General features: G+C 40.7%; 2 protein-coding genes across 11 annotated transcripts; both read left to right on the top strand.

Annotated features, from left to right (window-relative positions):
• Positions 1-5125: 5125 nt before the first annotated feature.
• LOC109628407 (T-box transcription factor TBX2b-like) lies at positions 5126-11024 on the top strand. The gene is made up of 7 exons (XM_020085491.2): positions 5126-5746; positions 6548-6815; positions 6981-7127; positions 7375-7451; positions 7529-7692; positions 8249-8781; positions 9454-11024. Exons 1-7 carry the CDS (start codon positions 5418-5420, stop codon positions 9844-9846), a joined length of 1911 nt encoding a protein of 636 aa, XP_019941050.2. The 5' UTR covers positions 5126-5417; the 3' UTR covers positions 9847-11024.
• A 3581-nt stretch (positions 11025-14605) lies between these two features.
• Positions 14606-48257, top strand: acaca (acetyl-CoA carboxylase alpha). 10 transcript variants are annotated; one of them, XM_020085736.2, is made up of 54 exons: positions 14606-15350; positions 16698-16956; positions 18609-18741; positions 19116-19254; positions 19386-19577; positions 19677-19775; positions 20043-20149; positions 20253-20363; positions 20513-20722; positions 20815-20985; positions 21754-21915; positions 22123-22286; positions 22377-22527; positions 22719-22822; positions 22911-23138; positions 23228-23378; positions 23500-23634; positions 24230-24376; positions 24474-24662; positions 25459-25559; positions 25763-25851; positions 26373-26497; positions 26867-26980; positions 27597-27710; positions 27808-27897; positions 28016-28134; positions 29291-29314; positions 29743-29892; positions 30184-30327; positions 30430-30532; positions 31225-31332; positions 31452-31508; positions 31792-31836; positions 33022-33063; positions 33722-33937; positions 34467-34622; positions 34708-34932; positions 35671-35826; positions 35933-36079; positions 36519-36788; positions 37200-37297; positions 37473-37593; positions 37704-37814; positions 40217-40360; positions 40471-40591; positions 41321-41417; positions 41977-42073; positions 42159-42294; positions 42375-42552; positions 42636-42748; positions 43294-43448; positions 44352-44522; positions 46272-46408; positions 46510-48257. In XM_020085736.2, exons 2-54 carry the CDS (start codon positions 16727-16729, stop codon positions 46634-46636), a joined length of 7224 nt encoding a protein of 2407 aa, XP_019941295.1. In that variant the 5' UTR covers positions 14606-15350; positions 16698-16726; the 3' UTR covers positions 46637-48257. The 10 variants fall into 10 exon arrangements, with proteins under 10 accessions (XP_019941295.1, XP_019941294.1, XP_069395761.1 ...); XM_020085735.2 differs by having other exon boundaries at positions 18591-18741; XM_069539660.1 differs by lacking the exon at positions 29743-29892.
• The last annotated feature ends 9434 nt before the right edge of the window (positions 48258-57691 follow it).

Raw genomic sequence — 57691 nt, 5'->3', positions numbered from 1 at the left:
TATAGTCCCTGCAGCAAGAACAGTGACTTGGCCCCTCTCTTTGTAATTAGTTGTGTCTCTGCCTCTGTGTCATTAGATTAGGTTGGAATCCCAGACGCTCAGACTCTGTACTTTGAACACCACTGCAAATGGGTTAATGCAACTCAAAATTCATTACTACAGCATTAGGTTTATCTGGTAGACGAAGCGTCTCTCTCTCGTTCTCTCTGTCACACGGGCCAGTGGACAAACACACAAACAGACACACACACACACACACACACACACACATTTGACATTTGCACTAAATTTCACATAATGTCAAATGATGTAAGAGCTCTCTCCTTTCTGTCTGTCTAAACTTCTGGGCACAAAGCTATATTTTATAAGAAAATGATTAAAAAAAACAGACTTATTAGATTATGAATTATGAGGTAAAGGCTTTTGTACATTCCTATTTTTAAAAGTCAGACTATAGATGCCAATAAACACATGTGTTGGAAGTCGGTGTACAAAAAAAAACTTGTGGTGTTAAACCAAGCTGCTTTGATGAAGTTGATCATTTCAATCCACTATGTTTAATTGCTCGATTGACAAGAAGAATATAAATCCTGGTGGGGAGCAAGAATCACAATGCAATTATAACACAATAGCACTTCAATAGACATACAATTACTAAGACACCACAGATATGTGTGTTCAGTAATTTTTGTGTAATTGCAGAGATTTTTGTGGAAACACTGTTGACTGATTTCTAACATTGTCCACCTAATTATGTACCGGAGCAACAATAATAAAGCAATATTATGAGTCTACAGCTCCACTGGGGCTTTGGGATTCTGTTCTGGGCACAATCACACATAAATGAATGAGAAGTGAGCATCACAGGTCAAAGTTCACCAGAGTTGAACTCCACACAAAGCCACGCTGTGTTTTGCCTCGCCGCAGGAAGTAAGTGTTTCATTTGCCCCCTCGCTCACACAGATTGAAAGTAAATGGTAAATTTCTGTATTTATATACTTTTCTCGATTACCTCTCAGCTGTCAGTAATTTGAATATATTGCCCAGAGATACTTTGAGTAGGGGAGATGAAAATTGAACCACTATCCTCACTGATTCCAGAAGTCGGGACAGGTGAGTGCTCCGGCTGTCAGAATCCACTTCCAGCAGCCTCAGCACACAGATGTTGTGGCATGAACTGCTCTTTGTACACCACAGCAGGCTGGATGAGCTGATTGTCGAGTGATTAGGTGTTTTGTTGAAATGGTGGAAAAATGGGGAACACCCACATCCTGAAAACAGCAGGGAAAACGGAGTCAACACAAAAGAACACGTCAGTCTCATACTCTTTTTCTGAGTTGTATTTACTGGTTATTCACAAAATATTGATTGCATGTATTGTTGTATCTATATGTTTTGTGGTTTAGATTACTAGAATTGAAGGCCTCTATAAATGAGACTTATAGAACCAGAGTAATACCATTATTATACCAAAATAAGTAGGTATATAATTTTTTTTAAATTGACATTGCCGGTGGAGTTTGCCTCCATCATCATGTTTAATGTCACAAACTCACCGGAAACCAACACATCGTCAACCAGTGCCTGAAGCAGGAAAACATTCCCATCGCACACAATTGGCAGATGTTAGTGGGTGTTGGTGGGTTTTTTGACCATTGGGAGAGGAGCTTTAGAGATGTCCCTGAAGATGGTGATAAATCTGAGATGGACATTTAGGACAAGTACAGAGACAGGAAATGCCCCTTCCATGTTACAATAAGTCTGTAATGGACAAGTTCTGTTTTCACTCCATATAGGCTACTTTATGTCCCCCTGTAAATCAAGAAAACAGTGTAGTGTAATTAACCATGCATTTGTCATGATGTCATTCTACAATAAATCTTCAGTAAGAGATTTTCTCCATCTGGCTTTTTAATGTAAATTTTAAATAATTTGTATGTATCCTTGCGGTATAACATGCTGGATGAAAGAATAAAAAAACCTTAATATTATAATGAAATACTCAATAAGTGTGGACATTTCCATGTATCCACACACATGTAGAATCATCTGTATTATGTATTATTGAAAAAAAAAGTTTTTGTGGTAAATCAGCCTCCTTTTTCCTCCGTTTCAGAGCAACTATAATCCCAGCATCTTGATCTCCTAGTCAAGATAAACAGATCCATATGTTGTGTCTATTAAATTACCAATATGATGTCAGGGTTAGAAAACAAGATACTACAGAGCCAAGACAACACTTGAGGTTCCAGGTCCAGAGACTCTCTGCTCAGCCTTAAATCCAGAGAATCATCTTCATCCTCTTCCTTGTCATTGACAACCTTCAGATGTACTTTACTTGCTTGTCCTCTGCTTGACTTGTCAGGAACCCCTCAGTGGCCCAACATTCTTCTGCATTGTCCCAGGTGTGACCAGAGAGGTGAAATTCATGCACCATCACTCACATTGATCGTCTCCTTCCTGTTCTGCATCTTCTCTCATGCTGTCGGTAACAGAGGGGGAAAAAATGGTGGAGTGTGTCACATTGTATCTCATATTATAGCGCTGATTGAGAAAAAGCAGACCCGACCATCACTGTCACTCTCCTCTCTGACCCCAAAACTTACAGAACAGTGTTGTGTGAGCAGCCACATGGCAACCTCATGCATGTGAGGAAGGAGGGAAGGAAATATACACTGATGTCCTCTAACCCTTCTCTCCAACATGCTTTTCTGCTCATGTCCTGTGCTCTGATTACAAGTTATTACCCTTTACCATCTTGGGAAACGTTCATCTTTTTGTGCGAAGTTAGATCGCTCCCTGCCCTGAGAGTTACAGATCACAAACCATTCAGCTGTTTTTGCCTGTATTACCTAAACGAATCCCATGTTTCATTTACATTATTTCTACTTATTTTCATACCATTTAAATCTGTATATATACACATATGCAGTACTTTAAGATATTGTATCTGTATGGCAGCAAATAGTGCTTTATTTACATACTCATGTCTCATTTCGAAACCTAGCAGGCAAATTATACCATTGATTATATTACATTACATTCCACACAAAAAAAAGAAAAAATAATCCTAATGGTGCAAAGCAAAAGTGCAAAAAAAATTACATCTTATGATTTATAGTTAGCTTAACAATGTAAAATGGTAAATTCAGAATGTGAGAGTGAGAGAGGGTGGAAAGAGCTTCACTAAAGCCACAGTGGAGCTCAAACTTTGCATCCAATGCATCTGTGACTCTCTGTTTCAGTTTCAAGAGGCAGAAAAACACCCAGATGTTTATATACTAGCTGTAAAGTCAGAGATCAAATTAAACAATATAGTCTCTCCATTCACGTAGTTATGAGATTAACAAAGTCACACAAGTGCCATGACTTTCCTGTTAATTACTAACACTGATCATAAGGATTTCCAGTTGAATTAAAGTAAATGACATGTTTGGTCATAGACACATCCCATCTTATTTTAAATAATATTTTTTTAAAAAGGAAAAGTTACAAGAAAATAAATATAACCTATTTCCTCACTTTATGCAGTGATTCCAAAACGCAATCAGGGACATTAAAGATGTGGAGGTTTTAATATAGATTTTTAATTCAACTCTGATAATAAAACTATCAAAATAAGAAAATTCAAACTGCTGTTGAATTTAAATTGTATGTGTTTATTATTGTATTAAAAATAGGCTCTCTCAAGATAATTAAACATTGAAAAACCTTTCACATTTCACCAACTCAGATAAATGAATAATATCATGGTCTAAAACAAGAAGGATTTTTTTGTAATAATAATCCACTGCGAAAAAATGGGGTTTTATTAAGCATTATTGAAGCCACCTCAAACCAACACTGAATTAAATGGCTCTAATGTATTTCTCCTGAAGTCCATGACTTCCTCCATGTCTGCTGCTGCCTCCTGTACATTCTTGGATGTGTTCATTATTGATACAGTCTCTCTCTCTCCTGGTTCACAGAGCCCACAGCAGTGTGGCTCGTGGGCTGCACCGGGAGGAAAAGTGGAACAGGCAACATGAGGATTTGGAGAGTTGCTCAAATGTGAAGTGACAGGTTCGAGAGCCCCCTCGGCTCTTTGTGGGATGGCAGTAAAGCGGCGCCGAGTCCCCCTAAATCAACACGCCCCATGCGCTCCCACCTCATCAAACACATAGGCCTATTCACATTTACATGTTTTGTTTTTGCTTACTTCACAGTTTCACGTGATGTAAGTTGCTGGAAGTGTAAGTGTAGGACAGGGAAATCGATTATAGTAAATTTAACAATCCAATAACATTTTCGTGAAATTAGAGGTAAATTAGCATCATATGTAGGATGATCACCTCTATAATAATAATAATAATAAACAATTGAAAATTTAGATTGCTGCCTGTGTTTTAAAAAAAAGAGGAATACTTATTATAATATATATATATATATATATTTATACCGTTGTGGCACAGTGATGGCTTATAATTAATATATGTATATATATTGAAAGCTTAATGTTATAAATGCATGAAGAAAGAAATTGTCTCATATGCATAATATTCATAACGTTGTGGCACAGAGGTAATTCATATTTGTGTGTATATACAACTTTATAAATAGACGAAATTACTTCAGATATATTTGTTACCAGTCGCAAAGACATCAGGGCTGGTGTTGTTTTCACCTTGTGCGTGCATGCGTGTGGCTGTGTGTGCCATCATGGTCGAATGTGGTCCTGCAGACCTAGTGTGGAGTATTTCGTTGGTGTGGGTCTGTCTGTGCAGACTTTGTGTCTTAAAACTTACAGATGCAGCCAGGAAACTTAACAGATGTGTAAAAGATAGTCAAGGTATCTGGAGACTTCCCTGCCCCCAATAGAGGTCATGTTATGACCTGGGTGCTTCTGGGGGGTCAGAACGTCAACATGTTGACAAGTGTCGCAGGGTGGTCACCAGTTCTTTTATCCACGCTGTGCTATTAGACTATTTGCGCGCGCTGTCCCCATCTGATCCTCAAATCCCTCTGTAGTCCTCGAGCCTGAGCGCTGCAAACCCCGCCCAGCGCCTCTGTAATTGGAGAAATAGAGTAAAGAGACGATGAGAAATCTTTATTGCATCAGTGTGTCCGTGCGTGTGCTGGGAAGGACAGAAGTGTGACAGATTAAACACCATCACCTTCCCTCTCTCTGTGCGCACTCTCTGCTGTTTGGCACATGGTTCCAAAGTGCGCACTCCTCTCCTCGGTTGTACCAGCGAATATACTAGGATTATTCTTGCTTTTGCTCCAGTATCTTTCCTCTCATGACCTCTTTACCATGCAAAACACAAACTCTTAAAGCAGTTTGGATTTAGACGCGTGCAGCAGCAGCAGCAAGTGGGGCTGACACCTGTCTGATCGGATGTCCCGATGAGAGATCCAGTTGACAACCAGCGGCTGCAATGGCGTACAATACCTTCCAAGCTCGTCGACCTGGTGCCTTGCCCCTGTCAGCCTTCCTGACCGCCGCCCAGCCCTCGTTTTTCACCGCGCTGGCTTTCCCAGACGTCGCCTCTCTCACCGAGCCCGTCCCGGAGCAGGTTGCCCCTGACGCGGGGCTGCGCGCAGCTCTGCGCCGCCAGCATCCTACCCTCCAACCGCGGTCCACGACGAGCCTGCAGCCAGAGGTGGCGGCGCTGGATGATGACCCGAGCGTCACTCTGGAGTCGAAGAGTTTGTGGAATGAATTTCACAAAATGGGAACTGAAATGGTCATTACAAAGTCTGGAAGGTAGGCTCAGCAAACTCCTATTCATTCATTCAGAGAAAGTGCCGCAATGGAAACTTAAAGTCAGATACAGCACTGGGGCTGCTCGATAAGTGACACCAAATATTATCCTAAAATAGTTTTCACCAATAGCGATACAGCAATGGTTCAATTATCTTAACTTATATTGGGACAATGCACATTAATTGACATACGTACTCAAGTTCAACATGTAAATGTACAGGCTCATTTCATCTGCAGTCCCTGGCACACAAAAAACAAATTCAGTTCTATAAAAACACAGAAAAAGGCACAAAACACAAATTATCAGTAAAAAATATATTGCTTGGCATTGTGCAAGCACATTGATGGGATAAGATGCATAATTGTTTTTAATACTCCACCTCTGATTTGTAGAATATTTAGCTGTTTATCAAGTGTTTGTCATTATCTGTTCAAAAACAAGAGTTTAAAATCTCAACCTTCACCTTAACAAAAATAATATATTATTTATCAATGATTTATCATGATAATTATTGATATTCACTAAAATGACCATTTTTATCCATAACACTTTTTGGCCAAAGCCCCCAATACTCCAATCATCACATATTCTGTACAAATGAGAATAATTTAACAAGGTCAATGATACAAACACTATATAGGAATAGTTAAAAAAGTTATATTACAGTTACACTACAATGTTAAATTCTCATGTAATCCGGCCTCTAAATCTTTAAGGATTAATGATAAATCCCAAATTACACAAAGTCAGAATTATTTCAAACACAACCCATCAGTTTCATGGGTGACTCTTCACCACAGGAGGATGTTCCCGCCTTTCAAAGTGAGGGTGGAGGGGCTCGATAAAGCAGCCAAGTACATCCTGCTGATGGACATCATCGCCGTCGACAACTGCCGCTACAAGTTCCACAGCTCCCGCTGGACGGTGGCCGGGAAGGCTGACCCAGAGATGGCAAAGCGCATGTACATCCACCCAGACAGCCCGTCCAAAGGGGAGCAGTGGATGAGCAAGCCCGTCGCTTTCCATAAACTCAAACTCACCAATAATATTTCGGATAAGCACGGATTTGTAAGTTGCATGGCCTACTTATTGAAATTTGAATTGCTTTGGCTTATGGGACTTTTATTCCAGTAAAACTCACAATGTTGATTAGCTTGTTCCCTATTTTTTTCAATATTATATCACTAACCTATAATAATTTGAATCATGTGTCTCATGTCTTCAACTTCTCAGACAATTTTGAACTCGATGCATAAATACCAGCTCAGGTTTCACATCGTCAGGGCCAACGACATAATGAAGCTTCCGTACAGCACCTTTCGGACTTATGTTTTCCCTGAGACAGAGTTCATCGCTGTCACTGCCTATCAGAATGAAAAGGTAAACCCCCGCCCTCCCCCATCTCCGCCCCACCATCCTCTCCCCTCCCCTGCCCTTTCACATGCACGCCCACACACAGTCACAGCAGACCTGATCTATTGTTGCACGCAGTTATAACACGAGTCCAGAGTCCTTTGGGAAAATGGGCCTTTACTGGCCTCACATTTGTGCATAATAATGCTTCTCTTAATCTGTCAGCCTGTTTTTGAAATGACTAACTTTCAGTATTGTCTTTTCTCTCCATGAGATTACGCAGCTGAAAATTGACAATAACCCCTTTGCCAAAGGATTCCGAGACACTGGGAATGGGAAGCGAGAAAAGAGGTGATTGTTTTGCCACCACAAAGCACATGCAGCACCTGTATATAAGGCTTTATTTAACATAGACGTGTACTCCGCAGGAATAATCAGCTGAACATGTCTATGGTGCATGAGAGCCAGAGCAGAGTGGACCGGGACAGTGCAGATTCTGAGAACTCGTGTGAGCAGCCCTGTACCGGTGATTCCTTCTGTCCCCCTCTGGAGCTGGTGAGCAGCCCCCTGATGTCCACCCCAACCTGCTTTGGTGGGTTAACCTGCAGTTTTTAATGCCGTTATCAAGCCGAAATAGCAGCATGTCTGTGAACCCAAATCATTTTACATAGGAATGTGTTGATCCAATATATTTAAAACGACACTGCAATATTATGCTTCACAAACTAGCAATGTTACATTTTAATAAATATATTTCCTAAGAATTTTCAGGGTGTACAAAAACACCCCCTGAATATTAAGTTTGAGATGTTTTTAATAATAATAATAATTTAACAACATTTGGAGGAAAATCACTGAAAAGCTCCATTATGATTATTTATATGGACATTAGAAACATAATTTGTGACCACTTGATTCCTTTATCTCAATGAATGCTGAAAATATTGATTTCAGACATACAAAATGTCAATTAAATTGTGTGTCAGCATGTATTGTATATACGCTTCACTGATAAAAACAAAGTCAATGTGTTTTGATCAGCAATAGAAGAAACATGTACTACTTAGAAACTATTATGATTCAACATGGACTCTTCAACACTGGCTACTAGGTACATATTTAAAATGAAGCATGTTATTTCCCTGCAGATGAGAACAACACTGAATGTGATTCAGAACAGGAGGACAGTGCAGAAGCCAGCTGCTCCAGGGATGAACATGCCTCTACTCTGAGTCTGAGAGGTGAGGAGCTGCTGCGGAACATGTCAGCTCCTTGCAAGAGTAACGACAATCCGGATGCAACAAAAGACAGAGCAGCGTGTAGAACCTCGGATGAGATGTACCGCGTGGAGATGGACTCTTCAAAAAAGCACCTGAGTGATATTGAAGACGGGCTCGTGCCTGTGATGTCACAAGCGCAGAGTCCATCCTCCCTCAGGGACAGTCACCATCAGACTTTGGATTTTGCAGGTGCACATGCCCAACAGTTTCTTAAGCTTGGGGCACCCTTGTTGTTTCATCCGGGACAGAAACCCGAGAGTTTCCCAGCTGCGGGTATGGGACATCTATTTTCCTCTTTGTCTGGACTAAATGAACTAGAAAACGGAGGCCTGTCTCCCCAGAGCGTCACCTCTCCATCTCCCTTCATGTTCCACCTGTCACAGCACATGCTGGCATCTCAGGTACCATTCTGAACTCTAACATCACACATAGAGAAATAGATATCAAAAATTGTATTGCTCGCTATGGGATGAGTACACCTAAGTTATGAAAAGCGTTCAGACTTTTGGGTTTTAGGCAAACTGTTTGAGAGAACATTGGAATCAGAAAATGAAGTCCATGTACAGACCCTTTGCATTTTTTAAGTGCTTGATGACGTAATGCTTTCAGTTTTAATGGGTGGCACAGTGGAGCGGTGGTTAGCACTTTCGCCTCACAGCAAGAATGTTTCTAGTTTCAATCTCAATCCAAAGGTTGAAAACTGTATGTGGCCCTTTGATTTGCTGGCCGCCTCTCCAGGGTGTACCTCGCCCAATTGTCAACTGGATTAACCTAAAAAAAAAAAGGTTGGAAAATAATATTTAGAAGTATTTGCTCTCATTCAGTAGAGAAAAAAATGATCCAAGAGTTGTTGAAGAAGTTACTTTAACAAAAATATATAACGAGCAGAGCTGCGAGTGCCTGGTAGCGTGAACATGCAGCAGCTATAGGTTCAGCTACTGTAACTAATATAGTTTGGGCTGAAAGGCTCAAGTAAGGAGATCAGCTTGATTCCTGGTAAGACAGGATGTGAATTAACAGTTTGCACGGTGGGCTTGTTGCTGTGTTGCAACTAATTTGATTCTTTCATTCAGGGACTCGCACTGTCACCGTTTGGAGGATTGCTGTCGTATCCGTACCACTACATGGCAGCACCTGCAGTGATCAACCCGGCTCTGCCCACTTCTACCCGAAACCACTGTTTCCGCAGCTCCCGGTCGCCTTGGTTGCGTTTCAGCCCCTATCACATCCCTACTTCTGCCACCTCAAGCCAAAGCCTGTTTACGGACAGATCATCTTGTGGTTCTAACTCATTATCCGAGCTGTCCAAGTCAGGCAGCAGGCGGTCGGGTCCGCTGTGCAACAATCACAGCCACAAAACCACGGCTAAGCAGAGGACTCCTCCACATAAAAGCACTGTTAAGGGTTCAATGGATGAACTGCAGAACATATATAATGTGGTTATTGATAAAGCACATACTCCTTAAAAAACTATTTTATCATTTGACACGATATGGACTTAAATAAAGATTTCACTGACAAAAACACAGAGAATATTTGAGGTTGCACATAATAACGACCTCTGTGCGTTGCTGCTTTTTAACATCTCATGATATAATTGACAAAACTAACTTGAGGTTCAATGAAAGTTTTTAACCTTGTTAACATATCTACATGTTTTTTTTATAGAATACAACACATATATTATGAGCAAGATGAGCATTCAACGCCATACCTGAGTATTTCCACCTTGACAGTCTCAAAAGAAGAATTCGGACAGCGAGGGTTTCGTCTTCTTAATCTTTCGGAGTTGGTTTCCGATTCCAATGTGTACAATATACATGAATTACTCCTATTGCTGTAGCAATAGTGTAACGTACAGTAAGCGAGTGGCTGAAGGGTGGATGGAGATAGAGGTGGGTCAGTTTTCATGATTATAAACATGTTAAAGAGAGGACAAAGCTTTTCCTTGCTTCTGAAACAATGTTTATTTTTAAGCTATAGACGTCACTTACTCAAGTAAATTTCAGACCCATCCACGCCCCTCTGCCAGATAACCCCATGCTGGATATTCCACCCCTGCACACATCTGTTCCCATCCACCTACCCATCTGTGACCTCTGTACATTTACTGTATCTCTGTGTTTCCACTCATCAGTTGTCAGATTGTCTTCGTGCTCATTGCCAATCTCCTAAGTTTTCCTGCTCCCGACTGTTTGCCGGGCCTGCTTGACTTTGACTCTGACTGCCTGTCACCCTTTTGTACTGTTGCCTGCTTTGTTTGCCTTGTTTTAACAGTAAAGACGCTTTGTTGGCCATCATTGATTCTGTTGTGCTTTAGGATCTTGAATTTTGTGAGTTAATTGATTCATTTACCCCACCTAGATCAATCAGTTATTGGAAGTTAAAAAATCTGAATATGAAAGATGCATATTGGAAAGATTTTTGCAACTGAACCTAAACTATATAAGAACAATAATGTGCTTTAAGGGATAAAACATACATTTTCAAATTGTTTTATACTGAACGATTGTCCGATTCTCTTTGAGACACGACTGATCCAAGCCTTCAACCTGCCAATTTCAACGCAGGATTTTTTTTTTTACGAGCACTTACAGAAAAATGTCTTCAATAAAGGTCATCTTGCAGGTTGTCTGACAAGTTATCTGACTAAAGTGTGTTTGTTTCTTTCACAATTTAAATAAAGACACTGTACACATACATTTAATTGTGTTCACACACGTATGTGTATAGCATAGTTGAAGTTAAAATGTTTGCTATCTTAATACAAATACTTTCTTTCTTCTGTCTCATGGCCACGTACACAATAACACTGTTGCATAATGTGGCTTCCAAAACACTTTTGAATGATTCTCTGCAAATTGTCATGGATGCAACTGAAAAAAGAGGAAGTACATGCACTGTACAAGTGTACTGTGTTCAACACTGTTCTGAGACTCTGGATTGGTAATCACCTGCTATAGCAGCCTGGAGCAAAATAAAGGTAAATCCTTAATAACACTGTTGAATACAGAAATGATACTGTTACTTATCAATGGTTTCTCCTGTGTTGTATTTAACAGACAATTAACAAATCGTTATATTCTATGATTTATTGTTTATGTTGATTTTGCTTTTAGACGTGCAGCGCTTTGCCTCCCAGCATCATTTCTTCTGTCTTCTTCTCCTTCATCATTTTTCTTTACAGGCAGTCAAATATAAAGAAAAGACAAATATGAAGCTAATGATCATTGTTCTGATGTCATCCTGTAATCCTTTAGGACAGCAGTCTTAGGAAACTGTGATACTATGATACAGCAGTAATTGATGAATCCTATAACCAAATTCAGAGACACACACAGGGAGTTATGATGCACAATTATATTTATTTCATGATATGATATATGGTTTGGTTTATATAATTTACATTGGGAAAGTTCACCCAGAAATAAAAATGCACTCATTATCTTCTAACCACTATGTCGATGGAGGGGTGGGTGAAGTGTTTGAGTCCACAAAACACTTTAGGAGTCTCAGAGCTAAACAGTGTTCCAAACAACACATGTGGTGTCATCCAAGTGTCTGCAAGCCCCGACATTCAAATTTGAGTGGAAACAGTTATATCGTGTTTTTAGCCTAAAAGTCCACCAGAAGTGGCTAAGCTAACAGACGTTAGCATTCCGACTGTCTCTAAATGCACCTTGTAGTCGAATTGAATTTGAATGTGGAGAGCTCCATGTTAGGATTGAGAGAAGCATGAAAAACTCAGATGGTATTTCTTCTATTATCCTTGCATGACACAGTGTCATAGCAATACTGCTGGAAAATGTTCAGCACGCTCTAAATTATTTGGAAGTAAATGGTGGGATAAGAATGTCAACATAAAGAGAATAGATAGTCATCTGTAACTTGCTACATGAATAATTCACTTTACAGGGATATCATCTAAAAGCTGGTGTGATCATGAATAAAGCACTCGTGTGTCTGCTGGGGGGGTTATAGGAGTGTGTAGATGCTCACCATTGTGTGTTCAGTATGCAATCAACACACATAAAGAGGGTGACCTTTTGGAGACCATACAAATATCATATCAAATCAGACTTCCATCCATCATCCATCCATGAAGCGTACATTTCTTATTCATTGTCTCTAAAGAAGTTCCAGAAGGAAAAAATTTTGGAAATCAGACAAAATGCAGAGGTACAAAACTGTGTTTATAATTGTTTAAGGAGTGGAGGAACTACACTTCCCATAAACCTTTGCAAATTATCCCTTTCCAATGACTTTCAGCAAGTTAGTTCTTATACTTAACCTTGCTGTTGATATAATGTTGCAATACATAGTAGTTTGAGTCTTGTATGTATAACGTTTCATGTGTGTATGTATATATATATATATATATATATATATGTATGTGCACGGTGTAGCAACCTATTATTAAGCTAATAAAGTTTTGATAAACATTTCTATGGGAACAGCAAGCTCCACAAATAAAAGACCTTGCTATTAAACCTGCAGATTGTGAGTATAGTAGTATTTCTCCATGACATTGAAAATAAAACTGTTTTATCTTAAAACACAGTTGATATCATACATACACGATAATTATATTTTTCTTTCAACAAAAAGTAGTAGTTGCAGTAAGAAGGAGATTCCCACACTAAGTGGTTCTTCAGAACCAGGGACCGCTGCCAAGAAAGTAGTGGCATATGTATTGATCTATATTTGTTGCTCTAACTGTGGTATATATACATATCTGTGTCTGTGTGGTATCGTTTTGATGGTTAAAGTCCAGATAAGGGGCTAGGGAATGCATTATATGTATGCATATGTGTGTATATGGGTCTATGTGTGTGTACACTTTCCATACTATCACCACCATATCCCTCCCTTAACGTAAACATGGAGATATGTCCCTGTATAACTCAGTTCTCTTGTTATCAGCTCACAGGCCAAGTGAATTAAAAATGGAAGACGATGTCAGATTATATAAATTCAAAGGTAAATTATTCACCGTTAGGAGCACGGCACCACTGATGGTAAAACAAAATGTCAGGGCTTAAATACCAATGAATTAATAATGTGAAGTTATGTAGCTCATATGGGATGATGTCCAGTGTGTAAGGAGAGTTCACAGGTTGTTAGCACAAACAATATTCATGTGAAATATTGAAATACTGTCAAGTGACCACTGCTAAGACACACACAGGGGGAAAATGCCTGGAAGTTAAATATATAGCTTTTACTTGTATAAAGTAAATCATGCAATATCAACCTATAGAAGATATACAATTATCTTTTCAGGGGGGGACGTAGATTTATTTAATCTGCCATTGCCCAATTGCATGAATAGATGGCAAACTAGGCCGAACTGGGCCACTAGGGCCATCTAGTGGATCAGAAATACAACTACGCTACATTTTTGACAGGGGTCTCACTCTAATATTTCAAAGTGGCATTGTTTAAGTCGAGGATCAGGTTTCAGCACTGACACTAACAGCCAAGAATATTGAGACGTCTCAGAAGAATACTGTATCTTTCTGTTGTTTACAAACCATAAATGTCCAACTTTTACAGCTGCACGTTTATATGAATCTACATTGTTATCTTAATTGTTGGTGATTCGAGAGAGACACCTCTGCAGGCAATATATGGCTGCACGAAATGATTGCTTCTTAGTCTCTTTAGTTATCTATCTAAACGACCTCGACCTCAGCCAGCAGGATTAATCTGATGCTTTCAACTTGTGATCAGCTGATTTTGGTGCAATGCTCGGTTTATCCATGGCTGCAAAAAGAGATAAACACATACAGCTCAAAATGTTCAATTTGCAGACTACGCTCACTGTTTCTCTCACGTTTGATGTACTGGACAAACTGAGCACTGTCCCTCTGCTCTTTGATTCTTGTCATTTCTGCACGATATCAAGTGGATCACTGCGGTGGAATAGTTTATACATCGTGTGAGCAAATGCGCGTGTTGACAACTGCAAACATAACTCTCTCACAACGCACGTGAGGGATCAGTGCACCGGCTCCATTCACCAGCTCTGCAGCAGACAGGCTGCACATGCTCCTGGAAGACCCGCCTCCTTCGGGTCCGGCCTCCATGACAACCGTGTTAAACACGCCCACAAATATTCTAGGAATCTCATTGGTTCTCTCTGAAGAGACCGTCCTAGATCTATGATAAAATAGATCGAGAGAAAGAGACGGAAGCGTCAAAATCCAAAGCCTTCATATCGTATTTTAATTCTAACAGGGTCGTATTTTAATTTTAAGAGCTAGAGAAATAACAATAATACTGTTAAAATGATAATAATGATAATGATTTTAAACTAACCAAAGATATTTGAGCACCTTCAGGGTATTTGAGCAATTTGCGAAAATGTGTAATTTTATTTAAATATGACATCATTTAACATATTACTAATTCAAATGTGATTTTTTTATTGTTTACATTAACAGGAAGTTGGTACAATCAAATCAACCAGAGTTAGCTAGCAGCTAGTTTGCATTTACGTCCAGGCACAACAGCAGAATAATAATAATAATAATAAAAACTTAAAACATGTATTTAACTGAACAATAACAACAACAACGTTATATAGGATGTGCAATACAAAGTGGCTATCAATATGAACTTTTCATTATATAAGGCACCATATCATACTGTAATATGATGTAATGTCATGTAATAATATATAATACAATAAAAACACGTCTCGGTGGTGTGAAGTCTTTTCTAGCGGCTGTGGATCTGCAGCGGAAGCCGGGGGTCGGAGGTCATTGTCCAGGAGTAACCTGCAGCAGCAGCAGCGTCACATCACCCCACTCTCTGCTGTTAGCGTCTGATGGAGCTGTGACCTCATCGTGATGTGACTTCTACCTCCTCCTCGTCGCTGCGATCGGAGATGTCTGACACACACAGTTAGTTCCTCAGACCCTTGGACTCCGCTGTGTCAGGATTACGTGTCGGTTCATCTCCACCGGTGAGTTGTTTATCTCGGATCGTGTTACCTGTGTGTGTGTGTGTTTACGGTTCAGTGGAGCGCAGGGCATGTGGAGCACGCTGCGGCACAGTACACACCGGCACCGGCAGCAGTGCTGTCTGTCAGCGGGACAGTATTAGCGCCGGGACCGTGGCATTATAATTGTATTAGCTAATGACCGGTAAGCTAGCTAACACCTGCGTTATTAGCACCCGCGCCTCGGCTAAGCTAGCTCGGATTTGACAGGTAGCGTTAGCTCACTGTGAGTGTAGCTCCACTGGACGGACATTCCTCCGGTCCTGTCGGTGATATAACGTGGTTTACGACGGAGGTTTGTGTCAGTTAAATGTCGTCACCGGCTCACGATGCTGCCCTGGCTCATGTTCGCTGTGGCTGCGGTGCTCGGCTTGTTTTTCTGGTCCCGCCAGCAGCTGTCGACAGGTAAGGTGTGCCTTCACTGAGACTGACAGGCGAGGGGCTGCAGCTAGCTGTTATTTTAACCATGTGTAGGACATCCCGTGTTATTCAACGAGAAACCTAGAGAGAGGTTCAAGACAAGAGCAGGTAATGTTCGTCTTTCCTGTTTCAAATACGCACTGATTTCTGCAACTGGCAGTGCTTCTTTGTGCTGTTCACTTCCACCTAAAGTGTCAGGGTTGTAAATAAATCTGTTTTACAGATTACAAATGTCAGTGCGATTTTTAACAGAGTGCAGATATTTGAAGAGAAGATGCTTCTCAAATGGGGTTTGATGTGTCAGGGGTTGCAATTATATCAGTGCAGTATAAACAGCATCATAACCAGATGCTAAAGTTTTATTCTTCTTCAGTTCTTAATTTCTGCATCACGCAAGAGCATTTATCACATCCCCTTTTACAAGACACCCCTAATTTACAGAAAAAACATCATCTACTGTTTTAAACCATGTAAAACATGTGGCATCAAAGAGTAAGACAGTTACCCACACATCTATACATTTATTGAACACATATGTTTGGCTTTGGTCTATGTTTTTTATTCAACAAAGTTTAGCATTTTTATTTACATTTATTAACTATTTGCAAAGCCTTTCACCATTATATTTACTCAACTCAACTTTTTTTCCTAAGATTGTTTTGTTATCTTCAGTCACAGGGATTCTGCACACAATGTACCGATGCACCCAGTGTGGGTGCAAGTGTTGCAATGTCAAGACACCTGAGTTTGTGCAACCCACTGTTGCAATATGACAAATATCCTCACATGCCAGCCAGGAGGGGGTCTCGTGTCACACTGTATCATAGTTTCATACTGTTTGGACTCTGAATCTCCTTTATAACCCACTGCCTCTGCTCTTCTTCTTTTCAGTGTTTGCAGCCTGTTCGTGTCGTCCAGCAATGGCACAGCAGAACAGTGCTGCCAAGAAGAACCCGGCTGTAGCGGCGCTGCACTCGCACTTCATCGTGGGGTCGGTGTCGGAGGAGAACTCGGAGGATGAAATTCAAGGGAAGCTGGAGATGCAGCTGGAGGAGAAGGAGCCTCGCTCGTTGTCTCCGTCCTCCGGGAGCTCGGACAGCACTTGCGATATGGGCTTCGACCACATCGATGGCCCCATGCACAATCTGAGGTGAGAATCCACTCCTGGTCAGTCTGCAGCACCTCTGGTGTGTCAGTGTTTATTTTTCCACTCACGACGGCCAAAAACATTTTTACTGAATACAGTGATTGAGAAACTAGTGACTATCATGGAGACATGTGTTTAATGTGTATTAATTTGGGAAATATTACAGGTGTTTAAGGGTTTTAATTCAATATTCAATAATGTTTGGATCATTTACTTTTGTTTTGTAATTTTTAAACTGCTTTATATAATTATTTAGTTTACTTTTGCATATCTTGAAGATATAACCTTTGGCAGCCCATAATTAACTCTGTGGTTATCAAATATGGAAATTTGACATACAAATTGGGTACGTGAAATGCTATCTTACCTGGAGTACACTTGGATTTGTGTTCTCCTTCACTGGGTTCCTCTTTTATACAGCATGTGTGAAAATGTGGTTTCAACAGCAGCACACTGCTAAAGGGTTTCTCTGTGCCCTGAATCTGTGAGGCCAGCCTGCAGTCTAGTTTGAGGGAAAGTTGGAAAATCTTCACACAGAAATTCTTAGTCGAAAGGAGCTATTCAGCATGGACAGAGCTGCGGTCTTTAGTCTGTCATCTAGCCCTCAGGTCTTTCACTGGGCTTCTCTGACCTCTCCTTTAACTATAAAGTTACTTTTTTCTCAAAGCATTGCACAAGATTTGTCTCTCAACCTTTGAGATTCAAATAAAGTCATGCTGATGTTTTCTAGTGTACATTATATTATGCAACCATTCATGTGGACAGTGGTGTTTTTGCCCACTGACTCACTTTACGTGATTGTCTGAAAAGCTTTTTTTTTTTGCATTTTCTTAGCACTATATAAACATCTGGATCGCTTAAAAAGCCCAGACAGTTTCCATGTCCAGTTTTTAGTGGTTAGTTTCTCGTGGACAGAGGGGATGAGAGCCAAGGAGGGGGTTTCAACAGAAAGATATTTGGATTGCAGATTTAAAACTAGAAATACTGGATGTCACTAATAGGCCAGAACAAACTGTCTACACTTTCACAGCTGGATTGAAATTGGAACCCTCCATTCACTCGGAGCTCATTTGTCTCGTGCCAGTAACCCCGACAGTGATGCAATAATACAGTATCAGGCCATAGAATCCAGCCAGCCAAACGAGCCGAGGCGCTGCCACACCCTCCAGTCAAAAGTCATAGTCCTCCCCTCGAGTTCCCACTCCCCCATGGGTCTCTCTGGGGTGGAGCTTGATTTAAAGAGCTGTTTGAAGCGTTTGCTCAAGCCTGAAGGCACGTTTGAGGAGTTATGCACAGATTTGTTCTTTCAGATGTTCTTTTATGAGCACGATGAGAAACACTTTTTTATCCTGAAAAAAATCACACTTGTGAGGTTTTAAAAATTACCAGAAATTATTAACTCATCATCATTCCATTACTGCTGTAAGTTCGTCCACAAGCCATAAAGTTGAAGATACGATACAGCAGTATAATCTTCGGCTGTAAAATGCATTTAAAGCACAGCTGCTGCTCAAATACTCAGGTGTGAAGGGTTCATTCCTGCACAAAATGGTTTTCCCAGTTAAAAATCAGAGCACTTTATTTCCTTGTCATGAGCAGCCTCTTTAACTGACACCCTGTTCTTTCTAAACCTGGAGCTGTATTTCCACACACAGACCAAGTATGTCAGGGCTGCACCTGGTGAAGCAAGGCAGAGATCGCCGGCGTATTGATCTGCAGAGGGACTTCACCGTGGCTTCCCCCGCTGAATTTGTCACGCGATTCGGTGGCAACAAGGTCATCGAGAAGGTAATGATTTTTACATAGCAGTCCGGAAGACATACTAAAAGGGCTCATCATTCAAGCTGACAAGGATTCAAAAACAAAACCCCTGAAATGTAATGACTATTGCACTATACAGTCATTATATATAGATGGTGATATCTTGCAGTTGACTTGAACACTTAGCAAAATAATAATTTACTAGTCCAGATCACATTTGTTCTGAAAATCATTAGAAATGTATCCTCAGCTTTTTCTGCCACCACAAGGCACGGTGGGATAATTTTCATAAAATGATAAGAAGCATTTCTATGAATGTTTTATGCTCCATAACTCTTATGCTGTGACACAATTAGACTAGCCAGTATTAATGATAGAGTATTTTGATCTCTCTTCTCTAGGTGCTTATTGCCAACAATGGTATCGCAGCAGTCAAATGCATGCGCTCCATCCGCAGATGGGCCTACGAGATGTTTCGTAATGAAAGGGCGATCCGCTTTGTTGTCATGGTGACCCCAGAGGACTTGAAGGCCAATGCAGGTAAGGTTTTTCATGATTTTTTTCAAACAAGAATTTCTTCTTATTAATGCCCCTTTATCAGGAATCATTTTATACTTCAAGAATTTTCAGTCTTTTAATAAATTCGGGTTTTGTGTTTCTGTCTTCCATAGAGTACATAAAAATGGCAGATCATTACGTACCTGTGCCCGGAGGGACTAACAACAACAATTATGCCAATGTGGAGCTCATTCTGGACATTGCTAAACGCATACCTGTACAGGCTGTGTGGGCTGGTTGGGGTCATGCCTCAGAGAACCCCAAACTCCCAGAGCTGCTGCATAAGAATGGCATCGCTTTCATGGGTTAGAGAACATTCCTACTTTTTGTTTTGACTCTAAAGCTTCAAGTCAGTTTATTTGATTAAAAGCTTTATGTGAATTAATTTTTCACTCCTTCCTCAGGTCCCCCAAGTCAGGCTATGTGGGCTTTAGGAGACAAGATTGCCTCCTCTATTGTTGCTCAGACGGCTGGGATTCCAACTCTGCCCTGGAGTGGAACAGGTTGGTCGAAGTTTGAGTTGTGTCTACAAATAGTCGTATGTATAATTAAATTGGATGAAGTAAATAGGTATTTATATTGTTCTAAAAAAAACTATGCTTTCTAAATGTCTCAAGAACCCAAATATGTATAGTGGGTGCACAGTCTTAGCTATTTTTGAAACTGTGGTGTTCTAGTGAGATGAAGAGGTCAGAAAAGAGAGTTACTAACATCACACAATGTCATGGAAATCTAAGAACATGTTTGTGTCACCTGTTTGTTATTCTCAGGCCTGACAGTAGAATGGACAGAAAACGACCAAAAGAAGAAGACCATCAACGTTCCTCAGGACGTGTATGAGCTTGGCTGCATCGAGGATGTAGAGGATGGCCTGAAAGTAAGTCACCTGATGTTTATTATACCAAATCAATGTCACATGTGCTTTATTATAAAGTACAGTCTGGCATGTATGCTGAAAATGTGTGTTTTTCAATTGCCAGGCTGCTGAGAAGGTCGGCTACCCTCTCATGGTGAAGGCCTCAGAGGGCGGTGGAGGAAAAGGGATCCGTAAAGTCAATACTGCTGAGGATTTCCCAAACCTCTTCAGACAGGTTAGTGGAAACCAACATTTGATTCAAAACATCATGAGGGACTTGACACATTGTATATGCTGGGATTCAGTGGGGTGGGGGGTGGGAGTAAGAAGATTTTGAAAAGATATCATTTCTCAACATCATGGATTTACTCTTTTGTTCTCCAGGTCCAGGCTGAAGTCCCAGGATCGCCCATATTCGTCATGCAGCTAGCCAAGCATGCCCGCCACTTGGAGGTCCAGATCTTGGCTGATCAGTATGGCAACGCCATTTCACTGTTTGGTAGAGACTGTTCTGTGCAGCGACGACACCAGAAAATTATTGAAGAAGCTCCTGCAACCATCGCCACTTCTGATGTGTTTGAGGATATGGAAAATGTACAAACACTTTAGCATCATAAATATATGCTGATAATGGAGCACCAACATGTTTCAACTTTGATATGAACAGACCTGTCCTCTCCCCTCAGTGTGCTGTGAAGCTGGCTAAGATGGTGGGTTACGTCAGTGCAGGAACAGTGGAGTACCTCTACAGCCAGAATGGCAGCTTCTACTTTCTGGAGCTCAACCCTCGTCTCCAGGTGGAACACCCCTGTACTGAGATGGTGGCTGATGTAAACTTACCTTCCGCTCAACTGCAGGTCAGTCTCAAGCCAATTTCAGACGTGAACTGCATGACATGAAATGAATTTGGTCTGGACATAATGCAGAGTTTGCCTTTCACATATGAAGTAAGCAGGAGATTGTCCAGGTCAGATGATTTCACAATAACAGGAAAATGTCTGAAACAAGTTGACATCTTCATGTCCATCTTCTACGTGTATGATATCTGATTTTCATCCTGAGCCGTTGTATTATTCCAGTATCACTACACGTCATGCTTTTGAGTGTGTGACAGACAAAGCTTGCATGCTTCACTGCCTTCACTGCTCTGCACTAGACGGGTTCCATGTCGCCAGGCAACCGCCTGCAAAAGAGGGAGGTCACGTGCAGAATCGTGTAGTGGGATCTAGTGGTAGCAGCAGGGTGTCATGTGGTCTGGGCGGCAGTGTTTAGGATTGTGTGTAAATAGGTCAGTGGCAGAGAGGCTGAAGGGCAGTGTTGCTGAGAATGCAGTGTAGTCAAGCTGATTGGGTGTTACAGTGGGAGTGTCACACACTCACACACTGGTGTCTTAACAGGGAACAATGGGACATGGTCTGTCTGCAAGATATTTCTAGACATTCAGTTGTCTAGAAAATTTAAAACACACTGACATCAATTTGATAAGCATGCAAGACAGAAGTTATGTGATAACACTCATAATAGACATATGAGCTGTAATGTGATTTAGCTCTGTTAGTTCAGGGCCTGTGAGCCTGTGTTCTGTATGAGTTTAAACTTGTTTTGATCCCACTTTCTCCTGTCAGATTGCAATGGGTATTCCTCTTCACCGGATCAAAGACATCAGGATGCTTTATGGGGTCCAGCCCTGGGGAGACAGCCTCATTGACTTTGAGGGTCTATCCAATGCCCCTTCCCCACGGGGCCATGTCATTGCAGCACGTATCACTAGTGAAAACCCTGACGAGGTATGAAATGTTACATAAACCCCATGATTTCTGGTGATTTTCCTTTCCTTTTGATTTTGTCAATTTAACACTTAATCGTTGTGTTTTACCCATAATAAAAGTCAATCGTTATTACATCAGAATGATACCGATGCTTAAATATCAAGTTAGCTGTTTTTGGTTCAGCTTATGAAGAAGATGAAGTGTGATGTCCGTGTCTGATTGCAGGGTTTCAAGCCGAGCTCCGGAACAGTGCAAGAGCTGAATTTCCGCAGCAATAAGAACGTGTGGGGCTACTTCAGTGTAGCAGCTGCTGGGGGTCTGCACGAGTTTGCTGACTCCCAGTTTGGACACTGCTTCTCCTGGGGGGAGAATCGTGAAGAAGCCATCTCGTGAGTACACGTCAGAGATAAATGGTCATTTTCTTCAGATCAGATGTTTTTATATTTGTCTCATTTGGTTATGTCTTAATTATTTTCAAGCAATATGGTGGTGGCTCTGAAGGAGTTGTCTATCAGAGGCGACTTTAGGACCACAGTGGAATACCTCATTAAGCTTCTGGAGACAGAAAGCTTCCAGCACAACAGCATTGACACTGGCTGGCTGGATAGGCTCATCTCAGAGAAGATGCAGGTATGTTGACATGTTCCAGCTGTGGCCACTGGATGTGAGAAAACTATAAAAAGAAAAGTTTATGTTTGAAACAAGTGCAGGGATCATTTCTAAGACCTTGTGGCTTATCTTCCTGTGACCATGACATTGGAATTTAAGCTTAAATGTTAAACATTTTCCTGACTGGGAGGTAAAGTGAAAGTTTTTTGCAGGCAGAGCGCCCTGATACCATGCTTGGAATTGTGAGTGGAGCCCTTCATGTGGCAGATGTAAATCTGAGGAACAGTGTGTCCAATTTCCTGCATTCTCTTGAAAGGTAATGACCATGGCACAGTGATCAGTGTCGATCAGCAGCTTGAGGTGTGTTTGAGTATAAAATATGTGACACTCTCTGCTCTGATCAGGGGCCAGGTGCTGCCAGCACACACACTACTCAATACTGTGGATGTGGAGCTGATATATGAAGGTATGAAGTACGTCCTGACAGTGACGCGCCAGTCTCCCAACTCCTACGTGGTCATCATGAACAGCACCTCAGCTGAGGTTGACGTCCATCGGCTCAGTGATGGAGGACTTTTGCTGTCGTATGATGGCAGCAGCTACACTACATACATGAAGGAGGAGGTTGACAGGTTAGACAAAAAAAAATTGTGACTGACATTTCTATTACTTATTAAGTGTAGGATGAAAAAATAATTATTGGCATATTTCTTCCGCGCAGGTATCGCATCACAATTGGCAATAAGACTTGCGTTTTTGAAAAGGAGAACGATCCTTCACTGCTACGTTCTCCATCAGCTGGAAAAATCATTCAGTACACAGTTGAGGACGGCGGACACGTCTTCTCTGGCCAGTGCTATGCTGAGATAGAGGTACAGCACAGCATGTTCACACTCGTGTGTGTTGACCACAAGAAAGACTGAATCAGTTTTAACTTGGTTTATGTTTGTTATGGATGGTTAAGGTGTAAACGCTGATGTTTTTAAATTCCAGGTAATGAAGATGGTGATGACTCTCACAGCTGCAGAGTCTGGGTGTATCCACTATGTTAAGAGAGCTGGAGCAGCACTGGAGCCCGGCTGTGTCATTGCCAAGCTACAGCTGGATGACCCGAGCAGAGTGCAACAGGTACTTCACTTAGTATGACAACTGGGATTCTCCATATACCTGCTACTAAGTCAACCGTGTTGTGCATTATGTCTTGTTTACTTCAAAAGACCAGTTTTAATCTGATCCCTTTGCCAAGCGCTCGCACTTACCAAACACAACAGCCTATTGCACTATGCCCCAAAGAGGACAAGAGACAGTGTCTATGAAAATTCCATAACAACTCTGAGCCTTGAATTTTGGTTATTTGGGTTATGTGGGAAAGTGATGATAACTCTTGGACTCAGATATTCCTTTGTATCTGTTGTAATTTACATATGTCATACATTTCATTTTTAATGTTCTTAAAAAGACTTGAATTTACCTTGTTGAAACCTGAGGAAACCATGTTTAATAATAACCCTGATTATTCAATCAAATTTGATTTGTATAGCCCATATTCACAAATCACAACTTGTCTCATTATTCAGGATAGTATTGTTTAGAAGTGGTAGCTTGTTTCTTTCAGAGTATACCCACCACAGCTATACTACTCAATTTGCAATGCCTGTATGTGTAACAGCTTTGCAGTAGTAGGTAAGTATGTATTCATTTTTTTTGTATCTTTGTCTTACAGGCAGAGCTGCACACAGGGGCCCTGCCTTCTATCCAGGCAGTAGCTCTGAGAGGGGAGAAGCTGCACAGAGTCTTCCACAACACACTTGATCACCTTGTGCACATCATGAATGGCTTCTGTCTTCCTGAGCCTTTCTTCAGTGCTAAGGTGAGAATTCATACAGACCTGAGAACACACCAGCATCAACACTCCCAACTTTAAGCTGATTCCTAAATATATTGTGTTCCTCCTGTGTCTTTCCTAGTTGAAAGAATGGGTGGAAAGGCTGATGAAAACCATGCGTGATCCCTCTCTGCCGCTGCTGGAGCTTCAAGACATCATGACCAGTGTGTCAGGTCGCATCCCCCCTGCTGTGGAGAAGGCCATCAAGAAGGAGATGGCTCAGTATGCCAGCAACATCACCTCTGTGCTCTGCCAGTTCCCCAGCCAGCAGGTGACACATTACGCATGCACACACCATTCTAACATATGTCCACTACCTTGTCTTCTATGGTAAAAATACCTGTCAAGTAACTCACTGTTTTTTAAAGCCAGCAATGAGTAGTACTAATAGTTTCCATTGTAACCCCAGTTCAGACATTTATGAATATATTGCACATTTGATTTTGCCACATTAGATTTACAAAACAACAACAACTAGAGGTTTGTTTGAAAAAAGGTGGTATAGTTTTCCAGCAATTGCTTCCTTCCTTTGGCTTAAATATGAATTCTCACCTGTATTGTCCTGTTTCACTTGGATTTTCAAGTCTTTTCAAAAATTACTATCAACCTGCATTTCTCTGCACAGTTTCTTGTGCAAACAATAGATTTCTAAACATTAATCATATTAAAAGGGTAAGAAGAAATCTAAGTGCTTTCTCTGTCTCTCACACACACATTCAGAGAAAGTGGGTAATATTTATTCAATTTAAATCTGTAATGAGAAAAATGTTTTTCTTTTGATTACACTGGATTAGATTCCCTATTGCTCAGAAAACTGATAGATACATGTATGCATATTTTATGAATTTGATATTCCTGCCTTGGAGTGAAAAGTGAAAGGTTGCCGTCACACTTCAAAACATTTAACTAGTTTTTCTCACCTATTTCACACCTGTCAGCATCTCATATTTTCTGTCGGGTCCCTGACAATAGCCGAGGGGTCATCTGTGCTCCACAGATTACATGCTTATTAGTGTCCGCTGTTGTTGGGATTAAATGCTTATATGGTTTATCTCCTTTGTTTCCAGATTGCAAACATCCTAGATAGCCACGCTGCTACTCTTAACAAGAAGTCAGAGAGAGAGGTCTTCTTCATGAACACTCAAAGCATTGTACAGCTGGTACAGAAGTGAGTATCGCAGTCAAAGTAATGAAAGGTGTCGCACATTGATCATTGTATTTGATGACACTCAGTGTCAATATTTTGGTTGTTTTCGTAGTCATTGTATCTCCTGATTAGTGGATATATGTTTTTGCCTAATGCCTACTGAGTTCTATGGTGCACTTTTCTTTGTTTAAGACCAGAGCATTGTTATTTTCTCTCTCCAACAGGTATCGCAGTGGTATCCGCGGACACATGAAGGCGGTGGTGATGGACCTGCTCAGACAATACCTGAAAGTAGAGATCCAGTTTCAGAATGGTGAGGAACAGGAGCCACCCACTGACTTTATTGGTTTCAAGGTTTCATAGTGGTGACATGTTTGAACATGCAGGCGTAACAAGGTTTAACTTTGCTTTGCAACACAAATTGGGCGGGAGAAATGCATTTCCTTGTTCTCACCTTTTTGTGTAGTTCTTTCACAATAAACCTCTTGTGCATCTTCAATTCAATTCAATGCCTTTATTGACATTGAAGAGTGAAATTAAGTGTCCCAGTGGTACAGAAGGTTACATACATACAAGTAGACACACAATTAGTAGAATAAAACATAAAACAGATGAGTGAATGTGTTCAAACTCGTTATGTTGCACATTGCAAATGAAAGTATTGCACATTTAGGATAGTGTTGCACTTGGGCAAGTTTCTAATGGTACTTGGATAAAAGCTTCTCAAGATTCTGGAAAGTGAAAGTTTTTAAGGGACCTGATCTTCTAAAGAGTAGCATTCTGTGACTCTGCACTTCATCTGTACAGTATTGACCAAAGCTCTTTGGTTTACAGGACACTATGACAAATGTGTTTTTGCTCTGCGTGAGGAAAACAAAGGAGACATGGCCAATGTGCTTAACTACATCTTCTCCCATGCCCAAGTCACCAAGAAGAACCTGTTGGTTACAATGCTGATAGTAAGTGATGGTGATGGATTTTTTCACTTAAGACTTCTCTTTTATAACTTAAACTTATTTTCATGATAGTTATGATGATGGTAAGGTAGATGAAGAAAGCTGATATATGTATATGTTTATGCATATGCAACAATGTGTGTTATAGACTTATATTTCACTTTACAATTATGGTGCAATTCCATTATTTGTTATTCAATAAAGCAAGTAATTGCTTAATGCAATTTCTGAAAATCAATCACGTAAACTGTCTTTATTGGAAATGCTGATGATATGAATGTAATATTAATGTGTAGATATTCCTTGATTCTTCTTCTTTTTCTAAAGTAGATTGTTTGGAATATCAAACTAACTGTATTCTCCTGTGTGCAGGACCAGTTGTGTGGCCGTGATCCCACACTGACAGATGAACTGATGGCCATCTTGACCGAACTCACACAGCTCAGCAAGACAACCAATGCCAAGGTGGCACTGCGTGCTCGACAGGTCAAGATGTTTGACAAATTTATTTAAATTTTTAAAAGATTCTTTATTCAACATTCAGAAACAACTAAAAAGTACAATGCATTATAAAAATCTATCATTGGCAGAAAGACTATGAAAGTATCAGTCGTTAAACTGGAAGTAGTAGTTACAGGACTCGTACAGCTGTTCAAACATATTAGTTGTGATTTTTTTAATAAATGAACTGGTATCGGTTCAGTACTTGGTATCGGCAGACATGCCAAGTCCAGGTATTGGAATTGGTATCTGATAGGGAAAAATGGAATTGAAATATTTCTTCTCATAATCTGACAAATATAAGTCCTCAAATCTTCTGCTGAATGTTCACTGAACATGTAATATCTACTTTTCAAGTTTTTCTCCATGAGTCATAGTGAGAATATCACCACTAGATGTCGCCGTTTACTCTCCTATGGCAGTTATTTGTTAGGAAAAAAATAAAACGAGAGATTTGAAGATTTTTAGACATTAAACATTTTAAAGGTGGAGCTGAATCTGTACTGATAGAGACTCAACAGTGAGACATATAATAATCACATATGTAACCTATGTTTTTACTCCTAATGTGGAAGGTTATCTCCATGTTTACCCTCTACAGGTGCTAATAGCTTCCCACCTTCCCTCTTATGAGCTACGACACAACCAGGTGGAGTCCATCTTCCTCTCTGCCATTGATATGTACGGACACCAATTCTGCATTGAGAACCTGCAGGTTGGTTAAAAAAGGAGTCGAGGAGCAGTTGTGGCTTGATTTATTGTTTTGATAATTGACAGTGTTGAAGATATCTATACATCAATTTTCTCTCTAGAAACTGATCCTCTCAGAAACATCCATCTTTGATGTTCTGCCCAACTTCTTCTACCACAGTAATCAGGTGGTCAGGATGGCTGCCCTGGAGGTGAGACTCAACATGATTTCGCTCTACAAATCAAACTGCTTTGATGTACTTTTAAGAAATAATCCCTAAGCACATACCTAAGTAATATTTTCGGTGGTTTCCTCCCTGATAACTTCAGGTTTACGTGCGCAGAGCGTACATCGCCTACGAGCTCAATAGCGTCCAGCATCGACAGCTGAAGGACAAGACATGTATAGTAGAGTTCCAGTTCATGCTGCCTACGTCGCATCCTAACAGGTATCACAAGCTCAAAATACCTTCAAAGCCACGTGGTGTGTCTCACCTCTCCTGCCCTCTCCTCCCCAAATGGCACTGTGGACAGGAATCAATGCTTATAACAGGGAAAGATCCAGAATTTGGCAGCACAGTGATATGTTTTTGTCCCATCTTTAAGTATATACTTGCAGCCATCCTCTGTTGTCATCATCGAGTTCACATTACACGACTTTCAAAGTTCGTATTGAGTACAGCTGGGGCTGCATTTTTCTTTCTGAGCCTCTCTAATCATGTTTTTGAAGAGTTCACAATGACTGCTGACCGAGCACCAATCAGGGGCTTTTTGTCAGCACTGACAACACTTCAACACCTACAAATAATTTTGTCCACAATCTTTATGTCCTCCACGGTGCCACACCTCCTCTGCTCCCTCTCCCAGCTCTGTCCTTGTTTTTCTCCACGTAAATGCTCGTCATGTGCAAAAGAAGATCTTTTTGCTAAACGTGTGAGTGACATGAGCAGCAAAGCTCAAAGCATCAGGAATATCATGTCAGCTTCTCTACCTATGTAAGTCCTGGGAAAAAAAATCTCATATCCTCTCATTAAACTTTGGAATCAGAGAGAAACCAGAAACAAACCATTGTACATGCTTAGCATTTGGATGAAATAAAGCTTGTAGCACAGCACTGCAGCATTTCTGCTGCACTGGCATCCTGCATCCCACCAGTGTGATTGTGTTTGTCTCTGCGTGAGTGTTTGCATGTTTCTGTGTATGTGCTTGGTGTAGCTTTTCAGTGCTTGCATTTTTTTTTTGCATTGTTTTGTTGAGTTTGTGGTAGACGTCCTTTATGTCATCATACGCACGTTTTATTGCATGCTTGTGATTTAATGAATCTGAATTAACCTTCACAATGAGAATGATCCCATGTCTTTGTTCGGAGTGAATCTCAGGACAAGGAGGCTTTAGGATCTGATGATGCATGTTGTAAAGGGAGCAGTCACTGTGCGGTTTTTTTTTCATTCTTTAATTTCATCCATGTAGATACTGATGAATACAAAACTTGCACGCACGCACAAAAGCACATACACACATTACTACACTTTACTACACTTTGACTGTCTCCCTCCCCTGATGCCTGCCACTAACCACTTAGTAATCAATGTTGTTTAATTGCAGAGGGAACATCCCCACACTAAACAGGTATTGTAAACATTCTTTCTATTGCATTCACTACTAGTGACTGTAGATAAGCTAGACGCATGGTCAAAGAAAAAATAATGATTCATCTGGTGATTAAGTCGTCAACCTGTTTGGTTGCATAACAGTGTCATGGTGCTTTAAAATGTCCCTAAATCAAGCTGAATGCAGCAACTGGGGTGTAGGCTTGTTGAAAAGCTCGATGTTTATTTCTGTCAACAGCATGGTATTTGGCATTTAGCCTCTGTGTCAGATATTTGTCTGTTTGTGAAAGTGTGTTATGTTTCTATTTTCTATTTTCTATTTATTGTTTGTGTGTGTGTCTGTGTGCGTGTGTGCTTCAGTATTGTAAAGAAATGGAAAAACATTTGAAAAAAATGTTGTACACAAGTGCAAATCTCCTTAACTGAAACCTGTAACTGTCCTGGCAGGAAACTGTCTGCTCCAATCCTGGACATTGTAAAAGCCATGGAAACTAAATTAGAGGAAACAAAACCCCAGGACCTTAAAGCACAGGATAGTAAATCTAAGGATGATGATGCTGAGAGGAAAAAAGCCTCAGAATCGGAAACTGTGGACAGGTTTGACACACATAAACCTCTTTTTGAGTACTTTCAGTGGGTGTACCTTCAGGAAAGGCCTCCTACAATCAAAAGAACTAACGCCCAACAAAATGAAATGGGTGAATCTTTTAAAAGGGATTTCCTGGTGGATTTATGTTTCCTTGTTCCTGTGAAAGGAATATTGTCTTTGGTTTAATTTGACTAACCTGTGATCTATCTTAAAAATCCGGTGGCTGAGGAACATCTTTACAAAGCAAGTCTAGTGGTTTGTCAGATTCCCTTAATAACTGCTCTCTGTCAACACCCTAGGATGTCATTCTCATCCAACCTGAACCACTACGGAATGGTGCATGTAGCCAGCGTCAGTGATGTTCTGCTTGACACATCCTTTACACCACCTTGTCAACGCATGGGAGCCATGGTCGCTTTCCGCTCTTTCCAGGAGTTCACCAGGTCAGTCCTTGTGTAAAATGGATCTTAACTTAAGTACATTTTGTTCGTCACTGAAGATGACATCATGTGTTATTAATGACGTGTGATTTCCCTCCTTCATAGGAACATAACAGACGTGCTTAGCTGCTTCTCTGACTCTCCTCCCTCAAGTCCAACCTTCCCAGAGGGAGGTAATCCTGTCTTGTATGGCGAAGAGGACAACAAGGTGATAGGAACAGACTTCTGATAGGCCCTGCTCATAGCTGGCATTAAAATGTGCATTTTGTGATTCAATCACAAGTGAGAAGCTCCAAGTACAGATGTGAAAATGCACCAAAGATGGATTAAGAACTCCTTGATTGCCCAGATATTCAAAGGGTGTCTGGGCTACTTGTAGCCATATTCTTTGAGCAATTTATATACACATTTGCCTGGGGCCGCATTGAAGGGCCGGTTACTCAACCTACGTTCTATCCATAACAAGAAGCATTCATGCATGTCCTCAAATGGCAGATGGTGGCTTTGTCCAAGAAATGTGAGATTTTTGAATAGCCCATAGAGATACTGTGAGTGCAGCTCAGGCAGTTTGGTTTACATTAGACCCAACGTATATTATCTTCTCTTTTTAATTTCTTGCAGGCTAGGCAGAGAAAATGTGCTGCTACCTTCCTGCGGTTAAAACACCATAAAATATAATCCTCCTTTTGGGTGTACAGAGCAGGGAAGTGAGATCTGATGTCAAGTTGTTGGTTGAGACAAATTCTAATGCCAGGAGTGAACAGGAGTGGACGTATTAGAGCTTTCCACTTGTGATCAGATCACCAAGAGACATGTAATGCCAGGTATGAACAGGACCATATAACTGACTTGATGATGGTACATCTTTTAGAATGAAATGTCTTTTGCTTTTTCACCCAGAATGTCCAGGATGAACCAATCCATATCCTGAATGTGGCGATAAAGACAGACAGTGACATCGATGATGACGGCCTGGCAGCCGTCTTCCGGGACTTCACTCACTCGAAGGTTGGGGGGGGAGCTGTCTACATTATTTCTGTTTTATCTAGATTTCAGTAGAGAAATTTAAATGTTTTTAGATGTTTCAGAAAGATCTTCTGATCTTTTTTTTTTTTTTTTTTTTTTAGAAATCCCTGCTGTTTGAACATGGCATCAGACGGCTGACTTTCCTTGTTGCTCAGAAGGTGAGTGCCATAGTTAATGTTTAGTAAATCAACTACCCGTCTTCACAATAAGTTACCATGCATGTCACCTATTCAGTATTTATGAATAGCATGTATCAAAATGATACAATTGAACTGTCCTGCATCTTTCTTTTTGCAATTACTAATACTTTATTAGACGAATTATGTGGGATGACATTACTGTTGTAATTGTTATGATTTGCATTTGAAATCTAGCTTATTTTCCTGTTTGTCTCTGTATCTCTTCCTGCATGCCTTGCTTTTGCTGCATTTATGATGGCAGGATTTCAGGAAGCAAGTCAACTGTGAGGTGGACCAAAGGTTTCATGTAAGTAGAGGCTGAAAAAAATAAAAAAGGACAGGTGGCCAATTATCGATGCATTTATTCTTCTTGCAAAAAACAGTTCTGGCACTAAAAAGGAAAAAGACCATTAAATATACAGCCAGTCAGTGTCTTCATTCCAAATTGTATCTTATTTAATCTGTTGTGCCAGCATAAATAAGGATAGTAACCTAACCCATCATTGTCCAGAATCAATACAAGTTGAGTTTAACAGCAGATTTTTTTTGTTCGATAGACCTATTAAAGCCACAGAAACATACGCGGATTTTTAAAATAGAGACATGAAGGAATCGAACCACCAATCTTGGCAGTTTCATGTTTGTACCCTGCTGATTGTTAAAACGATAATGACAGGGATTGAGGACAGGATTAGATTCTGAGAAATTCCCTGCTCTTTTGTCTCCGCTTTCATTTGGACAATAGCCTTTGATTTTTTTCTTTGATGGTTCCACAATCAATGATGAGAGCAAATCATGCTAACTGGTGTCACCGTCATTATGTGGCCCTTGTTACATGAAGACTTGTTTTTTGAGTAGTGTGCAGTGCACCATTCTGTTTCCTCCAAATTTTTTTCCCCCCTCAGTTCACTACATTGTGAATTTGATGTGTAATCAGTGTCAAATCATGGCTGCAGAGGCTTTCAGTGTGTGTACTATTGACGTACTCTCGTTATCATGTAGCCTGCGAGGTGACGAGAGCATCTCCAATTGGTCTGGCATTGTTTTGGCAAGTGTGACACTTCATCTGATAACGTCAAACACGGCTACCGGGCATTATTCAGAGGATCAAATGTCTTTAAGAAGAAGGAAATGTTTTATTCATTAGCATAGTGAATAGTGCTTTATATGTGTAGCCTATTACCATTATTATGTGAGCGTGCTGTCCGAGTGAATACGCAGTGATTCCAGGAGTAACAGGAGAAGAGGGTCCACTGCATGTAGAACAAGCTGCTGACCATCACTGCTTAATACCCCACACTTAATCATGTTGCAATTCCAGTAGAGCTCAGAACAGCTTAATTTCACTTGCTGTGATTAGGTTTAAAGTCGATGCATGTTCTAACTGATTTGGTATCCTTACAAATTAACTGCCATATTTACAACCAAGGTTTTTTTGATAAAGAAGACATTATTTTGATTTGTATTCTTGTTATTTATGGTTTCCTCACAGAGAGAATTCCCCAAATTTTTCACATTCCGTGCCAGAGACAAGGTGAGTGTCCACATTTCACAAACTTTGTGTCAAATGATCACTTTCACTCAAGATTTTCTAAATGTTGAATGAGCTGTGCCATGTCTTTCTGTTAAAAGGATGGGGGATATATATACTGTATATACGTTTATGTTCATATATCAAATTATTATGATTGACATCAAACAACAGATAAATAAAATTCCCTTTGCTCAAAACCATTTGTGGTCATTAGACAACAACTTTCCACCCCCTTGGCAATTCTGAATTTCACTCTATCACAATCAGCGTTACCCCTTCGTTCCCCCTGATAGTTTCACTTTAGCGATATCCACCAAAACTCATTAAAGTAATGAACTCTTTAACTATTTCTTCCATTTAAGAGAAATTACGCCCATTAGCAGCTTTCTGAGAACGAGATTGCCCGTGATTTCATTTACTTAATACAGTGTGTGGCTCACAGGCATCTCTCTACTCTTATATCAACTGAGTGCTCCTGAAATTGCCAATTTGAATTACTTTACTACATTACTATGTTAATTAAAAAGATGATGGCAGAGAAGCCCAACTTTAAAGAAAGAAAAAAACAATCTTCAGGAAAGTCTGTGAACAAGCTCGATTAAAACACTTAAGTGTTGTATTGCAGTTTGTGATCATGCCCTTTTTTTTGTCCTGATAGTTTGAAGAGGACAGGATCTACCGTCATTTGGAGCCTGCTCTAGCTTTCCAGTTGGAGCTCAACCGCATGCGCAATTTTGCCTTAACTGCCATCCCTTGTGCCAACCACAAGATGCACCTGTACCTGGGTGCAGCCCGCGTCGAGGTGGGCACAGAGGTTACGGACTACCGTTTCTTTGTTCGAGCCATTATCCGACACTCTGATCTGGTTACAAAGGTAAGAATACAAACGAGCAAGGATCTTTTTATGTGTAATGAACGTTTTGCTTTAAATTCTTGAAAGTTTTTTTCAGTATATTTGCACATAGGCCCAAGAGTCTAATAACAAGCCTCATAACTAAAGCCACATTATATTTCTCAGCATTATATTGGTGCCTTTTACAGGTTTCTAGCCCTGTTTGATACCACATTTAAATCCAAGACTTTCAGATTTTTATTTGGATCTGTACAAAAGTGTGCACATTCAATGATACAAAGCCTCTAAATTTGTCTGAGTTTTTCATTAATATTCAAATATAATTCTCAGAGAAATCAACAAATGTGTAGAAAAATGCTATGTTAAATAAAGTTTCTGCATCTGCCCCCTGATCAACATCAAAATCAAATGGGTTCTTCTCACCCATACCACATCCTTCCGGCAAATTTCATGGCAATCCGTCCTGTAGTTTTTGCATCAATAAAACAACTTCCTTAGTGGAGGGAGTCCTACCCACCCATTTTTTTCTCTCTCTCTGTTCCATCACTAGGAGGCCTCGTTTGAGTACCTCCACAATGAGGCAGAGCGTCTGCTGCTGGAAGCCATGGATGAGCTGGAGGTGGCATTCAACAACACAACTGTGCGAACTGACTGTAATCATATCTTCCTCAACTTTGTCCCTACTGTCATCATGGACCCATCAAAGGTATGTTGGGGGGGAAAAAAAATACACATACACTCTCATACAGCTCTCATTTTTATTGATCTAATCTTCCCTTTACAAACTTCAGATTGAGGAGTCTGTCCGCTCCATGGTCATGCGTTACGGCAGCCGCCTGTGGAAGCTGCGCGTCCTGCAGGCCGAGCTGAAAATTAACATCCGCCTAACTCCGACAGGAAAGCAAATCCCAATCCGCCTCTTTCTCACCAATGAATCAGGTTACTACCTGGACATCAGCCTCTACAAGGAGGTCACTGATTCCCGAACGGGACAGGTGGGGCCCAAAGACCGACAGGTGGGGCACTCATACATCTTCCATCACATCTGCATATTGTCCAGTCACAGGCAAAGGGCTTCAGCTCCATCCTGGAAACCTCAAATCACAGAATTTGCCTACATCCCTCCATCTCAAGTAATTGTAATTTTTACACAGTAGAATATAAATGTTCTGGCTTCAAAATGTATTGATGTGAAGAAGAGACCCAGAGTGGTGCCTTGCCCTTTGCTTGATGGACAATCCTTTTAGTAAAATGTTTCTTCTCACAGCGGATCAGGTAAGTAACATCCCATCCCTCAATCCCTCCATCCCTCCATCCCTCCATCCATCCATCCATCCAAAGCTAATGTTAAATCTACACGGAACATGAAAGAATGGGGGGGAAACCATTGAGACCATTCACACTCATTTTATGTATTATTTTTCAGTCTCCTTTTTTGTTGAGTGGTTGCTTTATAAGTTCTATTACAGTGAATATAAGCAGCGAGGTGTCACATTTGCTGAGATATGATTGAGGAAGAACTATTTGATTTTCACCAGTTCCTATGTACATTCTTCTTCACCACTTGTGCTTCTTTGAATGTGTATTAGGCTTTGTGTTGGTTTAAGGGCATAGTCATCATCATCATCATCATTATCATCATCATCATCATCATCATCATGATGCACAAAATGAGGATTTCTGTTACCTTAATCCCAAGGTTGTTAAAAAAGGCAAAATATCTGTTAAGTGACTGTTGTTTCTTCTCTATTAAGATCATGTTCCAAGCCTATGGAGACAAGCAGGGTCCACTGCACGGCATGCTCATTAACACACCCTACGTCACCAAGGACCTGCTGCAGTCGAAGCGCTTCCAAGCACAATCTCTGGGCACCACCTACGTCTACGACTTCCCAGAAATGTTCAGACAGGTACAGTTAAAATAGAAACTTACTTCTTGACCATCATGCTTAGATTCGGCGAATGAATACTAAATAATTAGTCTTTTTTTTTGGGCTATTTCTTTTCTTTCTCCAGGCTCTGAAAAAGGTGTGGCATTCAAGTCAGGCCTTTGCCTACTTACCCAAATGCCCTCTTCCCTCTGAGCTGCTCACCTTCACCGAGCTGGTTCTCGACGCCCAAGGTCAACTGGTGCAGATGAACCGACTGCCAGGAGGCAACGAGGTCCATATATTTTATTTGACACAGATATAAAAAAAACATAATACCCATGTACTTTGACATGACCTTTTTCTTTATTTCTCCATCCCCCTTTCAAAATGTGTAATTTCCTTTTTACTCCCTAGGTGTCTCTGTGTTTCTTTGACTGTGTGCTTGAGTTTCTTGAGTCTGTTGTGGAATGGATTAACTTAATGTATCAATGCGTGTACTGCGAAACAATATGTTTGTCTTCTGATTATTTTTTTTATATGATAAAATACTCTGTCATAGAGCATAACACGTGGAACATCTAACACTTGCTCTTATCGTCAGCTACAACACTTCAGTAAACACATTACCCTCAAATTCATAAAAGACACCAATGTATTTACGGTATATTTATGATACTGTAGATATAAATGATATTTAGTAATTATTTTGGGCCTCTGCTCTGTCTATCTAGATTGGTATGGTGGCTTGGCGGATGACCCTGCGAACTCCAGAGTATCCAGCCGGACGTGAGATCATCGTTATTAGTAATGACATCACGCACAAGATCGGCTCATTCGGGCCCCAGGAGGACGTGTTGTTCCTGCGAGCCTCCGAAATGGCCAGAGAGAGCGGAATCCCTCGAATCTACATCGCGGCCAACAGCGGTGCCCGCATCGGGCTGGCAGAGGAAATAAGACACATGTTCCATGTGGCATGGCAAGATCCAGCAGACCCATATAAGGTCAGCCACCTTTGTCTCAGTCACAGAGCACTGAAGTTGAAGGCTACCCTAAAAAATTTCTAAAGCATTTTATACTTTCGCTTGTATTTAAACATGATATTGCCTGTATTTATACATGATATATATATATATATAATTTATATATATAACTTATTTACAAATTAATAATTTCCCTTTTTGAATGCTCTAACTTCAGACATCCACCTTTAGTTCAATTATTTATAGTTGTCCATCTGTGTATTTCTTCTTTATGTATCTCTTTTCCTTTTCCCTATTTTTTCCTCTCTTTTCTTTCCCCTTTTCCTTTTTCCTTTCTTCTTTGTATTATTTTCTTCTTTGTAAGACTTATTGTTTTCTGCCCCTATAACTTTGTCTGTCATAACTAAGCAGTCATTGGTTTTTCCCCTTCAGGGTTTCAAGTATCTCTACCTCACACCTCAGGATTACAAGAAGGTCTCAGCCCTGAACTCTGTGCACTGTGAACATGTGGAGGATGAGGGAGAATCCAGGTATGACATTGTTATTACATATAAATTAATCTTACAGCTGCTGTAATATCAGTCAAGTGAGTGTGACTCCAAAGATTTAAGTCCATGAGGATGTGATAGAGGAAACTGCAGCCTGAAAGCTGGTGGAAGGTCACGTCTGGCTCAGAGTGAATGCAGCTCAAGTGTTGTCCAACAGATACAAGATCACTGACATCATTGGAAAGGATGAAGGGCTGGGTGTGGAGAACCTGAGAGGGTCTGGGATGATAGCTGGAGAATCCTCTCTGGCTTATGAGGAGATCATTACCATGAACCTGGTAAGACTGAAGTGGACTCACAGAAAACACACGCACGCATGAAGTCTCCTCGTTATCCCTGATCCCTGCTTCCATGAGATTTCTTAGAGACATACATTATTGCCCTATAGGTCACATGTCGAGCCATAGGAATCGGGGCCTATCTGGTCAGGCTTGGACAGCGAACCATCCAAGTGGACAACTCTCATATTATTCTTACTGGAGCTGGAGCTCTCAACAAGGTAAAATCATCCACAAATATTCTCTAATATAAATGTGTTTTTCAGTTCAATACAAAGAGTATTTTAAAGTTGAAAACACAATCCTGTTGTTTGCCTGCACAGTTTTCTCTAATACTGAATGAGCACCTAATGAATTGTTTCTGAATTTGCACAATTGATGCATCTGCATTTTAATGAGGAATTTACTATACATTTTATATTTATTAGCTGGCTTTTTAAATGTTTCTGCTGAAATGAGAGGAAGGGCTATTTGCGCGCTCAATGTGTTTCATTTTTATAATAAATCAACAAAATATGAATGGTCAGGGTAGAATTAACAGTTTTTTTATAAATTACATTCATATCCAAGAAATTTAAAAAACAGAAAATGATGCTATGATATTGTAATGCTCTGCTAGGATTCTCTTTCCCGGTCCCAATGACAGGCCCGCCTGCCACTCATATAGTGGAATAATTGAAAGCGAACCATGAAGTTGTATTTGCATAGAAATAGAGTGACATGCCAGAGGCTACAATGCAGGACACCCATATCATTTGTTTTTAATCAAAATGAAGTTTTGCTGAGGCAAATTGTTTTCTGAATGCAGCTTGTGTGTGTGTGTGTGTGTGTGTGTGTGTGTGTGTGTGTGTGTGTGTGTGTGTGTGTGTGTGTGTGTGTGTGTGTGTGTGTGTGTGTGTGTGTGTGTGTGTGTGTGTGTGTGTGTGTGTCTTTACGCTTCACTCCCTGCTATCATCTTACTTTTCATTCTTTGTCCTTGTCAGTGAATTAAGATGACTCCATTTCAAATTAGATAACGGGTTGCAACATGACAATTCATGTAAATGGCCCAATAATGGCACAGCTATTTGCTGGAATAGCAATTGTTTTTATATGGCACCCGCTGTCAAGCTGTATTTGTGCGATTACACTCGTAGTCATGATTACAGACAAGTGTCTACATAGTGTAGGCAATGCATTGCAGTATAGTGCATCATGTGTTTGTTTTAAAATGGTACAGATCTCACAAGCGACACAGGCAAGAAGGGTAGTTTTTTTCCTTCTCATTTATCATGTGGTTTCTCGGCTATTAACTGAAACCTAATAAAGCGCAGGAGGCTGCCACGCAGAGATCATCATTTCATTATCTGCTAAAAAACTCATATTTTCATGGGGACTGGATAGTAACTACTCGCGTAAATACCCCAGTGAGCTGTTACATCCAGTTGGCCTCTGCTTTCCTCCCAGCCGTCTCCCTCTGTCCCTCCTCCTATATCCCATCCTCTCCCCTCTGCTGTAGAATCTTAATGAAGCCGGTGACGGCCAGAGGCACCGGGGTTTTGTGTATGTCAAGGTGATTGCAATGTTTCTCAGGCCCGCAGGCTTTCCTGACAGCTTTAGGAGAGCGCCCTAGATTTGTAGCCAGATACATAACCATTAATGGTAATAAAGAAAGTAAATGATGGCTGAAAAGGTGAGAGCCGAGGGTAGGGTTTGAGCTTCTCCCTGATTTTTATGGAAGCATGTCAGGACTGTGCCACCTGTTCTAAGCTGCTTATGAAAATAGGGTGGGCTGAGAGAGAATGTTTTATGGCTTGGGGTTGGCAATGTTCTGCACCCTCTCTATCAGTGTTACACAATAGCCTCCATCAGTTCTTCTGTGAGCAGAATACAGCAACAGGGAATGTCAGCCAGTTGCTAGCATGTGAGGTAATCAAGTGTTTTTTGGGGGGGGGCGTCTGCCGTGACGGAGAGTTTTGGCTGCTGATCACCTGCATTGACAACAGAGTGGGGCCATGCTGTGTAATTCACGGTCCCAGCTGTTACATAACATGTCTGCGACAGTGTGCGAGGTCATTGATCAGCAGCTCGACAAATGAGAAACTTAGTGATGACACCTCCCGTTGTCTGCCAAGGCTGCCCAACACATATGGTAGATTAATTGTTGCCGCCATCGGAGGCATGAAAGAGGAAGCTTTTAAAGGCCATATCTTCACATAATTGTTTACTACTGTATGTGACTAAGTGGATTGTAAACATGAAAGCCTTGTTTTTTACCATGGTTTATGCCTTTAAAAGCCAGAGCTTAATGACACACAGTCTGAGAATTGTTCGTTTTGTTGTCCAATGCAAAATCCACACCAATTTGGCATCTGTGGCTCAGGGGATAGAGTGGGTTGTCCACTCACCAAAGACTTTGTGGTTCGATCGCCTGTGTCCTTGGGCAAGACACAGAACTCTAAATTGCTCCCCACAGCTGTGTCGGCAGTGTGTGAGTGATGTGTGAAAGTGCTGCACATAGATTCATTGTATGAAGGGTGAATGGCAAAACTGTACTGTAAAGTGTTGTGAGTTGTCATCAAGACTAGGAAAGCGCAATATTAATACAGATCAATTACCATTACCTTTCTTCCTACAACTCCAGGTGCTGGGCAGAGAAGTGTACACGTCCAACAACCAGCTTGGTGGAATTCAGATCATGCACAACAATGGTGTGACCCACTCTACAGTTTGTGATGACTTTGAGGGAGTCTTTAATATTCTGCAGTGGCTCGCCTACATGCCCAAGGTAATTTAGCAGTTCTTTTGAAAAATATGCTTAATCCTGAATGATTATGAGTCTCCTGATGTGCAGAGTTGTTTTTTTTTTGCAAAGTTAAACAAAAACAATTTCTTCAGTGTACATCCAGTCCAGTGCCCATCCTCAGTGCCAAGGATCCCATAGATCGGCCAGTAGAGTTTGTTCCAACCAAAGCTCCGTATGACCCTCGCTGGATGTTGGCAGGACGTCCCAGCCAGAGTAAGTGGTCTTCTCTATCCATCACCCACTAATCACTGAAGTCTTTTTTCTGTGTTCAGATTGATTGAATAGAATATCTTTGCACTTAAGACTGTTGGTTGGGGAAAATAACTACATACTACACACACAAGCTCAGACTCTCTTATTTTTTACACATGTTAATCTTAATAATTAAAAAAGCTCTGTTTTATATATGTTTAAAATAAATACAAAGATTGATTATTTCATCAAATTTCTGGGTTAATTGTTGAAATAGGTTTCTACTAGAGTCTAGCAGTTGAGAAACAGTGAAGCCAATCACCATGCTGCTAAAGGTGGAACCGATGTGGTGTGTTTTACACTGCAGGTCAGGACTGAGCAGGTTCCACATCAGTGTAATTACAGTGAACGACAGTAAAGAGACCGGTAGACCGTGTGGGAGGCCAGTCAACGTCTCCAGTAGTGATGAGTGGCGAGGTTTAATTGAATGGTAACCTCCCAGGCTGGGCATGTTTCTCAGGGTGTGCAGGCAGTAAAAGAGCTGAGCAAGCTTCCTTATACAGTCATCCATCATGGTAGCTGCCAAGATTACAGATTCAGAAATACACAACTGCCGACTGCATGAGGAATAAAGACAGGGACTGTTTTTTAAGCAGGGAAAGTGATAACGTCTTCTGAAAGTTGATTAATTCCAACTGGCAGTAACCAACTTGTCTCTCCTTCCTGTTTCATTCATCTCTCTGTACATAGCTCCGAAGGGTTCGTGGCAGAGTGGTTTCTTTGACCATGGCTCTTTCATGGAGATAATGCAGCCATGGGCTCAGAGTGTGGTGGTCGGCAGAGCCAGGTAACAAAGCTCTAAACGAAGAGTACACTCTTTACACAATAGATAACTAGAACGCATATCCCCGCCAATAATCCCATTTTGAAACTCCATTTAAAATCTGTCCAAATCCATCCACTTTATCCTGGGAAGTCAATGAAAAAGTAAAACAAAAAACATCTTGCAGTTATAAGTAAAGTGAAAAATAATTCCTGGATCTGCCCCTTTTTCCTAATCTGTTTCAAAATGGAATGTTTTTTCTCTTAGCCCATCACTCTACCAACTTTTGTGGAAATCTGGATTATCCAAAAACTAACGAACTAGAATTGGTAGAGTCTTAAAGATTCATTAATTATTCCCTTGAAAAACACTATTTCGCAATGAAATAGAAAATTGAAATATAATTCCTGGATCTACACAAAAATCTACCTCATCCATCCAACAAGTTTTGTCCATCAAGTAGTTTTTGTGTTATCTCGCTCACAATCAAATTAACCTTCATGGCAGATGTAGTTTTCCTGCCATTATAAAATGTAGTGAAGGTGTTTCATAGATGTCAGTGCTGAAAGTCCTGTCTCCTCAGACTGGGTGGGATACCCACTGGAGTGGTTGCTGTGGAAACCAGGTCAGTGGAGCTGTCGATCCCAGCTGATCCAGCCAATCTGGACTCGGAGGCGAAGGTAAGGGCTCCCTTGATACATATACTCAAGATTGAACTGGTGCCCAAGGGTTGATGATGCTGATGTTTCTGACTTGTGTATTCAGATCATCCAACAGGCAGGACAGGTGTGGTTCCCAGATTCTGCTTTCAAAACTGCCCAGGCCATTAAGGACCTGAACCGAGAAGGCCTACCTCTCATGGTTTTTGCCAACTGGAGGGGCTTTTCTGGAGGAATGAAAGGTACCTCCCCTTTTCTTAACAATGAGTAATTCTTGGGTTTAACTATTTGCTGTGTCTCATTAGATAATGCTCCTCCTTAGATATGTATGACCAGGTGTTGAAGTTCGGCGCCTACATTGTGGACGGGCTGAGGGAGTACAAGCAGCCGGTTCTGGTTTATATTCCCCCGCAGGCTGAGCTGAGGGGGGGCTCCTGGGTGGTCATAGATCCCACCATCAACCCTCGTCACATGGAGATGTACGCCGACAAGGACAGCCGGTGAGTTGGATGAAAAAAGGACAGAATAAGATCATCTTTATCACAGCACCTTTTACTCAATGAAATCATTCTTCACTGTTCAGAGGTGGAGTGTTGGAGCCTGAAGGAACAGTGGAGATCAAGTTTAGGAGGAAGGACTTGGTGAAGACCATGAGAAGAGTCGATCCGGTCTACCTGAGTTTGGCAGAAAGACTGGGTGAGTCCTGTTAAGATCTATTTGAAAGGTGTGTTCACTCAGCCTTGTTCTCATTTGTAGTCCTTCTCACTGCCATCCTGTTTTAGAAAGGAGCCATATATCAGGTGAGAGCATGTGTGCTTTCACTCATGTCCTTTATTTGGTGTTGATTGTATCATCTTCGATGCAGTTCCCCCGGGAGATGTGTCAATCACAGCTCACTCGGATCAATCACCAGCTCTCCTGTCACTCCTGAGCAGGCTATTGATTTCACTCGAGGGGAGCGCAGAGGAACTTTGGTTGTGCTGCGTTGTGTGTGGGGGGGTTCTTGGTGCTTTGGGCAAACTGTTGGAATGATGGTGGGGGTGTTTGAGAGCTAACAGATAGGAATTGACAGTAATCAGTCCTCGGTGACAGCAACCAGGGGTTTGCTGTTAGCAGGAGTTAATTCACAGCTGCATGTAGAAACTGGTCAAGCCGAGGACTGCAATGTTGAGGTTTCCCGTCTGCAAAGTCAGGCAAATGTTTGAATTTTGATTTATGGTTTTATTTTGACACTCCAACAGGAACCCCAGAGCTGAGCCCTCCTGATCGTAAAGAGCTGGAGACCAAGCTGAAGGAGCGTGAGGAGTTCCTGCTGCCCATCTACCACCAGGTGGCTGTGCAGTTTGCAGACCTCCATGACACCCCAGGTCGCATGCAAGAGAAGGGCGTCATCACGGTGAGAACTCTTTTTTCTCTCACTCTCTTTTTATTATTTTTCAAATGCTATTTTTAGTGCATGTATTGCTCCGGTATGAATGTGCGGTATGTGTATAAGCGGAAAAGCCCACAGGGAGGTATCAGTCTAGCTGCTGCTGCACCTGCCCAGTGAATAATGTTTGGTCTCACCGAGCTGCTGAGACTCGTCCTCATAATTATCTTCTGATGACCCTGGTCCATCACCTTAGCAACCGCAGAGCAGCCCCTGGGCAGGTCCCACCTCATTCTGTGCCTTCCCAGTCCCATCCCTCACATACAAACACACACACACACACACACTCTCACTTTGCTCACATGACCAGAAGGGTGTTTCACGGATGGATGGCAGTCAGGGAGATCTTTTTTTTAAATGTGGACTTGCTAAAGACTCACTAACTGAGTAGATGTGTATGTTCACCTTAATTTTATCAGCAGAGAAATGTGTGTTAAAAAATGACATTCTCAGATCTTCAGTCCTCTGTGATAAATTACAGAAAAACAAATATTGTGCTTTAAAAGATTTACACTTTCATAGAAAATATCCCCAATTAAATAAACAAATTTCCCATATTCTTGTTTTCAGCTCAATTTTTCATTAAACCGAATCAGACCCTTTTATATTGAGTTTGGTTTCTTTCGTCCAGGGGCTGTGTAACCAAGAAAATAAACAGCTAATCAACCCACATGTACTGCACATACTTCCTAAATGAGCTTTACCTTAGTGAGACATTATGTGGATTAGCTCAGGAGTAACATTTTCCATATTCCACCTTATCTTCACATAATGAAGTACTCCTTTGTATGTGTAGGCGTTGAAAAATGTTTAAAAAGTGGGTGGTAGTTGCTCTCAATAACATTAACGCTTGTCTTCTGCATTTCTCAGGATATCCTGGAGTGGCAAACGTCGCGTCACTTCTTCTACTGGCGTCTGCGGCGTCTGCTGCTAGAGGACACGGTGAAGAGTAAGATCCAGGCCGCCAACAGTGAGCTGACAGACGGCCAGATCCAGGCCATGCTGCGCCGCTGGTTTGTGGAGGCCGAGGGGGCCGTCAAGGTAAAACCCACTGCATACTTACCACGGTTGTTCTATAGACTCTTGAGTAGGAAACAAAAATGAATATCTCTTTGAAATGGAAGCTTATGATTTTGTCATCAACTTTGAATATTAACCTTTCATGCAATATTGAGTATTCTGTTATTTCTGTTGTCTCTAAATTGATTCATCTGGGCTACAATTTAAACATACAATATGTGAATAAAAACTAGAATGGCCCTCATTAGAGTGCATACCTCCTCCCAACAGTTCAAAAACCACATTTAAATGAACTAGATCTAGGTTTTTATTTAGATCTCTATCTAATTTCACACACACTGATAAATCAGTCCCCTAAATAAAGCTGTTCTTGAAAAAATTAATAAATCAATGAATTATTCTATTAGAAACCAATGGAAATGTTAAAAACGCAAATCTCACAATGTTAAAGAAAGTGGAAAATAAAGATTTTCTCAGATACAACCCCTCATTTAGATCCACACCAAAGATCATGGTTATCCATCCAGCAGTTTTGGTGTAATCTTGTTCACAGACAACCTGGAATTTGATACTCTACATCTCAAAGGAGTTTTGTTAGACTCTACGACAAACAGAAGTCAGTTAGTTCAAGTGTCAGCCTTTGTTAGCACAGCTGAAGTGCCAAAAAGTCAAAATTCAAATCAACATAAAAATTACACCAAACTTCTTGCATTATAAAAATCTAAGAGACTGAATGAAAAGGAGGAACAGTATCAGTTGTATATTAAACCTTTTCATCAGATTTCCTCACAACCACTGGACAAAAACCACTCATTGCTATTTTTTAGACTTCATACATTGTATCTGCTCATATCCAAAGTCATCATTATATCCAGTCTTTTTTAATGAGTAACCGTGTGACTCTTTAATAAGTGCCTTATCTCTTAATCCAGGGTTAAACGGCTCATTCTTCACTCAAATCTGAGGCTTGTATTCAGGAAAGTGTGTAGCTTCATTAAAGTAAACACCTTGTTAGCTCGTAGGAATAATTACAGAGGCAGTTTTTTTTTAAATCCCAGAACTCCCATCCGTTTTCCCACAAGGTGTGCCAGTAAAAAAAAAAAAAGTAGTCATCATTCCTTTTTGAATGATTGTCATTAATAAAAATAAACATCCCTCAGAGATCCATAAATACTGTGGTTCCCTCTGGCCCAGTCTCGGGCTCAGAGAACGAGCCGTGGGGGGGGTGACATGAGCTGGCCCCAGCATCGGAGATCTCCTAAGACGTGGCCTTCTTGTTTGCTGATATAATATCCCCAATCAGGACTGGCTGTCTTAAGCCACAATTAATCACAGCCCTGGCACGTGCAGATAGGAGAGCAACACACTGTTTCTTAATTAAAAGCAAACAGATTAAAAATGATTAATAACGGCATTAGATGTTCTCGTGGACCTCAAGCAGGACTGCTCATAAAAAAGGCAAGAGCCCATTAAACTCCTCCACCCCCAAATCTTTGCTAAGCCCTCCAGCCTGGCTTTGTTTGGAATCAGAGATGCCGGCTCTCATGAATGCTAATTTTTACTGTCAGGTCCAGTCAACAAAACATCAGGGCTCCATCTCTTTGTGTCCATCCAGCTCTTTTGTTGTTGTTATTTATTTGTTAAATCGTAATATTTTGACTGCCTATACTGTCCGTACTGTATTTATGCAAAATTTTACATTTATTTACACCCAAACCATAATAAAAGCTTTGATTTCTCTGCTTTATTATTTCTCCCTGCATTATTTAGGCCTATCTGTGGGATAACAACGAAGAGGTGGTGGGATGGCTGGAGAGGCATTTAGCTGAAGAGGAGGGGGCCAGGTCTGTCATCGACGAGAACATCAAGTACATCCGCCGTGATCACATCCTCAAACAGATTCGCAGGTGATGATTCTAAAGAGTTAACTTATTTGCACCCTCCTTCACACGTGGGAAATCTTGCAGGTTTTTAAAGTTGCTTTCTTTTGTTTCTCCTCCATTTTCAGCCTCGTCCAAGCCAACCCAGAGGTCGCCATGGATTCCATTGTGCACATGACCCAACACATCTCACCCACGCAGAGAGCAGAGGTGGTGCGTATCCTGTCCTCCATGGAGACGTCGGCCTCCTCCTAGTTGGAGGCCTGGCCTCTCCTCCCTTCTCTTGCCTGTCTGAATCACAGCTCAGGCCATGACAACAGCCAAACAAAAAAAAAAAGAAAGAGCCTGGCTCAGCCGTTGCTACTAAAGCCCGCACTCTTCACTGTGGCTGGAGGAGCCAGCGAGATGGCCTTTGCTGCTGCCAGGTCACTAATGAAGCGTTGGAGATTGTTCTCACTAAATAAAAGACGACTGACATCATTGATAACATTTTTAGTTTGTCTTACATGTAGAGGGTGTCTTTAGATGAATCTATGTACTTTGTATTTAAGTGCAATTGAAAGATGAGTAAAGAAATATCTAGAGACTAATATTACACTTATGGAGTTTACACAGTCGGCTCTAATGGATGTTAGATAATCAGTGGCCTCCATCTTTTTGAACTGGAGCGAGCACAACAATAAATACAGAACGTTGTCATATTATAAATGCATCTTGGTTTGTGACATATGCTTGTTAAGATTTGCAAGTGTTTTGATGACCAGCTCAACAATGACAACACATTACCCAGGGGGCATGGGCAGGAAAGAAAAGGGGGTTTTAAACTCCACCGTAGGGAGCACTTAGTTAATGAACAAAGACGGGGAACACTGCAGCAGATTTGGACAGGAGAGCCCCGCAGGGAGCAGGGGCAGGGTCCCTTTTTAGACCCTGACTGTTTCACAGTTACCCCGCAGTGAGCCATGGGCCGCTCGCCTCGCAACAAAACACACAGCTGTCCCTTCTGTTCTCCCTCACACAGTACACACATGCTGCTGTACGTGCACTTTACTGAAAACTGTTTCCTTACACTGCAGCCAGAAATAAACCTCGAGCATTGACTACAGGTGCACACACACACACACACACACACACACACACACACACACACACACACACAAGCATACACATACACATACACACACACACACACGCAAGTGATGTAAAATGTGATACACTGAGTGGATGATAGTATAAATGGGATTTGATAATGGCGGTACTCAGAGTGGATAATAGCATGCTTGTTTTAATAGTCTTTTTCACCTTTAGGTTATATCTTTTTCGGTATCTTATTTTTTTATTCCTAACCAATTATTTTTTCTTTTTTAACTAAAAATATTTTTGACTGAGCAGACCTCTACTGTATGTTACAAGTCAGAAATTTAATTTCACAGAAATTTAATTTCACTGTAATCCACACTAACTGTTCTATTTAATGTTTGTACCTTTTGTTTATATGACATATTACTTATTGTTAATATTTGTTTGAAAACAAAACTTGAATCTTATTCTCCACTTGAGCTGGATAGACGGGAAATCGTGAAAAGTGAATAATAAGTGTTTTCTTTTCTTTCTTTAAGAATAGAGTATATGTAACAAGCAAAACAGCAGCGTCATGTTGAATTCAATCCACTATGTCAGATGTTATGCTGAGAAAAGCGATGTTGGCAATGTGAAATGGCTTCATGGTCGATGCTGTCCCTCTAATGTGCCTATATGTTGACATGTAATCCAATTGCTTTATAAGTAACTGGATGTTTCTATATACAAATGGAGAAGAATTTACAGTGAGAAGCTCTATATGTGTCTAAAACTTTAATAAAGCTTATCCAACTTAGTCTGAATTGTATTTTTGCAGAAACATTAAATTTAAACTAATTTTTGTATTCCTTGAAAAACATATCCATAATCGGATTTAACAAAATTCAAGTTTTCAAGAATTTGCAGTAATTTAATTTGTCATTTATTTTTTCATGTATTGATGATCCTCAGGACTGATAATCATGTCACTGGAAACCTCATTAATTCAAGCAGTCGGAGCAAAGTCTATTACTCTGGGGAGACGTTTTCTGATTACTCGAAAACGATAGACTTCCGATTTCCTCAATCCACAGACGATTAAAGTGCCGTTTTCTTTCCTGGCTTTTAAACTTCAACCGTCTTAAGGAGGATGAAGAGGATCAAACAAATATTGAGGGATCTATCTCATCCTTTTTTATTTTTTTATTTTGTCTCGTTCATTCTTATCATCCCCTCGGCTCTGTCAACTCTATTACCGCCCTACCAACAAATATGTAAGACAAATTGAGTTGCAAGCACCCAATACCCACCACAATTATACAAGGCCCAATAAGAAAATGAGTCATTTGGTGGTATAATTGGAATTGTGCCTTGCTTGGTCTCTGCGGTCTCCCAGAGGGTTTTGCTCATTTCTGGTGGCATGCTAGGCCGGCTAATTCTTTTAATCAGTGGCGAACTGCAGAATCAGGTTGGTTCTCAACCACTGAAGTGGAGAGGGAGATTTGGTGTGTATTATTTTACACCTGCATAGATCAACTGTTCAGGTTGTTATGGAAAGTTACATGTAATGAACATTTAATTCAATTTGGGTTTTGTACAAATTATTATTTTGGACATTTGAGGTGAAAGATCAGTAAAATATTTTGAATTACCACGCTGAGGTTGTCTCAACCACCCAGTGCAGTTTCAGTCAACAAACATTTGTTTTTCCAGACTCATGAGGTCTGTGTGAGCATTGACCACTGAAATCTTATCTGTTAATCTATGATCTCAAGTGAATATTTGTACCAATTTTTAAGAAATACCCTCAAGGCCTTCATGAGATATAGCGTTCAGAAGGATAGCACGGATGGACACTGGACAGATTAGATGTAGAGAGGGACAGACAACCTAAAAAACACAATACCTCTGGCCACTGGCTGTCACCCTCATGGAGGCATAATTACTGAAAGTTAGTCAATATATCAGTAATGGATTGCTCTACTGTGTACACACACACACACACACACACACACATATATACACACGTATATCCTGTTATAGTCTCTGACCTCTGAGATGCTCTCCTTCAAAGTGGGTGACCGCAGCTTGTGATGGTGGCAGCCATAGTGGAGGTGTGCAGTTAAAAGAAAAATCTATATATTTTTTATAACTACTGCTGAATCCCAGTGATGGCCGACCTCAGACAGAACAGAAAAAAAAAGGACAACATCGGTTATGTGATGAGATTGAAATGGAGGCATTAACATGGTGCAGGGGGGAGACTCAATCATGCATCCGAAGGAGACCGTAATTCCACATTCATGCATCTCGGTGACTTGACAGCACTTGAGAGACAATGGCCGTGACCCAGTTGCAGGATTCCAATTAGCGGGCTGTGTGCAACAGTTGAGATGAAAAGCGAACAGGGTCTTTACAGAGCCCCAGGGCTGTCTGATTACTGCCTGAAAACAAGTCTTTTGGCCGTGACAAAGAGTGGAGCGACACAGAGGGAGCGCCAGGCCCCAGCTGTCCTCCTCTCCAGGCTGAAGATTCTGAAGAGCTCATCTCGCCTCTGCTCCGTCTGCCTTCCTCTTCACGTTTCACCCATATTGTAAAGTGTGTATGGCTGCACAGTCACAATCAGACACTTTTCAAACAGTGTCTTATTAGTTCTGAAAATGTTGGTGGGCTTCTGCTCCCTGTCTGTGAAGGAAACCGATCACCTCTGGCTCATCAACCTGCATCTATTAACTCAAGACAATTCATTTCACAACTTTGTGGCCTGATAGCTGCTTCCAAACTATGTTCAATCCACATAAAAAGAAAACAGATCTATCATTAAAAAAAGTAGTATGCATTTCCATCTGTAGAGTATCAGCCTATTGACAGCATATGAATTTGGTTCAATGATTCTGATCTGAAAAAACAACATTCCTTGATATGTGGGTAAACACAGTACTGTCCTCATAATCAAATTCACATTTTAATAGTTATCAATATGATGTAAATTAAATCTTAGTAGTCTTCTACTATTAAATCGAAGCAGTATAATGAAGTTGCACATCAGTGTGTATAGTGTATTGTTAAATACATTAGTAGGTATAAAAAAAAAAATTAAAAAAAATATAGAGCTAATTTGTAAATTAGAATATACGTAATTTGAATTTTGATGGGTTTTAACTAAAGTAACAATGTATATTCAAACATAAAGTTGACTTAATTATTACTTTAAGTTCTATAGTTAGTTGGTTAGTTAATCGTCACCTCCAAGGAGGTTGTGTTTACACTCCTATCTGTAGGTTTGTTTGCAAGATTACACAAAAACTACTGGATATATTTCACCAAAATGTAGTTGAATGATTGGATATAAATCAGGAAAGAACCATTAACTGTGCAATGTGAAAAGTCATTCAAATGCTGATATACATCCATACAATAATGGAAATGTTGCTTACTGGTACAGATCGACAGTCACAGGTGGAGTGTTTTAAGGTAAAAGGTATATCTGCACCCACATTGGAGAAGAATTTGGTCTATATTACCTCCACAACATTTGTTCAGTGCCACAGAACAATGAATCTGATTTAGGTTCAGCATGGCAGATTGCACATTTATGTTCTTTGAACCTAAATCTAAGTTGTCTCCTTGTTTTTCCTACATATCAGATGTCCCATTTGCTGCATGCAATAAGGCAGATAACCATTACGGAGCTCCACGTTATCAGTTCTTTGATTTTATACTCATGTATAAGTTGAAGGAGTGAAATAATACGAATAAAATAGATAGAAATGTGTAAAATAATAAAATAAGATAAAAATGCAGTCACAATATGACCTTAGATTTTGTAAAATAGTTTAGTTAAGAGTACTTGTGAATAAGAATCTGGATTTAAAAACTGCAATGGATGGGATATTCCTACAACCATCAGTCAGTTGGTTCCAGTAATAAAACCAGGCTGTATTTCCTTGTTTAGATGGTTATGAAAGCTGTTTAAACATTTCATTTAAGGCCCAGAACAAAGCTGCCATAGAGTTTATCTTAGATTCCATGGGGTCCCAGACTAGGTGGAGTTAAGCTGAACCTCTGATAGGAATTAAAGCAATGTAATCATACTATTGGCTTTGTTTGCATATAGTTTTATGGTGGCAGTGCTTAACAGTGAGATTTCCCTATGCAGGCCAGGCTTTCATGATTTATAATGCTCGATAGACCTAAATTATCAAGATCAACCCAACTTCTGAAAGGCAATTTCCATCAATAGATGAAAGTAAATGATGTATTGTATCTTCAATGCTGGGAGGCCAGTCCTGCAGAGTTACAGCCTGGTAGTGAATCTCTCCAGGGGCACGGAGGCGGCCTGTCAGCCGGCCGCACGAGAGACTCCATCTCTGATCGGCTGCTTGAATGTGCCACAGAGGGGTCAGAGATCACAGCATCCTGTCATCAGAAGGAGGCATCAGAAGTTACGAGCTCCTCATATACAAAATATTTAAATCATGACTTCTCATTAAAAAAATGATGGTGTGCAAGTCTATGCATCTTCAAGAATAAATCAATAGCATACTGTAGCTGAGTGCACATTTGCTATTTGTCCCTGATTCGCCTGCTGCTCAAGCGCTTGACTCTAATTTTGTCTCAGATAGTAGAAACAAAGATTAGCCAGAATAAAAAAGCTCCTCGTAACCATGAGCATTGCAGAGCAGGTGAATCTGCTCCACGTACCACGTAGCCTTCCCTCCCCTCTCCTCACATTCCCTACCCCCCTGGTCCGACATTAACATTCATGGAACCACTGGAGTGTGGCGAGCCGCGTACGTCAAGCCGCCGCCGCTGATACGCGAGGAACAAGAGGGGAGAGAGAGGGAGGACGAAGGAATGGGAGGGGTGGGGCCTATGGTGGTGAAGGTTGCTCAATGTGGGGAATGTGGGGAAAGGTCAGCAACCAAAGGTGCCACATGCACGAGTCATACATCACAATTATTACTGTAGGTCATTGACTGTTATGAAAATTATGAGAGTAGATCCATAATGCTGGAAGAGTGGACGAGGACGGGCCAGCAGGAAGCTGCTGTATCTCTTAGTTAATGTCAGTAAATTCAGATTCAGATGAAACTACTCCATAAGTAACCTGTGTGTTATGGATCCATAATTGTTTGAGCCTCTTTGTCCTCTGGTCATAATTAGTAGTGAAATGTTTCTTGTCCACCCTTGTTTCCTGTTGTTCTACTGTCTTGTACAGTTTAAATCCATTGCACATAGGGGTCACTCTTATTTTGCTAGTTTCTGGTCGTCTGTTGTTAATTGTATGTCTGTTTGTGTGAGTACACTGAGCGCAACTGTACCGGAGTCAAAACACTAGTATGTTTACATGGCAAATAAATCAGATTCTGATTCTAAATTTATACCAATGATGATTGTTCCACATTGGTTATGTTATGTTATGGACTCATAATCTTGTGTTTGGACTCTGTTTTGTATTTTGTGATATGCCTCTTATTCCACATTAAGTTCTTTATTTCCTTTTTTATTTTGAAACTTTTAGTACTTCTGTGTCTCCCCTGCTTTACTTCCTGTCTTTGTCTCGCCTTGTTGATTACTGGTCCCACCTTAATTAGATTCACCTGCAGTGTCTTGTTAGCTTGTGTATAAAGGCCTTGTCGACACAAATGCAGACATTTTGTCTTGGTGTATGTATGGACAGGTCAATAGTCTCGCTGTTCCCCTTTGTCAGTTCATCTGTTCTTGTCAGTTACTCGGTTTTCTTGTGTTTTCTTCATGTTCAGAGTGTTCATGTTATTTTTCACCTTGCTTTTTACCTTTGTGTTTTGGAAGCTGCTTCTCAACCTCCTGAGCTGTTCTCCATACCCATTATTCCTATCAAAGACAGTTTGTCCATCGATAACCTGTCATCTGCACTCGGGTCTTCACATATTCCGGGATGTTACAGATCCCTTGATTTTTCCTTTAGTGCAAGTTTTTGTTTTTATCCATCTCAAAAACATTGAATAAGAATAATGGAGAAATTTGAGAGAGTTCCTGGTCCGCAGCAGATGGAAGTGTCATAACTTTGCTCCCCACTCCTTTGATCAGCCACCACGATTAGGGTCAAATGACCAAAATCTTTTGCCGTCCTGCCTGAGCTCAATTTGATGCTAATCAGCAAATGATTGCTCACTAGAATGCTAAACTAATAGAAGCATGCCTTCTGAACACCAATATGCTCACAATGTGATTATGAGCATATTAATCTTCATAAACAGATTCTGTATGTGATGCAGAGTCTGTAGGTGAGGGACAGGCTTTTCAGACCGACAGACAGTTTCTGCATGTGAGAAGGCAGATAACATTAATGGAGTTTCTGTTTCTAGTTTGACAGAAATGCATCGACAATCAGCTTTTTTTTAATTCATCTGCATTCATGTGCAGATAGCTAAAACAGAGACTATAGCCAAAGTGTTGTGTGTGGGGAAATGTTTGTCTCATATTAAACTAGTCTTATTGTAAACAGTACTGTGACTGGAAGATGTTTTGGCCTGGGTATTTACCGTCCACACCAGGAGCCCCAAAATATTGGCTGTATGTAATAAGTGGTACTCCTTTGAATCATTTGTGTATGTGCAGCTAGTGGTGCTATTTTGAGTTTTCTTTAATATTGCAACCTATCTGGTGTCAAAATATAAAGTGCATGTCAAGTGAGTGGTGGGTATGTTGATTGATTGATTGGTGGCCGCGCTGAAGAGGCTGCAGTCTGCTGCGTACACATGCGCCACATTCTAATTCTCAGTTATGGTTCGCACAGAGTTGCTGACGAAAAGAGTTGAGCTGAATGCAAACATCAGTCCGGCAAGGGCCCATTCTGAGAGGTGTGCCACATTAAAATTCATACATTACATTGCATAGCAGTGGAGCGTTTAAAGCCAACTCCCTGTGGAACTGTTGGTTTACTGCTTCTCATGGGGCCTGTGGAATGGCTGGATTTGTGACCAGCAGTGTCCTCTGTCTCTGAAGGACGAAGGCAACCAACCGGGGAAATCACTGCGCTCCACAACAAGGCATAGTGGCATCGAACAGTGTTGGCGTCCAACATTTAGGCTGATAATTTAGTTGTAGGAAGCATCAACCTTCTGTGTGTCATGTGCTATTCCTCCATGTTTTTAGTATCACACTGGTTAGAGGCAGAACCCAGAGGCAGGATCTGACTCAGAAAAGGTTCTTTATTGCTGGAGGGTTTAATGCACAGGTACAAAGATGGCAGAAAAAAATAAGAAAATGGAATTAAACACATGTAGGGTCAAGACTGATTAATGCTGGCACCCTGTACACAAAGTAACAAGATGAACTGGCAAAGTAAGGAGGGGAACGCTCAGACTTTCTACCAGAAGGGAGACGAGATGGAAACACAAGAAGTGAAGAGACTGAAATCAGAGATTTGTTCAGTGTCAAAAACATACATCGCTCATCCAGTATGAGGCTTGGCTGAGGAGCTGGAGTATAAAAGAAAAATCAAAGTGAGTTAGGAAAAGAAGCATCACTCATATCTGTACAAATATATTTAGTCAGAGACAAACAATTATATTTGGAACAATTTATGTTCTTTCTTTTGACAAAACATTCAAGTGCTTTACACAGCAAACAGAAAGAACCCCAAAAAACAACATGCACAGTGGCAGATCTAGGATTTCTCTCGATCCTGGGCCAATTATAAATACAACATCCCTGCACCATTCCTGCTTCAGTAAGATGCACATTCAAGTCCTTCCTTGTTTACTGTTAGCTCTATAACTTTGAGCACAGCCACACATCGTTCAAGCACTTTGGAAACTTCAAAAGTTTAGATAATGAATATTCTTTACAAATTGTCTATATTGTATTGTCATCATTGATCGTCAAGTCTACCAACAGCACAGGGGTGCCCCAGGGGTCGATCAGATTCAGCTGGGGCCAGTGCCCCCTGCTCCTCCCGTTGATTCACACCTGAACATGCAAAACATCAATTTTTGGTTTCGAGCAAATGAAATAGATTTACATTGATTTGAGTGTGTGGATGATGATGACAGAAAGACTACATCTATACATTTTAGTAGTACATTTTACTACTGCTACGTTTACACATACCATCCACGCTAATCCCACGCTTATGAGAGCCTAAGATGGATAAGTTAAGAAATGCAGTTGGCCCCGTTTAAGCTTGAAATCTCCAGGGGCTGCACAGCAGCATGGATGTGTAAACACAGACATTTGAGAAGGATGTTGTAGTCGTCTGCATTCGCCTCCTTATTGCTTTTATCAGTCACACCTCTGCTGCAGGCGGTGGAAGCAAAACCTTGCAAATATTTACTGTCGCCATGAGGTAGCAGTTCCACCTCATTGTGGGTACAAAAAACAAACCCCTGCTCTACTTTTCACCTTTATCGTTTCTCATTTGTTGTCATTTCTGTGACTAAGCAGCAAACTACAGAGGAGACGATTGGCTTCCTGTGTGCATCAATGGTCACAGATGTTTTCAGGAGTGTTTTGACATGCATTGGGGATTATTACTGATGCAGACCTACAACTCTCATGTGGACAAAGAATTGTTTTAGTGTTAAAACCAAAATATATTAGTATGTGTGTTTACATGACCTCTGTGAATGTCCAACAATTCCATATTATCAAAATACCAAGAGTTGCAGTACAGGTAGATCCTAGAATAACACAAAATATTATAGTATGTTCATTATATACTCGACGTGCACATCTTCTGTATAAAGAAACGACTTGTCAATATCTATAACAAGCTGAAATCTTCTTTGCACTTGGCCTTTACAGAAGAAGCAGTGCAGGAGAAGAGAGTAGGTGGGGAACTCGTATGATTCTGTCCTCTTCAACTTTAATCAAAAGTACACTGACATGCTGTGGCCCCCTCCTCCTCCTCTTTCATAATAATGGGCCGCTAAAAATTCAGGAGGCAGGCTCCACATCAATCACTCGCCAGATTTGAGTCCAATGCAATAAATATGTAAATGAGGAGAAGCCAATGTCTCGTAGCTTTGAGATCAGCGCGAGGAGAGAGAGAAAGAAAAGAGGAGGGGGGGTTGTATTAATTGCCCATGGCCAGAGGAATCCTATTACTGTGGGCATTGATTATAAAATTGTATGTGTGAATGATTTTCATGCAAAAAGTGGACTACAGCAAGCCTCCAGCAAAAAGTGAAGAAAGAGGGGAAATTAGTGAATTGGGCCAGACTGTGCACGAGAACAAAAAGGAAACGGCAGCCACGAAATGTCAAACGCCAAATCTCAGTCCAAACAAGATTTAGATTATTAGGTTAAGAATTAGATAGAGAGAAGTTAAAGAGAATTTCCACTCCAACACGATAATATATTATTATAAAATGTACCAGTAATAATAAAAAATATGTATTCAGCTGTATATTACGTGTGTGTGTGTGTGTGTGTGTGTGTTAAACAGGAACATACTTAACACTCGTCTAAAAAGCACAATGGTCAATTCCAAATATTTTTGGAAGCAGTTAAAATCAATTTTGTAGCAAACGTAAGCATCCAAATCATTCCTCAGAAGACAAATAATATTTATTGTAGGTGGTTTATCTAACAGTGATCACTAGCAGGTATAGATTCAAATTGATTAGCTGTATGGCCTCCTGTTTGACTTGCAGATCTCTCTCTTAATCAAAGCATTTTGTTGAGATAAACAGGGATTAGGCTGATTAACAGAGAAGAGAACATTCAAACATGAGGCTTCACAGGCTTTAATTCACAGAATGTGACAAAGTTTAAAACAGGGAATGCAATTTTGTATTTCCATACATATTCTGTTGAGCTGTACTTTAAACTTCTGCATCTCAGTATTATTTAGAAAACAAAATCTATGTTGTGTGTAACATATTTAATCACCATGATAATATTCCCAACGAGTTACTATGCAAAGACACTTTTAATCTTATGTGCTTAAGGTTGAATATTACCAGTAGCAGCTAAAGGGAAAATAGACTCTTGGATATAGTGTATGTCTTTTTATGACTTTGATTTTATTTTTCATTGATAGGAATAAGAGTGGCTCAGATTGCTCAACAGACAAGTGCTTTTCTTGTACACTGCACCAGTGAGAACAATGAGACGGTGGTTGATGAGCTCAGGGTCCCAGAGAAGATGCTTCATGTGCAGCTGAACAAGGCTCGAGACGCAGCCTGAGAGTCATTAACACACCTCAGTGGTTGATGGGTTTTTGTAGAGACAAAAGAAACAGAATGGGGAACACAGACTGAA

This window comes from Paralichthys olivaceus, chromosome 15, assembly GCF_024713975.1.
Source record: "Paralichthys olivaceus isolate ysfri-2021 chromosome 15, ASM2471397v2, whole genome shotgun sequence".
NCBI lineage: Eukaryota > Metazoa > Chordata > Actinopteri > Pleuronectiformes > Paralichthyidae > Paralichthys > Paralichthys olivaceus.
Note: the sequence above shows the minus strand (reverse complement) of the source record. Positions and strands in the feature narration are given on the sequence as shown.

Bases quoted from the DNA above. Each gene is read 5' to 3' on its own strand.
- acaca (XM_020085735.2), top strand. From the start codon at position 16,727: ATGGCACAGCAGAACAGTGCTGCCAAGAAGAACCCGGCTGTAGCGGCG. The intron at 21,916-22,122 runs GTATGAAATGTT...GTCTGATTGCAG, and splicing joins CTAGTGAAAACCCTGACGAG to GGTTTCAAGCCGAGCTCCGG. The intron at 31,333-31,451 runs GTTGGGGGGGGA...TTTTTTTTTTAG, and splicing joins GGGACTTCACTCACTCGAAG to AAATCCCTGCTGTTTGAACA.
- LOC109628407 (XM_020085491.2), top strand. From the start codon at position 5,418: ATGGCGTACAATACCTTCCAAGCTCGTCGACCTGGTGCCTTGCCCCTG. The intron at 5,747-6,547 runs GTAGGCTCAGCA...TCTTCACCACAG, and splicing joins GTCATTACAAAGTCTGGAAG to GAGGATGTTCCCGCCTTTCA. The intron at 7,128-7,374 runs GTAAACCCCCGC...TCTCTCCATGAG, and splicing joins CTGCCTATCAGAATGAAAAG to ATTACGCAGCTGAAAATTGA.